This window comes from Scomber japonicus, chromosome 16 (assembly GCF_027409825.1).
Source record: "Scomber japonicus isolate fScoJap1 chromosome 16, fScoJap1.pri, whole genome shotgun sequence".
NCBI classification, from domain to species: Eukaryota; Metazoa; Chordata; class Actinopteri; order Scombriformes; family Scombridae; genus Scomber; species Scomber japonicus.
The window spans coordinates 25028661-25100749 of record NC_070593.1 but is presented as its reverse complement, the minus strand read 5'-3'; the positions used below and the strand labels follow the sequence as shown (position 1 = coordinate 25100749).

At 39.1% G+C, this 72089-nt stretch overlaps 5 protein-coding genes across 6 annotated transcripts in view; 1 reads left to right on the top strand and 4 right to left on the bottom strand.

Moving 5' to 3' along the window:
* Positions 1-9133, bottom strand: part of LOC128374979 (cilia- and flagella-associated protein 100-like) — a 10310-nt gene extending 1177 nt beyond the window's left edge. Inside the window, exons 1-9 of the mRNA XM_053335197.1 lie at positions 9115-9133; positions 8791-8891; positions 6916-7079; positions 6745-6825; positions 6427-6578; positions 6240-6312; positions 4680-4868; positions 3913-4042; positions 3578-3780 (exon numbers count right to left, since the gene is read on the bottom strand). Of these exons, the coding sequence (XP_053191172.1) occupies positions 3578-3780; positions 3913-4042; positions 4680-4868; positions 6240-6312; positions 6427-6578; positions 6745-6825; positions 6916-7079; positions 8791-8891; positions 9115-9133 (1112 nt within the window). The remainder of the gene's footprint in view (positions 1-3577; positions 3781-3912; positions 4043-4679; positions 4869-6239; positions 6313-6426; positions 6579-6744; positions 6826-6915; positions 7080-8790; positions 8892-9114) is intronic.
* Positions 9134-10574: 1441 nt separating this feature from the next.
* mocs1 (molybdenum cofactor synthesis 1) lies at positions 10575-21769 on the bottom strand. 2 transcript variants are annotated; one of them, XM_053335698.1, is made up of 11 exons: positions 21479-21769; positions 20122-20230; positions 17932-18099; positions 16784-16948; positions 15301-15362; positions 14342-14453; positions 14032-14144; positions 13672-13782; positions 13414-13534; positions 13189-13236; positions 10575-12909 (listed from the first exon to the last, which is right to left on the bottom strand). In XM_053335698.1, the coding sequence occupies exons 1-11, from the start codon at positions 21683-21685 to the stop codon at positions 11804-11806; spliced, it is 2322 nt and encodes a 773-aa protein (XP_053191673.1). In that variant the 5' UTR covers positions 21686-21769; the 3' UTR covers positions 10575-11803. The 2 variants fall into 2 exon arrangements, with proteins under 2 accessions (XP_053191673.1, XP_053191674.1); XM_053335699.1 differs by having other exon boundaries at positions 12773-12909; positions 13174-13236.
* A 24887-nt stretch (positions 21770-46656) lies between these two features.
* Positions 46657-47970, bottom strand: kcnf1b (potassium voltage-gated channel, subfamily F, member 1b). Its single transcript, XM_053335196.1, has one exon. The coding sequence runs from the start codon at positions 47968-47970 to the stop codon at positions 46657-46659; it is 1314 nt and encodes a 437-aa protein (XP_053191171.1).
* Positions 47971-49608: 1638 nt separating this feature from the next.
* atp6v1c2 (ATPase H+ transporting V1 subunit C2) lies at positions 49609-56448 on the bottom strand. Its single transcript, XM_053335195.1, has 12 exons — positions 56320-56448; positions 55738-55805; positions 55171-55256; positions 54573-54667; positions 53473-53564; positions 53296-53391; positions 53087-53155; positions 51137-51229; positions 50958-51045; positions 50780-50877; positions 50543-50672; positions 49609-49698 (listed from the first exon to the last, which is right to left on the bottom strand). Exons 1-12 carry the CDS (start codon positions 56446-56448, stop codon positions 49609-49611), a joined length of 1134 nt encoding a protein of 377 aa, XP_053191170.1.
* A 1470-nt stretch (positions 56449-57918) lies between these two features.
* On the top strand, positions 57919-71862 carry nol10 (nucleolar protein 10). Its single transcript, XM_053335387.1, has 21 exons — positions 57919-58020; positions 58584-58629; positions 58725-58823; positions 58905-58982; positions 59077-59114; positions 59508-59644; positions 59739-59804; positions 59938-59998; positions 60604-60689; positions 60925-61003; positions 61335-61484; positions 61696-61762; positions 63542-63594; positions 66909-67035; positions 68416-68495; positions 68634-68732; positions 68988-69080; positions 69239-69415; positions 69922-70238; positions 70497-70599; positions 71078-71862. Exons 1-21 carry the CDS (start codon positions 57955-57957, stop codon positions 71252-71254), a joined length of 2199 nt encoding a protein of 732 aa, XP_053191362.1. The 5' UTR covers positions 57919-57954; the 3' UTR covers positions 71255-71862.
* Positions 71863-72089: the final 227 nt, after the last annotated feature.

The window sequence follows — 72089 nt, the reverse complement described above, 5'->3', positions numbered from 1 at the left end:
CCAACAACATAAGACATACAATGCACAGGTCACAGCACAAACACAAACCACAAATACTGCCAGTCCATAAGAGATGAGTATCTCAACAAGTCAGTCCAACAAATTGTGAGAATGTTCTTTACATGACAGGAAGTGTTCATGAGATGAGAACCAAAGAGTTCAGGGAGGTCCAGAGGTTAATGTCCCAGAGCCATGAATGTATAACAACGGTGGAATACAGGCAGGCAAATCAGACAAGTAAAGAACAGGGAGAAAAAAAAAAAAAAAGGCATACAACCATACAGAAAGGTGTATTACAGAATACTATAGGTACAGTTAGTTTGGTACTGTGTCCTTATCCCTCTTGATATAATCAATAAAGGGACCCCAAACCCTAAAAAATTTGGTATAGTTGTCAGACATTGTGTATCGCAATTCTTCAAGATATAAACAAGAAACCATATCGTTCAGCCATACTTTGAAACAAGGTGTAGAGCTAGATTTCCATTCCCTCAATATCACCCTCTTCGCTACAACCAGACCAAACGCAAGAGCTTCTTGCAGTGCTTTCGGGAGAGTTAAGGCGTAGGTAGAGCAGTGCAGTATCACAAGGATACCATCTGGTTTCATTGGCTTGTTATAAATAACACTGTATAAATGAAAGATGTCATCCCAGAAACCACTGAGCTTGGAACAGTCCCAGAAAAGGTGTGCGAGGGTCCTGTCACTTGTTTTGCACTTGTCACAGGTAGGTGAGACAGTAGGGAAGATCTTATTGAGTTTGGTTTTGGAGTAATGTAAGCGGTGTATTATTTTATACTGGATAAGCTGCAGCCTAGCGTTAATAGAACATGATTTAATCCTCTCCAGTGCCATTTCCCACAGCCCATCTGAAATCTCCACACCTATCTCCCTGATCCAGGCATCTCTAATGTGAAGAGAGGATATATGCAAGGTGAAGAGTGAAACAAACTGAGAGATGAGACCTTTAGATGTAGGGCTAGAGGTCATTAAACTATAAAAATTGTGCTGGTCAGGCAGCCGATCAAGGGGAAGAGACTGCCTTACAAAATTTCTAATTTGTAGGTAACGAAAAAGATGCCCAGCAGGAATCCCGAACTTCACCTGTAGTTGTGCAAAAGAAGCAAAGGATTTATTTATATAAAAATCTCTCACTGCAGACAAACCCTTCACAGCCCAAGAAGCAAATGTGGGGTCCATCAGACCTGGTTTGAAAGTAGGGTTCTGCCTTAAGGGGGTGTAACAGGACAAGCCGGAGAGCCCCAGAGCACCCTTAATTTGCTTAAGAATTCTGAGTGAATTAGATAAAATGAAATCAATTTTAGACTGTTTGAGTAATTTGGTGAGCAGGTTTGATTCCGAGAACAGAGCTGCTGGTAAGGATGCGCCTGTCAGCGACACTGCCTTATCAGACTCTAGTAAAGGCCAGCTGGGGTCAAGGTTGCATTCCTGTCCAGCAGTTGTGGCATGATACCAAAAAACCCATGTTCTAGCGTTACAGGCCCAATAATAATGGCGCAGAACAGGGAGCCCAAGACCACCTTCAGTTGTGTGTTTCTGCAAATGAGCTTTGGTTATGCGCGGTGGCTTGTAGGCCCATATGAAGGGCATAATAAGAGAGTCCACTGTCTTAAAAAAAGAGGATGTAAGGAAAATGGGCACATTCTGAAAAAGATAGATGAATTTGGGTAGCACAATCATTTTAATAATATTAATACGACCTATCAGTGATAGTGGGAGGAGTTTCCATTTATCAATCATACTTCTAAGTTTGACAGTAAATTCCATATAATTATGTTTGAAAAGAAGTTTGGGATTTCTGGTGATGTTAATCCCTAAGTATTTAAAATGGTCTGTTGCTAGCTTGAGTGGCAGATTCTTGAGAAAAATGGGGTCCAGGTCAACAGTCAAAGGCATGAAGAGACTTTTATCCCAGTTAATAGTGAACCCGGAAAATTGTCCAAATTGCTTTATCAAATCAAGAAGGGGAGGTAGGGATGTCTTTACATCTGACAGAGTCAAAATAATATCGTCCGCATATAAACCAATGGTGCATTCGGATCTGCCACATCCTATCCCACCTATTTGAGAGCTCGCTCTAATAGCTATTGCCAGTGGCTCAAGAGCTAAGGCAAAAAGCATGGGAGAGAGACAGCATCCCTGTCTCGTACCGCGCCCAAGCATGAACTGGGCAGACCTGTCAAAATTCGTCAGAACAGATGATTTGGGATAGGCATATAGCATTCTTAAAAATTTTAAAAATTTGTCACCGAAGCCAAATTTTTCCAGGGCAGCAAACATGTATCTCCATTCCACTTGATCGAACGCCTGCTGCGCATCCAGAGATATAACAGCAGAATGGAGTGGTTTAGTGGAGTACATAACATTCAACAGTCGGCGGGTGTTAGAGAAGGAGAATCTGTCAGGAATGAATCCTGTTTGATCCGGGTGTATTAAGGTGCCAATGTATTTATTCAAGCGGTTTGTTAGAACTTTGGCTATAATCTTTTGGTCAGAATTAAGTAGACTTAGGGGGCGATAAGATGCCACATCTGCATCATCTCTGTCCTTCTTTAGAAGCAGACAGACATGAGCATCATAGATGGTTTGAGGAAACACACTTTCCTCCAAAGAGCAATTTATCATACGAAGTAGCAGGGGGGCGACGGTGTCAATATGTGTTTTATAAAATTCGATACCAAATCCATCAGGACCACAGGCTTTGCCGTTAGGGAAGGAGCGGATGGCAGTTTTAATTTCATCTAGTGTGAAACACCCATCTAAAACCTGTCTAGCATCATCATCAAGGGACGGAATTTCAAGCGCATCAAGGAAATTCGCTATCTCTGTGTCAGAGGCTGTGGATCTTGAAGTATAAAGATGGCTGTAAAAATCGAAAAATCTTTTGTTTATGCTTTTGGGGTCAGTAATCAGCTGTCCACTAGCATAGTAGATTTTATGTATTGCCCTGTCTGCTTGCACTCCTTTTATCTGTCTAGCAAGAAGTTTATGAGCTTTCTCACCCAGCTCAAAGTGTGTCTGTTTCAGCCTGCATATATAATGTCTCACCTGCCCACCAAGAATTTGATTGTACTCATATTTTATTTTCAAAATAGCATTGAGGGTGTCCTCAGATTTTGAATTTCTATAAGATTCTTCCAGGGCAGATAGTTCAGAGTCAATCTCAGAGAGACGCCTCAGTCTAGCTCTTTTACAGAAGGACTGATATGACATGACCTGCCCCCTCACAACTACCTTAAAAGTCTCCCACAATATTGAATCTGAGACCTCGCCTGTGTCATTGCATTGTAGGAAGTCTGCAATTTTATTGGATAGGTACTCACAAAACTTTTTATCTGAGAGTAGAGCGGGGCTAAATTTCCAGTTATAATGACATATGTTCAAATCGAAATTAATATTAATTGCGAGAGGAAATATCTGTATTTTTCAGTGCAAATCAGAAAAATGGTTATGAGCCTGACATCAGATTTTCAATGGGGCCATATCTATCCAGCATAGGCTTCTTTGTTCCATGGCTGTGGAGCAGTGGGTTTAGATGACTGTCAGTGAGACAAACCTGGTCCTCCTCTCGCTGTCCTTGAGCTGCCTAAAAGCCTCCAAGCTTTCTTCAGGAATGCTCTCAATGTTCTGCAGCAGAACAGACATACGGTACTCAATGCTGGACAGCTTCTCCAACGTGCTGAGGCTGCTCATCCGGCTATCCAAAACGCGACAATGCACTTCTGTCACTTTATCACCCAGATCATCCAACATAACATCCTGCAGATGAGGGAAAGATTTAAAACATGAGAAGAGGTGCCAATAAAGATAAATCATCTAAGACTCCTCAGCTTTTAGATTTGAAAAGGGAGTGATGATAGACAAAATATTGTCAAACATATTTGTCTCTACCTTGTCCTCAGCTTTTAATGAGACATGGAGCTGAACCTTCAGTTCCAGTTTGGCAGATCTCTCCTTCTCAGTGTCAATTCTCTCCTTCATATCAGTGATCTGTAAAGTTAGCTTCTCTTCATCCTCTTTCCTACAACAACAAAAAAAAACACAGTTCAGTTTGCATCTTTTAAATTTTAGTTTTAGTTAGTTTAACAAGTGATTAAGTAGTTTTAGTTTAGTTTTTATTTTGATGAATTGACTAGTTGTAGTTTATATTTAGTTTTTCACTTATTATTGTCTCCTGCTTTTCTGTGAGAGCTTCAAAGATGGATTTTTACATTAGTGGGATTTTTCCCTTTTAGCTGTATTCCACAAATGACAGTCTTCATCACCACACTTTCACTAGTCAGAATATTCCCACATTGGGCTGTGACGTTTTCTACCTGGAACTACTTTTTCTTCTTTTGGGAAAATCATAAATTGCATGTCAAGCACTATGGTGCCACCTACTGGAAGCAGACTGTTATCTCAAGAAGTCAAACTGAACAGGATACAGTGAAAATCAAAGCTGATTTTATGTGCAATTCAGTTAAGTTTTAGTTAGTTTTGCATTGATCATTGTAGTTTTTATTTAGTTTTAGTCATTCTTATTTTTATTTCACTGAGTAAATTATTTTTTCACTGCTAGTTTTAGTTTTAGTTAACGATAACAACTCTGAGCGTCACATGTGTTTTTACATACTTATTCTCTAACACTGCCTGAAAATGATCAATATGAAGCTTACATTTTCACTCTGGTGGTCTCAATGGTCTGCAGGAGCTCCTCCCGTGTCTCATCCCCTCTGGTGGAGTTCTGAATGAGGGACAGGTTCTGGTCTGTCAGATCCATCACCAGATCTAGAAGCTGCTGCGTATCAGAGAAGAACAGGTGCAGATTCTCCTGCGGGACCGGAGATGACACCACGCTGTGAGCACTGCAAATAAACAACACTCGAGAAAAAAAGATATGATACTGCAGTGAACTGAAGGGAAACTGACCTCATGTCCTGAGTTGTTGCCATCCGGTTCAGAGCTATGTGATGATATGTATGGGGGAAAGAAGGTAGATGATGTTGGTAGCACAAGGTATCTATTTCTATCTAAAACTGAAGTTGCTGAAAAATGGCGTTAACAACACTGATATTCTAGAACCTATATAAGTATGTATAAGTATAATTAGGGCCCAAGCACTAGCAGTGTGAAATAAATTACTATTATTTAACGAAATTCAATATGTATATATATCATGTAACGATGCACAAAAAAGTAACCATAGCCTAACTCCAACCAGAAGTTGGGCATTTTGATATGAATTTTCGATTTTGCCACAATTTTCACCATTTCCACACCTCATACTTTAAAAAACTCCTCGTCAAGATTTAACCCAACTTATATATAATTTATACAGTGATATTTTAGGACCTTGTAGATGAAAAGTTATCAAAATCTTTCGCCTCCATTATACCTTATGGGTGTGGCGATGCAGTAATTTTCAATGTTTCGCAAGAAAACAGGAAGTCCAACATACATTGTCAAATATGCCCCAAACTTCTCATGGGTAATGAGGGTCTGAACACGACTATGTGTCAAAAGACTGCGCCACAGCCCAACATGAGCGGGGGTGTGAGGGCCCGTTCATCGCTGCTTGCACCTTTAATGTATTATAATTATTATAGTTATGATATGCAATGAAACCTTTGCCAGTGCAGTAAGGTAACAATATGGGAAAATTTCCACCAAACTCAGTTAGAGTGGTATTTTAAAAATATGAAGATATTCACCAGAGCTGGGAAACAGCAATGTAGTTTTTGGGGTAAGGAGATTGGAGAAAAGAGGTGCAAATCTTGGAATAATGAGAGAATTGTCAATTATTTATGGAGCGAAGTAATGTAATTATAGTGGCAATTCTTTACAGGTTAAATGCCCTTTTTACCCTATAATTACACAGTAGACTTGAGAAAATTTCCCCAAAACCTCTAATATTACCTTACTGGCAGCATATAAATGTGAAATAAACTAGCATAATTATTTTAACACTATTTTTTCGAAGCGTATATTTTTTCTGTACTCTGTAGCAAAAAAACGGAAAAAAAGAAAAAACAGTCTGATTAATACACCAAAATGACGCTGTAAATCGTGGGTTAAGTGTCATTTTTTGTTGTTTCACTTAATGCTGGACAACAATAGGAAATCATTTTCTACTGTATTATTTAGCTCTACATTGCTGTTCATGAGACAAGACAAAAACAAGCTTGGCAGCATAACACCCATTAGTCCCAGAGGTGGTTGTGTTGGTGTTTCCTTACACTGTGTCACTGTGTGCTGATGACATCTGGGGCTCTCTGGTGGAACCTGGACTGGACTCTTCAAACTCCAAACCTGTGTGCATGTTAACATACACAAGATCACAACATGTAGGCTTCTGATGAACAGCCTCTGTCTCTAGTGAGAGCAATTTAATTTAATGTTGATTCACAGTGCTTTATCACTTACCCTGCCCACCTGCTGACTGTGACTCCTTGTTCTGCTCATCGGCAGCATCAGACAGGACTTCATCCTCCTGCCACTCCTCAGGAGACAGCTTGAACAGAAGGTTCTTGTACCTCTCATATTTATTCAGTGTGTCATGAGTCCTGGTGCATTCACTATGAGGAATAAAGTTGAGCTATGTAACATATCATTATAGAACAGTCACTGCAGATTAAGTTATTCAATTAAATCTGCCTAGAATTGGTTGATGAATTTATGAGCTACAAATATGCACAATGTACACATATTTATGTTAAATTCACAATATTATTGTAGCACTACCTGCTTACTACCCATATTTCATCATTTAACTTCTCAATGGCAGCATTCATCTCCCGTTTGCGCTTGCACTCTTCTTCAAAACTGAAAAAAATAAAATAACAGTATTGGAAACAGCATACTTTATTTAATTCACTCTTAAATTACACTAATAAGGCATCAACCACTGCTTACCGCCTTTTTGCCTCCACAGATTTCTTCCTACTCCTCCCGAGGAACTCATCAAAGCACTGGTTCTCCTTCTCAATGAGCTGTTCGTACACTTTCACATGTTGTGCTTTTGCTAAATTCTCCTTGTTCAACGCTACAATCTGCGACCTCTTTATGATCAGAGATACCTGAGAATGGAGGGACGAGGGGAAACAGAGTATTTCACATAATGAAGGAGATCAAGGTATATATATTGGCAGTGGAAAAAAGAAGATACTCTTATACTGTTTAAAACTTACAAATCATTATCTAATTTGCTTCTGCTATTTCAATCTCATTTTGAGGTTCAGTTGCTTTGGTATCATGTTTGAACTCATATTTGTTCTGCTGTGTCTCATTCACCACTTGCAGCTAAAAAGTTGTGATTTAAACAATTTATATTAAAATTATCCCATTTGTTTTATTTTTAAGGTATATTTTGACATTTTAGACACTTATACACCTTCTTGAAGATCAATACCACTCTAAAATCTGTCCTATAAAGCCACAACCAGTTTAGCTTAGCATAGCACAAAGACTGGAAACATCTTGCTTAGCTCTCTCAAAAGATAACCAAATCCACCTAGCAGCACCTCAAAAACTTACTAATTCAGAAGAACTTTTACTAAAATAATGCGTCTACTTCCTGGAGTCTTGGTGACCACAATACACCACAAAGTCTCCACAAAGTCACTGCACCCAGCCAAGAAATAGTCCTGCATTAACCCTCCCTCACATAAAATCACACTGCTCTCCTGGTTGTAGCTTCACATTTAACAGACACATATGAGACTTTTTGGGTAGTGTTCTGTAGTGGAACAACCAGCTGAACTGCACTGTGATAGTTAAACATATTCCAAAACTTTGAATTAATTTGGTCTAATAAGCAACACTGAAATCAGAAGCATTTAAAACCAGTTATATGGTGATTCTGTCCACAAGCACAAAAAAAATATTTTGTGCAAAAGTACATAAATAATATGACAGTGATTCCAAGTTAAACATTCTCCAACCTGCAGATGCATTTAAATCAGCATAAGGACAAGATCAGTTGAATGTGATCAGAGCATGGACACCATTAAAGCTGCATATGGGTCAGTGACAATTCAAAAAATATATTTAAAATAGTTTTAAAAGCAGCATCAGGTTTGTTAAAATGTACAATTAATATTTTTGTTGGTTTTATATCATTTGAAATGACATTTGCACCATTTTTTTAACCAAAAGTAAGACTGAATGCTCCTGAAAATGTCAAATGGTGTAACCACAAAAGAATGATATAATATTTTATCCACCTACAGTAACATACATACAGTAGCAGGTGCACTCGTAGACACCCAAGATTTACTTTGTATTGTTCTTGAGCCATTAAGAAAGTCCCTTTAAGTAGTTTACCTCCAGATGTATCATCTGACGCTCAGTGGCGATTGCTTTACTTTTTTTCTTTCTCCTCTTATTTTCTAGGGACAGAGGACAGATCAGATGCAGTCAGTGTTGAGAGTGAAGTGAATATCCTGTTTGAGATACACATGTAGACTCTCACCTGCTATCATCTTGGCCAACATCAGGCTACCAATGTGCTTTTTTTGTTTGGGAGCTCTCTCATTCTGTATTTGTTGGGTTAGGACTACGGTCAGGGTCGTATCCTTTTTCTCCTCTTCTCCTCCCAGTTGTCCCGCCATGTCTTCTGTCTTTTCATCAACACACCAACAGGAGGAGACATTTTACACAACTACTGAACATAGAAGAGGACAACAGTCTAAATTCCCATCATCTATTCTTCACTATTCGTTGACACTAACACAAAGTATAATGCAGTGGATGTAAAACTATTCATGATGTGCTTGAACACATGCAAACCTCATTTTGGGGCCCTTCTTTTTTTATAATCTCTTGTGACACGATGTTACTGTCGGGTTCATTTAACTGGTTTTCTTCTGCCTCCGTGGTTTTCTGCTCTACTGTACACACAGGACACAATGAAGAAAATGTTTTTTGTACAAAAATGAATGGCAGATAGTTTGCATAGTTTTCTCTCTGTCTTTCTCTTCCAGATTTATAATTTCTTCCAGTTTCTGAGAGAAAAAGCACAACATCTCTTGTTCTTTTGTTGAAAATATGTTTGTAATACTGGAAATCATTCAAATTGACTATGTGAAGCATGACATAATGATGGATACTTACCTGGCTGAAGTTCTGACATCTCTGAGCTTGCTTCTGGCGACTGGCGCTGTGCTGTCTCTGTGTTTAAATTGGCTGCAGATTGTGGAAATTACAAATTGAAACTTCCAAGTGGCTGATAACTAACTGCACTGTATCTCTTAATCACATTCACATTTACAGATATACTGGCTGCCTGCAGCATTCTACATCAGTGTCAACCTTTACATCTGGTCTTTAACCATATTCTTGACATACTGCTGCATATTCTACATTTACTCAAGTATAGTGCTTATACAGTTTTTTGACATAATTGAGTATTTTCATCATGTGATGCTACTTTATAATTACGCTACATTTCAGTGGAAAATATTGTACTTTCTACTCAACTACATTTATTTGAGCTTAAGTTACTTTTCTGATTAAGATTTGACACAATGGATAATATAACAAGCTTTTAAAATACAACACATTGTTAAAGATAAAACCAGTGGTTTCCAACCTTTTTGGCTTTTGTCTAGTCAGGCTCACATTTCAGATGTCTATCTGTTAGACAGATGTCTATTTGTTAACAGCTCCACCAAACAGTATTTTTCCCTCTAAACTTCCCACATGGTTTCATTTTAATAAATGTTCAATTGTGCCAATGTTTCAGCAAAAATCAAAGATTAGAGAAAAAGTCCAAAAACTGAAAACTTTGTTTTTTCTTCTGTCCTCTCCCATCAATCATCTCACTAGCCCTCACATTTATCTGCTGACCCTTTGGAGGGGCCCCACCCCTAGGTTGGGAACCACTGGACCAAACTAGCTAACTGTATATAAAGTAGTGTAAACTAGCTAACTGTGTATAAAGTAGTGTAAACTAGCTAACTGTATATAAAGTAGTGTAACTAGCTAACTGTAGCCTATATAAAGTAGTATAAACTAGCTCCACCTCCAGCAGCTACAACAGTAACATGCTGCTCTAACACTGATGCTTCACTATTAACAATCTAATGATGTCATATATAATAATATATCACTACTTTTACTGTAATACTGCAGTACTTTTACTGTAATACTGCATACTACATGACTCATAATACTGCAGCACTTTTACTGTAATACTGCATAGGCCTACTACATCACTCATAATACTGCAGTACTTTTACTGTAATACTTTAACTTCTACTTGTAGTTTTACTGAAGTAGGATTTTTCATGCAGGACTTTTACTTGTAATATAGTATTTTTAAATTGCTGTATTGGTACTTTACTGTAACGTTATTATGTGAATATTTAATGTTATCAAGTTAATTATACAGGTTAAGATATGTATTTATATTTGAACATGCTGTTCCACGTTAACAAGGTTTGCGCTCATTATTTAGTTTTTGTGAAGTGAAACACAAAAAAAAATAATGGATGACTTTAATAATGATTTAGTTACAGTAGCTGACGTTAACCTCGGTTATCATGTTATCCTGGCAGCAGAGTCTGTTGCTAACTTGTCAAAAATAGCAATAGTTAAGTGTTGTTAACGCAAAGTGTTTAAATGTATTAATTAATGAAGTTATCAACCTACCGTCTGACATTATTCTTCATAACAACTTTATCACATCAGAGATAAACGGACTATTTGACGTTAAGATAGCTTCCGCTTTTTTTGCACTGTTGTCATGGTAACTGCTGCCTTCAACGTCTAGCAAACAAACAAAAAACAGTAAAAAAAACAACACTGCTGAATCCATTTTAATAACAGTTAATCAACCACGGTTAATATTTAACATATCGGAATTAGTAGAGCTACAATTGTGCAATAGCAAAGCTTCCATCTGTTGCACTTTTAATTGCAAATTATAACAAAAAAACCTGTAACTTACATTTCAAGAAAACATACTTATGGCCTGAAAATGTTTATTATGCCAGTCTATGAAACATAATGATCTGACATTAAAAAAAGATGATTGTGTGGTTATTGTTGTTTTGGGCATAGAAAATATCATTTTAACTTACTTCCCTTATCTTATCTTGTTGACAACATTGAGCTTTCAGACACTGTAAAAAAATTTGAGATCATCAGAAAGCAATGTTTGTCTTAATTGTCTTAATTATTGGACATTGCAGCATAGTGAATTTTACTGGGCGCAAATTATCTCCATGCTTATCGTCAGGACTCCTGTTCATCTCAGCTAATTTACGGGTAGGTACAGTATGAAGAGTGAATATAATGAATCATTTGGTATGACACAATAAAAATATAGTGATACAGATGAGGAATATTGGTGTATAGTGCATATCAGAGATGATAATACTGACTACATGAATGTGAAATACAGTACAAGGAAGCTGCATCAGATGTCGTTTCACCAGCCGGTTCTATCATATTAGGAGATACATGTTTTCATACAATGACACATTTTGAGGTAACAACAAAGCAACAATTGGACACAATGAGGGAGGGGGGGGGGGGGGGGGTAACACTTAAGACTTGAGTAGTGTATTAGCCACTACAAAACAGGTAGCATCTTATATCAAATATCCAGTGTTTCATATTGTGTGGGATAAGTGACAGATCAAGTAATTAAACTATGGTAAGATGTCATGATGGTGTAATTTTTTTTGTTTTTGTAGAAAAATAACAATTCTGGTGAAACTTGGCGTAGTCTGCACGTTTTTTACAGTTCATTCATTCTCAGTTTTCCAGGGTTGGATTCACTGGTGTGTTGAGGTGGTCAGGGTTGACGATGAAAGTCCCTCTTCCCGCCGGTCTTACTTACCAGCTTTATGTCTGTAATAATGATGTCGTGGCTTACAGCCTTGCACATGTCATAGAGAGTCAGCGCTGCTACAGAAACGGCTGTCAAAGCTTCCATCTCAACCCCTGTCCTGCCTGTAGTGTGACATGTCGCTGTAACCACTGCTGCGTTCTGCAGCTCGTCCAGGTCAAAGGTGACGGAAGAGTTGTCTAAAGGGAGCGGGTGGCAGAGCGGGATTAGGGTTGAGGTCTGCTTGGAAGCCATGATGCCGGCCAACTGCGCCACGGTCAAGGCGTCGCCTTTCGCCAGCTGGTTATCCCGAAGCAGCCGGAAGGCGGTGGGGCCCAAGATGACGGTGGCGCGGGCTTTGGCTGCTCGGCGCGTGGGAAGTTTCCCGCCGACGTCTACCATGGTGGCTCGGCCTTGGGCGTCCGTGTGCGTCAGCTGGGCTTCGGAGGTGTCATCTGGGTGAAGGATGGCGGCACTTGAACCTGACTTGGTCTGAGCTCTAGCAGATTGTCTGAGTTTGACACTGGGGTCATCGCTGGAAGTCTGATTGTGACAATGTCTAACATTGTGATGTTTAAGATTCATTTTGGCATTCATTAGTAGTGTGCAAAAGTTGAGTGTTGCTGGGGTCCGTAGGAAGTGGCTCTTCAGAGCATTTGGACCCCTGGTTTGTGCGTACCTGAGACAATCTTCTGTCCTATAACGGAGAGTCTTAGTGTGACAGCTGGGGGAAGTTAGACTACTACCAAACTCAGAAGCATGACGGGAGGCTACATTGTTGAGGTTATCCATCTCGTTAGGTTTTTCTTTCTTGATATGTGACTGAAGATGGGTAACCCTGTTCATTAAGGTTCTATAGCAGCAAACGGGGGCCGCCTGTGTTGAAGCAGTGCAGTCTGGAAGGCACAAAACACCCTCTCTGTTTAGGACTCTCCTGTTGCCTGAATGGCACATCAGAGGAGCTGTTGTCGGAGAGAGAAATGCATCGTTTGTAAGCTGGGAAACAATAGGGAAAGCCTTCTGACTATCTTGTGACTTTGGAGGAGAGGACAAAGGCCTTTGGCATGTGGTTCCTGTTGGATATAGATAGCATTAGTCAAGGACACTGTTTAACAAATATATTCGTATTTTGGTGAAGGTGTATTATTTACAATTCACACAAATGTTTGTGATTCCTGTTAGGTCAAATGTAGATATATTTCAAAAGGTGCATGATCTACTGTGAAAAGGCTGTGAATGTGGAAAACAACATGCCAGTCCATGATGGTCATTACATCATGAATAAACCATGAGAGAGAAGTGGCACAATGCAGTGAATGTGAGAGATTTGTACGTACAGCCATATCACCCACCAATGAGGATCATAGGTCTGTTCTTCATTTGGGAGATGCTGAACATGCCTGAAGAGAGGAAGAGGATGAAATGACATTCCAGTAGGATATAATTATCTGAGTATACACCAACACATTACAGAATACAAAGAGAGTACAAATGAGAGGGCAGGAAATGTGAAAGAGGCATGCAGGTGAGATATAATATATGCGGGTGAGACATATACATAGTGTACACAAGTCTACCTGCATGTTGTTTCTTCTTCCTGCCCACAGCTGCCCCAATGATTTGCAGTAGCTCTTCATCTGACGCCCCAGAGCGCAAGATGTCCCTGAGAGACACCTCAGAGTTCCCGAACAAACACACCTGAATGAGGACGGATGGGAAGGAGTGTTATAGCATAGTACACACACCCAGACACAGTATGCATGCTGCTTTTACACACATTCATACATTTACAAGATCCTCATTAAAAAGTCCTTGAAGCACAGCTGTAGCTTTACCTTGAGGTTGCCGTCCGCAGTGATGCGTAAGCGGTTGCAGGAGCCGCAGAAATGGTCAGACATGGAGGTGATGAAGCCCACCTGACCTTTAAAGCCTGGCACTTTGTATATCTGAGTCAAAACAGAGTAAAGCATCAAACAACTGTCCCTGACTACTACTTTATAACAACTCTAATTTAAAAAGTGAAAACTCTATTAAGATACTGAATTTAAAATGATATGAAACAGAAAAGAAGCAAATGTTTACATTTTACGAAGCTGTAAGAATGTGATACAAGTCAAAAAATATTTTTTTAAGAATCCTAAATAACAGGATCAAAGTTATACTTGAAAATTTCAGTCCAGCTGAAGGAAGCTGACCTTGGCTGTGTCTGTGTGTCCAGTCTGAACCATTTCTAAGCGGGGCCACTGCTGTCTGATGCCATCCAGCATCTCCTGGTAGCTCACCATCTTTTTGAAGTTCCACTTGTTGCCTGCAGAGAGGAAGAGAGGCAGTGTGTGGGTCAGTGTGGTAGTGTAGCATATCACTAGCTACAGGGAATCAACAATTCAACAACCAGCGCCTTCTGAATGTATGCAAATGCTCCAGTGCTATAATGTGACTATGAACTTATTTTCAGATACCTCTGCAAACCTGCGTGGTAACACACTGTGGGAAGAGTGCACTTACCATCAAAGGGCATGTACTCAATGAAGCGCACCTCCAGAGGCTTCTTCTCTGTCAGCGCCACAAAATCCAACAGCTCATCTTCATTGAGGCCTCGCATGACCACACAGTTGACCTACAGGGGGCAGCACACAACAATGCATCAGTCAGAGGAACACTGTTACTGGAGCAGAAATGAAATGTTTTTAAAAGGAGATTATGCTTCCTGAAGAGCAGCGCTGTCTTATTATTTTAAGGATTAAATGAAGAATGTGAAAGTTTATAACCGCAGCAGTAATCTAGTAAGAGGAGTGTTGAAAAGTGCACATGCCATCAAGACATTTCACAGACCAAAAACGGTTTTATTGGATCTCTGCATTCCAGATACACAGCAGCAGCAACACCTCAAAGAAGCACACTATAGGTCTCAGCAGGGGAGCCAGATCATGTGTGTGTGTGTGTGTGTGTGTGTGTGTGTGTGTGTGTGTGTGTGTGTTTAGATGTTTCTTCTCTTAACCCTGAACAGCACAAAGTAGCACTGTGGCACATAGAGAAAAGTAGGAAGCAGCTGACAGAAGCTCTGCTTTGGTGGGTAAAGTGTCAGAAAGTTTTGCAATGAGTCACATTATTTCGAGAGCTGGGTCACTGCTGGTTCTAAAAGTGTGAATTACAACATAAGCAACATTCTACAGAAAATAGTCATAATCATGCAATAATTTTTCTATCTAACTACATTTCTGTAACCACCATACATGTAAATATATGTATAGTATTTATAGCAGTACAAATTCTCCTTATTACCTGTTACTCTACCTGTCTAAATTGGAAACATTCTAGTAAAAGTATCATAATTTAACACAATCAAAAGACATGAATGCATGAAGCATTTAAAAATACATAGTAAAGAAATGAATATTAATTCTGAGTGAAATTATAGTTGATGTTTAGAGGTAAAAACACGTTTGAAAAGATCAACAAAATACCTTGACAGGGTTATAGCCCATTTCGATGGCCTTATCAATGCCCTCCATGACCTTGTGGAACCCTAGGAAAAAAGACTCATGATGAAATATATATGCTTGCATAAAACATGAACACTTTGGCTTTGAATTATGTGCAACAAGTTCAGATCTAAAGAGGAGTTTTAAGTGAAAAAGTACTGAGCTATACCACAGTGTGGCTCTGCTCACTACATTTTAACATCTGACTAAGTCCACCATTCACCACACACCACTGATATGTAAACATCTACAGCTAATCTCTTTGCAGCAACCAGAGGCTTTTAACAGTAAGCTTCCAAGGATAGACTCATTTGTTGCACAAAAACCCACAAATCCAGGCAGACTTGCACTGGATGATAAGCTTCAGTGCAGCAGGTGAGGCTTGTGTTTAGTCTGGCATTCTCATAATAGTAATTCAATGTCACATAAGGCTGTACTTAAGAAAGGAGATTTTTCTTTCAGGCTCTACCAACAATATCTAATGTCTAACTAAACCTTAAAATCTAAAAAGTAGGTGTTGTGGAAGCAGACTGGCTCAAACGTTGCTTTTTCCACCTGCCAGAATGTTTTTTGGGTCTTTTTCTCTCGCTTCTGTTATCTCCTAATCTCAGTCGGTCCATCTGTGTCTGCCTTCCACATGCCAACCACCCACAGCTCTGCTCTGCTGTCTCCTCCCCTCCCTCGTGTTTGTTTAAGGTTTATATGCTCCCTCTGTAACTTACTTGGATTTACTTACAACAGTGGCCACATACAGTACGTATACACAGTGTTGAGCAACATGTGATTTTGGACTAACAAAGGAACATTGTTACACTATGTTCTAGAAGTGAGAGAATTATAATAGCTTTAAGAAACTGCAGACAAAATAACACTAACACTACACATTCACTGGCTATTTGTTCTCTTGACTGTTCTTGATTCAACCTGAGACACTGCTGCAGGTGAGTATACTTAATACTAATAGGGTTAGTGTAAGTGTTAAGTATACTTAATACTTACACTAATACTTACAGTGAGAGCAGTCACTTTACTAACACTATACTTACTTCACTAATACTTTCACTATACTTACCCCAAGCTTACTATACTAATACTTACACTATACCTACACTGTAATTATAGTATAGGTGTAAGTATAGTGAAATACACTTATATATACTTACTATACTAACATTATACTTGGTATACCAATACACTATACTTATTTTACTAATGCTTAAGACTATACTCACACTATATACATAAACTACAGATTAAGTATACTTAATCTGATTAAGTATACAACATAGTTAATATGTACTTTAAAGATTATCTTGTAGAAGGGCATCAGGAAGTGTTTTTGTCCAATATTAAGTCTTGTCTTTTTCTTCTACCCTTACATCAACTACTATATTTTAAGCTTTAATCCTATGCGGGTGACATCACAGTTCAGATACTACATTAGGCGTTTTCCACTTTCTCATACCTTTCCGCCTAACAATGAACTCAAACTTGGCAGGGACCAGTGAATCCAAGCTGATGTTAATCAGATCGAGGCCAGCATCTTTCAGCTTAGGCAGATTTCTGGCCAGGTTCATGCCATTGGTCGTTACCGCAATGGTTTTCAGACCCTCCAACTTCCTCAACTCTGCTGTAGAGGGAGAGTAAAAGAAAAAAGAAAACAGGAACAGAAAACAGAAAACAGGAACAAGAAAAACAAGTGAGACGCAAGAAGATAAAAATATGGGGTATTGTAGGGGAAGTGTGTAGAAATCTGCCTTCCTGATTGGTTGCCATTTTGAATAATCTAATCTTTAAAATATATGTCACAAATATTAAGAAAAGTGATGCTTATAATATTAACTAAATTAATATTATCAGTTATGGGTTAGATTAATCTGATACAGTATTTCCCTGCCCCCGCATGAATGCTACCAATTGTGACGTTAGAGTTCCAAAGGATTGGGCTTTAAGTTTAATATATCGCTAGGAGGATTTAAGAATAGCTGGTGTAAATGTCTGTTATCAGAAACATATGACAGATACTACAGATCAAGAGTGTGCTTTTTGTTTCCGCTTGATGCCAATGATTCACTCCAGTTCACTTTTGACGAGGGTCATGTGCGGTCACAGTGCTCACAGCCTGTCAGGTGACACAGTGATAATTGCTGATCTTTATGGAGCTGTTGGCAGCTTATCGTCTTCTTTCTACAAAGACGTTTCCCATTGGTCACACCACATTGCTTTGTTCATTCATGTCATACTTTAATGTCAGCACTCAGAACGTGACCCGCTGTGGTCGAGGCTGCAAGGGTCAATCTACACATCAGTAAAATTTAAATACTGTGATAGTAGCTCATTAGACTAAATGCATTGCTGGGCTGTAACTAATCACTTTCCCTGTCACATGTATGTCTTAGCCTGAGGGCATGCATGGAAAATCAATTCTCCACCTCACTTCTTTCTCCTTATGTTAACAAAATCTGGTCTGACAAGAAAACACTGTGGCTTAGTCATATGGTGAGCTGCATAAAGCAGTTTGTTGACTACAAGTGTTGAAACAAAATCACAGCCAAATCTACTCTCTTGACATGAACAGCCCACTCTCTTCTCCATCTTTTCCTCGCTCCTTACCAATGATATCCAGCACATCGGGTCTGATGAGGGGCTCTCCTCCAGTCAGGCGGATTTTGTCCACCCCCTCCTGGACGAAGAGGCGGGCCAGGGTCAGTACCTCCGTGGTGGACAGCAGCTGGCTCCGTGGTGTCAGCTTCACCCCCTCCTCTGGCATGCAGTACTGACCTGAAAATGAGACAGAAATAAAAGATATAAGTTGCTACCCAACAGTTGCCTTTATCCTACAGTAGTACAGCACATATACGTGAGGTTGTGGTGGGAAGTGAAACCTTCATGGTAAAAGTGGCACAGAGGTGGATCTACTTGCCAACATGACTTAATGGAAAAATGTTTTTTTTTTAAACAGACATGTTAAAGTCAATGTATTCTTATAAAAACTATTAATTGAGGAGTTTTTTCTGTAGCCACCATTTATTTGAATTAGTACAGAAATCAATAAAGGTTCATCATATCTTTGAGTCATTTACTGTATCTGATATGTTTAAAGGTAGAGTCAGTCAGTCTGGAGAAAGATTGTAAATGTTTGAACTTAACACCAAAACAAATACACCCCTCTCTTTGTGCTCCTTGGCGCCAATTTCATGGCACCAAGTCCTCGCCCAAAAGAGAAATATTTTGCAATCCAGAGAGATTTGTCAGCTCTAGAGTCTCTTCTACTGCCATATCCTCACTTAGAGAGCTGCTCTGATGACTACTCCCTTACCTGTGCGTGAGCATGAATGCCCCCTGCTGATTGGCTGGAATAGGGCTGCGTAGTTTGGCCCGAGCCACATTTGTTTGTTTCCGCTTTACAGAGACAGTGCTGTGTATGAACACTGGATTTTTATTTCAGTGCACACACAGAAAAGACAGCTAGTAGAGCGTGAGGAGATATTTGCTGAATTTGGAAGTGTATTGAACAGTCTTTCTCCAGAATCCCTGACTGAACCACTGACATATTATCAGGTGTTACCAGAATATATGATAATAATGTCTTTACTTTCAAGATCATACAGCCACAGGTGATGAACAGATTTATGAATATTTCACTTTTCTGTCATTTCTCCCATTTTACAGTAATAAAAAATAAACAGTCAGGGAATGTTGCAAAGACCAATGATGTCCACATATATCTCACTTCCCCACTCTGTAAGCAAATATATCATTTCTGTTTGCAAAGACCAAATGTGGTGACCAAAAACTAAGGAGAGACTCAGCAGACAGGAGCAGCTGAGATTGTCACTATAATAAAAGTTAAAATATAAGTCTATAAGTTTTATATATTTTTTTGATTTTATATTGTCTGTTTCTTTAGTTTTATTAATCTATTTTTTTAACCTAGTTTTAGTCTAGCTTTTACTCAACGTCATCTCTTCTATTTCATTTTTACTTTTGTTTTGTATTTTAATCTATAGTTTTTTTACACTTACTTTTAATAAACATTTTCTCTAATTTTTATATATTTATTTTTCTTATTTATTCTACTTTATTTAAATTTCTTTCATTTTTAATCATTCTTGTTTTCTCTTGCATGCATAGGTCTCAATTCTTTTCTTTTTTCCTTTTTTTTGTTCCTTCTCTTCATGGTGTACTTGTTCTACACTTATCAGCTTTTCAATCAACTGTGAAGCACTTTGAACTACTTTAAGCTGTATGACAGGTACTATATAAATATAGTTTGTTTGATTGATTGATAAAATGAGAATAGCTGGTCCATAAAAGAATATACCATTTATTTTGTGTCTCTCATGTAATGTGCAATACTGGTAGGATATACGCCTCCCTTGTATCTGTATGCCAGACCTATTTACACTGAGACTATGTTCAAAATATCACTTTCCATGTTCTTCCTGATTTGTAGGAGGATGTAATAATGTTTGGAAAGACGGTTCTTCCATCATGAAATCAGTCCTGGTGCTTTATTGGCAATTAACCCACTGCTGAAGCGTCTTTGATAAGAAGAGTTAATCCCCTCCAGATCTTCTAAAGCTGACCTTGACCTCTACAAAAGAGAGAATACAGTGCTGCCTGCTGCAGGGAATCCAACACCATTAGTAAGAGTTATTGTGCTGTTCTTAGTAATAGAATCAGTTGGATCATTATTAAAAACTGTAGTTACAACAAACTATGTCTGCAGCCTGGAAAATGCATCAAAGGAAGCTGTGGGCACGTTATTGAAGATGGCACAGCGGGATCAGATGTACTCACAGCGCAGGTTGCATTTCTCAGTCAGGGAGATGCGCAGGTAGTTGTGTCTCCGGCCGAAGCTGTCAGTCAAGAATGCTGAAAAGGGTAAGCTGTGGTCTCTGAGCCTCTCCTAGGGAAAATAAAGACAACTCATCTGACAAACGGAAAAAGATGGTAATAAGGGAACTATGCACTATTATGCAATATTGTGTGGCAATAAAAACCAAAGTTATTTAACATATATGATATCAGTGGTTTTTGCAAGTGACAAAATGCAAGGATAATTTGTGCTTATCCTGAATTGTCCACATTTGAAAGAGTATCAACGGATCACAAGGCGTCACTAAGTCAGTTGCACTGAGAGCGCTGCACATGGCTTTGTAAAAAGGCTCGCAACCTTTGACCGTCAACAGTGGACTACTGTTACATCATAAGTTATTCGTACAAAGGCGGGCACGTGTCTTATCGGTACATTAGACACACTGAAGTTAATGGCAGGACCCACCCTGATCCTGACTCCTACTGCATCCGCTTTTTATTCCTGTGTGTAAGACACAACTGTAATCTGAAGGTTCATATTATAAATCCACTGCTCCTTAAAATACATGTTTTAAAAGCTTTAGAAACATGTTTCCTTGTTCATTCACACTGTCACTGATCATCCAAGTGCCTGGCAGGTAAACAGACAAACACACAAAACAATGAATTAGTCATTAACAATGAGATATCTGCAGTACAGCAGGCTAACAACAGGATCATCCACTCTTGAGGTGTAGTGCAGCTTGAGTGTGTATTTCTGGGCTTATGATCTGACATGCAAGAAATAGTGCGAGCATATCATCTCTTTATTGAAACTACTCATTAATAAGCAAATCAAGTTTGTCTGCAATGACAGTTAAACCAGTGTATGTGTCACCAATGCCCCAACACACATTATAAGATTACCTTCTCTGAACTCATCTCAAGAGCATCCCCATTTATAAACTATTGATTTGTATAGATTTAAGACTGAACTGGCCAAAGTGGTTATAATGAAGATAAGTAGAACCTGTGTGTGTTAACCTGTTATTAACACAGCCATTGTTTACATAGTGTTACTACTACTACTAGAGTCATTAGTAATGAATTCTCTCTGTGAGGTAAAATAGTGTAAAGTTACAGTTTGCCTGAAGTCACTGACATGCTGGTTAATATTTCTAAGACCCTCACAGAGTTTAAACTGGGCCTTTACTGGGCCTCACTGGACAAGGCTTCAAAATACTATCACACTTAGTCATTAAACATGCCACTACTACTAAACCGTTAGCTAATAATTCCACTCGTGAGAAATTGACATTGACTTGAGCAGTGTGTATGTGTGTGTTGGAGTCTGAATTACCTGAGTTAACCTGCTTTTCGGAGAAGAAGCGAAGTTTGGAGCTGCTGAAGTCGAGTCTCCAAGTGCAAGTTCATTTTCCTTGTGCGTAGCGCCAGAGTACAGTCTGTGAATGTTTACATGAACGCACTGTGACAGGACTTTACTGTAATGTGTCACATTCCCGTGTCTAGCTAACAGACGGCAGGACATGTTAACGTTAGCAGCCATGGTGTTATCTTCTGACAGCTCCGGACTCCTCCAAAGCTCTTGTTGTTGTTCACAGACCTCTATGTGTGTGTGTGTGTGTGTGTGAACCGCTCTGCAGTAAAACATGTCAGATAGCCGGCCCGGTAAAGGACAGGGGCACACACGAGGGGCGGGTTGACGTCAGCCAATCGCACTGAATTACGCAAGCGCAAGTGCATGCTGGGTAGTGTAGTCCGGAGTATGCAGATGTAGTCTGTGAGACACACACGTAAGTATCTTTAAAGTGTGTTTTAAGTTTTTCAGTGTGTGTGTGTGTGTGTGTGTGTGTGTGTGTGTGTGTGTGTGTGTGTGTGTGTGTGTGAAAGCTTTGTTCTATTTGTGGAAATGCAATTAAGGCAGATTTCGCTGTTTTTGTAGACCATTGTATGTATACCATGCAGGAATAGATGAAAAAACAGTAAGGGTCCGTGGAGATAATGTCATGCAGTTCAAAAATAATAATAAATTAATTTGAAAGTGCAGGGGACATGTATTCCCTGTCCCCAGTGGAAATTACGCCTCAGTCTCTGATTAATCTTGCAGACATTCATACCCCTGTAGTAAGGGGCCCAGGATTTTTACTGTTACTGTAGACGTTAACTCTCCAAATATTCAGCAAAAGATGATTCTTAAGCTGCATATGATATCTTCCTAGATTTTTGATGAGATTTTCCCCTTTCAAAGAAAAAGAAAAGCCTCTAACCGGAGTAAATCATGGTTAACTGCTGGCTTGAAGTGTTCTATTGCAAAAAGCATAAACTAAGCTATATAGAGGGTTAGGGTTAGGTTATCTTACAAATCCCACTCCACTATTTTTGAAAAGATACACAACTTACAGAAATAAATTATATCACTTGCTGAGACCAGCTAAACGGAAGTTTTATGAGAATAAATTTACTAATTCTCAGAAAGATATGAAAAATGCTTGGAAGATAATAAATGAAATTATGAAAAAAGAAAATAATAGCACTAATTTTCAGTGAAAGTGAATTTAATGAATTGGCTGGGTTAGACAATTTTTGATGCTTGTGAAATAGCTAATGAATTCAATCATTTCTTTGTGGGAAGTGGTCCCTTCCTAGCAGATAAAATACCACAGATCCCGCTGTCTGTCTGGGATTTATAATTCATCTATCTCGGAGACTGAGCTTTTTGATATTGTCAACAATCTCAAATCAGCGGCACCAGGTTATGACAAACTGAAATCTTCAATACTTCAATACTAAAATTTCTATACATTTCAAAACCACTCCCTCATGTTTTAAATCTCTCATTGGAAACTGGTGTATTTCCTGCCAATTCAAACGGGCCAAAGTTATCCCTCTTTTTAAGGCAGATGAACCATCTTTATTTTCCAATTATAGACCGATATCCATCCTACTGTGTTTTTCCAAGGTTTTAGAAAAAATGTTTGATTAAATATCTTAATGATAATTATATCCTTTACCCCCATTAGTATGGATTCAGAGAGAAACACTCCACTTCATTGGCTCTCACTCAATTTGTTGATAACATCACTAAAGCCCAAGACAATAAGGAAATCACACTTGGAGTATTTGTTGATTTATCAAAGGCATTTGATCTGCCTAATTTGCTGCTCATCAACCCCAAGGTGATTATATGAAAGGCCCCTACCCTGGCTACACTGTGTTTGGGCCCCCCTCGCATTACCACAGAAAGGAGAGCCCTGTATTTCAACAACATTTTGGGTCAATCGTTTGCTGGAAACAGGATTAGGTCACCATTGGACTTTTACAGTTTGTGTTTACATTCATCACTTCCAATCACTTCAATAAAAATACCACAAAGTACTTGTCACAGAGCAAACCATTGACACCCCCTCCCCCAAGGTCCCAGTTTAGCTAAGTATATATTAAAAGGTGATATTTATGTGAAAAAATAGAACAAAGTTTCAACCTTTTCACATTTGCCCGCAGGCAAACACATGATGATGTAATCCTGGAATTCAATACTTAGGTCATTTGATGACAACTGAACCATATTGATAACAACTGAGCAAACTCAGTCTGCCAGGAAGGCCATGAATTGTGGAGGAAAGCCCAGTAAAACTTCCAGTATTTGTGTTAAGACTGTCCTGTCAAACAAAGTGGTCTATAATGAACCCTCAAGCTCAAAGTGATGATGTTTTAAAACATTAACTATATAGTGTAGTATGTTATAACTATACATTATGTGCACATATCTTCAAAAAATCAGCAGGAATCTATATATATATTTGATTATGAACATTTTTCAAAGCATTGCAGCATTATTGTGTACTTACTGTCAAACTCTCTTATAGTCTGCTTGTAATCCTAGTTAAGGCAGCATTTCAAGCAAAAATGTCAAAACCAAAAACTAGTTTAACCCAGGAAAGCAAGAGGAGAAACTCTGCTGCACTTGCTGGTGTATACTGTATTTGGCTATATTTATCTCCACTTTCATCTCGCTATTAAGAGACTGTTTGCAATATATGATGTGTCCACTAGATGGGGGTGCACACTTGAATTTGGTTTGTGGACTACACTTCATTAGAATATGCAGGAGGACTTACCAGATACACAAGACAACATTTTGTTATCGCAGAAATGTTTCAAAATCAGCATAATCAACATAAATTTAATACACATGATTGAAAATGGCAAGTCTTGCTGTTAAATGCCTGTATGTCAAAGCATGTACGCTAATACCACTGCAGTTATTCTACTTCTCTATATTTATAACCCTGAAGAATCCAGTACATATATGGGAAAATTAACAACTGTTTCACTCAAAGCTAGAAATAAGAAAACCAATTGTTGTTTCACCTTTTAACATTTAAGAAAAATTAAAAACCTTTAAAAGATTGATGATCTGCTGAGTCTGTGTTTTATTTAAATCACATTTAATGAGGTGAGATGCACTCTGGAGAGAAAACAAACTTATTTACAGTGTTGTGGAAGCTAATTAGCAAGCTGCAAGTTACTTCACACTAGAAGAAGTTCAACTAAAGCAAAGCTATCCAAGCAAGAAATCTAGTTTAGTTAACTAAAGCTACCTAGAAAATAGCTCAAACTACTTCTTGGAAAAGTGTAGAAAATGTCTGAACAATGTACATCTAACAAAATATGCAAAAAATGCCACTCAGTTAATTATCACTTATTCACACAGGTCATACATACACCAAACAATCAAAATCAACTATGCACTAAGCTTTGGTTTTGTATCCAATGTCCATCAATCAGACACCTGCTTTCCAGAATGTGACTACAACTAAAACAGTTTTAAAAAATATATGTACATAATTCACCTTTTTTGACCTTTTGACTGACATGAGCATTGGTCAAGAAACATGGGCTTGTTGTCTCACTCATCAGTTTTGTAACAGATGACTTGTACAATTTTAACAACTAAAACAGTCGACACTTGTACCTTTTTAGACAGTTTTTAGACAGCCTGAACATTGGTCTAAACATTGGGCCTGTCTTTTTAATTGTCAGATCAGAATCTCAAAGATCTTATCTGACATGCAGTTCCGTTGAACTGAAAATGTCTTTGCTGATGCTGAAAAACTATGCATATTCAGCACAGGCTGGGACAACTTTTCACATTTTTGGCAGTGATAAGAACACAGGTAGTGGGGATGTATCCAAGGACTTTAGAAAGACTTCCACCTCATCTATTTTGTCATCTTTCATTTTTGGGAAGGGGAAAGCAATGTCATCTACCTGCTCGTTCCTTGTCCTCGTTGACTGCTGTTGGAGATGCTGAAGGTGTTTCCAGCTGCCTCACCTCTTCTCTCTTCTCTATTTCTCCCTTTCATTCTGTTTTTCTATATTCCTTTCTGTACATCAGGTGGCTCACAGTTGCTATGAGGCCCTTGGTGCTTTCAAAAACATAGCCAAACCTGAAAAATAGGTTAAATATGTTTTATTAACCCAAGCAGAGTTCATGAGTATCCTAAAAACCTTTCAAATTGGTAAAATATAAAACATTAATTTAAGCAATAATCATAAAGAGATAAATAAGACAATAAATCATGAGTGCAAAAGATAGTATTTTACAGGTCTCCCAATCCCCCAGTCTGTGTAGATTTCTCTGTATGTGTGTCCAAGTCTTGATTTCATGTTCTCTGATAAAAAATATTGTATTGTAGACTTGTTTCAAACCTGCTGTATCAATAGCATTTATGTTGACATATTAATTGAAGAATATCCCCCCTGTTTGATTGAAGAGCAGTACCTCAAACCTTCCTCACACATCTTCCAGGTCTCCTCCTGAAATGGTGACTCTCTTAAGTCTTTCCGGGGGCATTATAGATGGAGTCCGAGTTTCATTTGAAATGACCAGTCCAAGAGTTCTCTGGATGATGTGTGAAGGCTGTGTGCATACTGCGCTGTTTGTCCCAGAGGGCTTGAACTCTCCCCAAGATGGACGTGGATGTTTTTTTTTGGAATGGCCTCTTCTACATCTTTGGTTACCATGAAGTTCAGTGTATATGGCACATCTCTCATGTAATGATAAGTAATAATCTTCTCCAGGATCACATCGGTGAAGATCAGGTCTCTGTCATCTTTCTCTTCCTCCCTCTCATCAGTGTCTTGCATGCTGACAAGTACTTGGAAAGCCTTTACAAAGTTAGACCCATTGCCAATAGTCTCACAACCATCAACAATGGGTCTCACTTTGTAAAGGCTTGATCTAAATGTATGTCTTCCAGCATACCAACTAGAACAAGAAATGTACGTCTCCTTATGATTCTATGGCAAGTAAGCGCTCCACACTGAATCTGAAGTGTGTCTTGGTTGATCTAATGAACAGTGATATCTAAAAAGCTTCTGTTGTTGGTTGACCATGTATCGGTTGTTGTTGCCATGTATTCTTGCTGAGAGGGAGAGTAGTGTAGAAGTTTTATTTTCCACAATATCAATGAGCATCTTTATTAACAGTAGCTGCCTTAAAGGTGCCAACTCATGGAGATACTCTTTAAACACTGCTGTCTCAACAACAATGAATGGATGTAGGCTTTGTACAACAAACCTGAAGGTTAGTTTGTGTAAGCTTGCCCTGTGTGAAACTGTGCCTGCTATCTAACTGATCCTGACTCAACTGAAGACAGTTGTGGTGTTTTCCAAAATTCCTGCTGCAGTCTTTTCATCGAATAAAAGAAAGACATATTTTGAACATGAGTTAACATAGAATAGCATAACGTATAATGGTCCATAGACTTACCCTGTATATCACCAGATCAGCTTCAAATGAGATTGAATGCTGTTAACTTCAGCCTAGCCATACCTTAATTTGAGCTATTCATAGCATTGGATTGACTGCAAACACCTTGATAAGCAAACACAGGTGTCTCTAATCAAATAGTAGGGTGATTATCATGAAACTCCAGTCCCTTGCATTGTGCCATATTGTATGGGTGGCGAAACACATCAAGAGAATAATATGAATAGGTCAGCAAATCTGATATCAGCTAGTTAATGACATGATAGAACATAATTGTTGTCAAACAAACTAATGCTAAAGACTTTAAAATTAGATTTAATTGAATTGAATTTAGATTTAATTACACTTTAATTAAACATTAATGTTTATCGACTTATATAAGAGTATTCCCTCTAAGTTATCACTTAGGACACACAAGTGTGTATGTGATCAGAATTTATAGCCTTTAACTGTTTAACAGTTTGACTACCAGCTAACTACTGCAAAATGTAGTTAAACTACTGGTTTATATACATGTAGTTCACTACCCCCCACCACTGCTTATTTATCTGGTGTTCACAGTGGTCCCCAGCGAGGAGATTATTTTTCTGACTCACTTCACATGGCAATGCACCCATAGGTCTTCAGAGGGGATTTTGTTGTCATTAAGGAGTTAACATGTAGGGTCAGCACAGAGGCCCCGCAGTGGGTGGCAGTGGGCCGTCACAGGTCACAGGGTCTTAGCAGAGCTGCATAATGAACCAACATGATATTCCATGCAGCACATTACTACATTCTTTTAATTTAAAGTTGCATTGATTTATTGACTGTCAGTTTGGAGACACGTCTTAATTTCCTCTCATTTATAGTCACAGCCATGAAACCTGCAGTTGGGACAGTGTAATCTTGGTGTACACTGTGAAGTGCACAGTGAACGCTAAGCAAACCAAAATCATCTTTTTATAAATATCTCTCATTCATCTTTTCAAATCAAAGAAATGATGAATTCTTGAGCTTTTTCCAGGATATTATTTTCATTTACTAAAACTCATATAGTTTAAATGCATCCTTATTTTCTAATAGCCACAATAAATACATTACACTAAAAAAAAAAACACTGTCTTTCATTACCAGAGAAATATATTGTATGACATTTACATTTGGTTTATGAACAAGGTCAAACTTGATATTGGTTTTCACTGCTTTGTAGTAAAGTGTTGACGCTGTCTCTCCTTGCTCCTTTGTGTAGGTGGACATGTCATTGATCATAAAGGTTATTGACTACATAGTTATCGATCAGCTTCTGTTTCCACACCATGCTGCACATTCCCAAAAGACCTCTCTATCCATGTTGGCTTATACAAGTTTTCTATTGCCTTTCACCTCTCTCCTTTTAGCACCTGAAATGCATCCAGCTCCACGGACTACAGCTGGGCAGTCGAGCATGAAAATCGCAGCCATCCTGTGAAACACGTTGATTTCTTCGGTCCGTGTGAATCCCACAATTTACCTTGTTTTTTATTTTTTAGCCTTTTCTTCATGAGTTATCAGACATGTGAAAAACAGCACTCAAGACAGATGATGTTGGTATGAGCTCTTGCCAATTAAAAAGCATTTTTTTAATGTGCATAGGTTTTTTTTTCTTACAACAAGGAACACAGTTGAAGGTTTGAGGGTTAATTTAGAAAAACTCCTCCAGTACTTATGATGCATTCAAATCTTTACTTAATTTTTACCTTGTGGCACCTCTAACACAAAAGCTGTGAAATGCCCCCTTTACACATGCCAGTAGTGTTATGATCTGTATGCAGTGATATTCCATCTGGATTTGAACCATTAAACGTCTGACACATGGATGGTGTTGCTGTGGTCTTCGAGGTGTGAGGAGGAGTATATCTGAAAAATGAACAAAGTGTCAACTGAAGCTGGAATCAAAGAGCTTTGAGAATAACATGAACATTTTGAAGCAGTGCATTGCTTTCTCTTTGAAATGCACAAATACCCACTTATCTTTAAATGCCACCTAGGCTCTAACTTTCAATTTATTTTACAATAATTTTGCTGCCAACCACCAACCACAATTCCCTACCGAACCATGCCAACAGGCAAAAAGTGTTAGGTAGCCTGCAGGGCTGTTAGTTTATTTGAATGGTTGGAATGACAGTGGTAATTATCCTGTCATGACACAGCAATTAAACAGAGGTATTTAAAGCCAGCGCCGATCGTGAAAGAGATTCCTCAAATAATAGGCTCACTTCCCACTGTTGTCCAGCAGTATTCTTTCCTATTGTGAGTGGGTGTAATTTACTATTGAAATAGAGGGAACATGAATTTGCATATGGCTAACAAGTGGTGTTACACTGTAACAGCTCATCTGTGGAGTTGTTTGTCTGAGCGCTGTGTAATGAAGGGGTTTGAAAATATTCATCTTCTTCGATTTAATGGAGAAGTAAAAGAATGATCTGAAAATGCATCATGTATAAGTTACACATACCCTCTTTTATCACACTGCTCTTCTTTTTATGAGTTATAGATATGATATATTACCAGAAGTAGGGAAGACAGGATGAAATTAAGCATATTAAACCAATCAATTTCCTCTGTCTACAGGATGGAACAAACTGTGCAGAACATTTTAGATTTGAGTCAAAAGAATATGGGTCACTCAATCTTTTCAATTGGACTGGCTTTAATTTTCCAATTTATACCAATGCATCCAGTTTTCAGAGTACATGTTTCTATGCATGTTTTGGATGTGTATATTGTAAATATTAATATTTCCACATCCAGCAGACACAGAGCAACATTAACATTCATTTGGACTCACATTTGTGTCCACCTGACAAAGGTAAGTGCAACATTCACTCTTCTTTTCCTTTCAACTCTGTTTTGCTCTTACTAACTCTACCCAGAGCTACATTAAGGCTTAAGCCTTTTTCGGTAAAGTGAATTCCCCGCTGTTCTGAATGACATCGAAGAGAATGGTGAGAGTGACTCACAATATTAAAGCTGCAGGCTGTCTAACCAACACAATGAGTTAATCGAGGCTAAAATGCTATGTTAAACTGACAGGCAACTGCAGAGTTGGGTGATAATTCTGTGTGGGTTTTGTTACGCATTACAATTTGATCAATAATAATGTTAATGATATTGATTAGATCAGCTTTAACTTAAAGGACACGTCAGCTTTAGCTCAATAATATATTCACTCAAGATAAAGCAAACAATCCCCTGCTAACCACACTCATATGTTCTGGTCTTGCCCTAAATTGAGCCATTGACCATAAGCAGAGCCTATATATGGTCAGACCATTCTCTCCAACCCATTCTCAGCCATTTTTGGCACCCCTCCTAACACTAACCTCTCTGTGGCAACTAGGCAGGCCACTAAGTAACTGCTAAATCCTTGGTGGGGCCCTTGTGTGTATGTGCTGTTCGTCCCTGTCTGGTTCTGTCCTGAATTGTGTGGGTTTACTGGTGAGTAAGGGTTAAGAAGGTTTCTGACATACCATTGCACAATTAGGCCTTATTTGTCCCTGTCAGATACCATAGTACGCCAGTATGCTGGACATTCTAAATAAAGAGTTGAGGAAAAAACTGACTAACAGAGTCTGAATAACTGTCTTAATGCGGATGAAACTTTTTTTTTTCGGATTTGTTCCTTGGCAGGGGCCGCACTGAAAATTACCCATGACATTCATCTTCTGCAGGTCAGATTGATGTCTGCTAGCTGGTTTCGGAGTGCCAGTCAAAATCATTTCTGCCCTCAAGCAGAAACTCATTGTGGTGTATGTATCAGCGAGTCTTGCTCGGTAAGCAGGTGGCGCAGGTCTGTGAGGCTCTTTGCTCATTAGTCATCAGCATTTGTCATGCCATTTGGGATGCATGGAGCGTCCACGTTTTTTGCTTATATGGTCGAGGAAGTTGGGCATCCTCCTGTTCCCCACTGATGGGAATCTGGCAGCTTTGTAGCTTTGAGGACTGCCAGCCCAAGATGTGGAGAATGAGTTATTTAACGGTGCAAAATAGCTATTAATAATAAGGATAATGTTGCTTTTTTTCTCCCTAGCATCTTTAAATGACATACTACACTTGAAGCACATGTGTTTCTAGTGAGTCTGGTGGGAGTACGGTGCTCTTTTACTCAATCAGGTCTTAGATTCAGTTAGATGTCAGGGTGTAAAAAGCAGCGCCGCAATTAGGTGCTTTTGAGACTCTCAAGATGCTCATATTATACATGTGCTCATATTGCCTTTCTCTTTCATTCAAATGTTAACGAAAAAAAGTATCCACATCTATCTTTTTCTTTGAGTTCAACTTTTGATGAACTCAAACCTACACACACATGGCCAAGTCACTTACTGAAATCGTCTCTATCCCTTTAATGAGAGAAGAATTTTTGTGGAAGATTGTGGGAAGTTGAGCATTGCAATTACACAGGTGTCCAAAGTAGAGCTCAGGTTCAAAATGTGCAAATTTCTGGAGCAACAATTACCAGACAAAATACTATATAGTTTCTTTGACTGACGGCTAGAGAAAAAAAGAACACCTGCCACTGGCCTCGCAAGGATAAAAACACAGTAGATGAAACGTGGATGATGAAATTATTACAGTCTCCAGTTTCCCTGTTTTATATTAATTTTTTGCTTTTTAAGATGAGGAAAAGGTCCTGAAATAAGAGGGATGCAGTGACTAAGATTGTTACAATGGATGATGGATGGAGAGGCAATCTGATGTTTTTGAAATTACATCACTCTGACTAATAGCAACCTGGCATTGTCATCTTAGCACTCATTGTATGCTACATTGGGCATGGTGCATTTGGGGCAATACTAATGTATTCACCATTTGCCCTAAGATCCAGATAAAGAAGAAGAGTTTTATATTCACATTTTAAAGAGACGGACATCGCATCTGCTCACTGTTTTCTTACCATGTATTTAAGAGACAGTGAGGACAACAGAAAGAGTGTGCCATTGTTCTATGAGCAGTGGAGCAACCCCCTTGGTCTGTAAGTGCCAAGGTCACTAGGGCATGCACTGATGGGGTAGCTACTAAAATATATAAGGAGATATACTACAACTATAATCATGTGTGTAATTACATGATATGAATGCCTGTTTAGAGATTTATAGCTGCAGAATGACTAGAAGGTGACTTTCATGTGAATGCCTCTAAGCCACATCACCCATAATGTTTCAGGAACAATGGCTGCCCTGGGATAGCGCCCATTAATAGGATGGGGCTGCAGATTGGATACCAGCCATGTTCTAAACATGATACTCGTCTGCTTTTCAGTATCAGAAAATTGAGAATATTCACATACACTAGCTAACTGATTTAGACTGTAATTGCAAGCAGCCAAGTGGGAAAAATACTGTTCACCTTAGTTTCAGTATCTTGGAGTTACAAACTCCAAGATATTGAAAATTTCTGATATCTACCACTTGGCAAAAACAACTACAAAAAAATGAATGAACCAGAAGAAAACTTGCACATGCCAGTCGCAATTACACTTAACACCCCATAATGACTCTAATTAAGTTGATTCAGCTAATGCTCGGAAGTCGGAACCCGGAGCTGGGAATGACGTCACACCCGAGTTTGTATCGTTCCAGTTTACAAGTCTGAAATGCCCTTCTTTATATACACCAACTTCCTTGGTCTGATTATCTGCCTTAATTTTTTCTAACCAATGCTAAACTGGTGATACCATGTCTGTCCTTCCTACCAGACTATCTGTGACAGTGCAGAATTTACACAACCAACTAACTTTAACTGAGCATGTTGCATCTGTTGCTCGGTCATGTCGCTTACAACCTCAGACAGATCAGGTCTCTGGCTGAATCTGCTACTAAACTGAACTGAATTACTAAATTTAACTGAACTCCCACTTTTAGGCTTAATAGCCACCTCATTCATCACAATATGTTAATGAATGGCGAATAATAGTCCTAAGGAGGAATCCAGACCTTTCTCCTGTGTAGTCCCTTAAGGTTACCTAACTTGAGTCAGTCAGCAGAATCCCTCTGTCTTCAAAAACCATTTGAAGACCTGTCCTTATATGCTCATTCTCTCTCTCTCTCTCTCTCTCTCTCTCTCTCTCTCTCTCTCTCTCTCTCGCTCTCTCGCTCTCTCTCTCTATCTATCTGTCTCCGAAGAAAAAACACCTGTGCTGTGATGCTTATTTTCTGTGGAACGTGGAACTGAGTGTGGTGGCACTTATACTTCTAAGACTTCTAAGACTTCTCCTTGATCTACTGTGGCTTAGATTATACCTTATAGTCCTTTTGTGTGCTGTAAATCATATCTTCTAAAAGCAAGCACCATCTGTTCCTGTTCTTGTTTATTACATGAAAATGAGAAAAAGCAAAGGATTATATTGTAAAACATGGTGTAAGACTGAGCAGCACAATTATAGTCACAGTTCTAGGTGATGTTTGCTAAGGTTAACTAACTTATGTTATGAAAAAAAGGTTGTAGTGACAAAACCTTTGAATGTGTTGATTTGAGCAATTATGATTTTTTTGTGAGTATGAATTCAACTTATTTGTAAGAGGAAGAATGTGATATTTCTTTTTAGTCTCGATACTGAAGCCAAAATGTTTCAAAGACTTAACCTTTGTTGACTGGACCTTTATGTGTAACCATTTCGTCAGCTGATATTTTCACTTTGCAGCTGATGCTCTTGACCTATATATTGAACATCGTCTACTGACTAAATGAATCTTGTTCTAGGATTAATAGCTTTATGACTGCTGACAGGATTGTCATTGCTCCACTAAATAGAATCCACCAGGGTTAAACACTAACAATAATCATTATCCTCCAGAGCTGTGGTTCTTTGACATCCAGCATTATTTGGGGACACAGCATTGTCCTTTGTTGACTTCATGCTTTAACTGAGGGAAAAGGGACATCCGCCACGTGCGGTGCATCTCTGAAGTTAATCCTCAAGCCGTTATCAATTCTCTGCCAGAGTGGGTGTTAGCCACAAGAGACAGCTCGGAAAACACAGGGACAAAGAAGATGTTCAGAAATGAGAGGAGGACAGCTGCTGCAAAAAAAGCTTTGAACATCAAATGATAAGAGAAGCCTCAGTGGTTTGGGACAAAGGATTTTCCGAAACATGCAGTGCAGCAAATGCACATTGATTATAGGCTATATCCATTGATTCTATAATCGCAGTATGCAATTTCCCAGGCAGTGGAGAGGTTAATGTGATCATGCCAACTAAGCATTGTGGTCATTAAACTTTTAGATTGATTTCCTGCAAAGGTAGAAGCTTATCAAGACTTTTTAACATACCTTGAGTTTTCAAGTGCTGTAAAGGTCAGGGGTATGCAGTCCCGTGACATGAATTGCAAATAGCATATTCTGAGATTCTTCAAAAGAAAGCCTCTTGTAATACATACCCATAAACCAGTGCTGAACATCTCTTTTTTATGGATTTCATTCGATAGCTGACGGTGCAGACTGAAGAGTGATGACACAAATGGGGGTAGACGATTGGGTAGATGACCTGAATCCAATGATACAATATGTGATGCGTGCATGTGATGATATACGGTGTATTCAAAAACACAGGTTATGCCTAGATGAGAGACACAGGAAGAAATACTGAAGATAAAATGTATTTCCAGTGCTGCTATAGGATTTAATAACATTTTTAATTTCATTAAATCCAGTGAAATTGAACAAAGTTTGAACTTCATCTTAAATTCCTTTTAAAGCATCATCCATGACTATTCTTAGTGGTATATTTTATTTAGTGACATATTTGCTGCAAAACAGCACACAGCCAAGCTGCACAAAGATTGGCATGTTGATACTCACCAGCATGTTCAGTAACTTATGGTTGAGCGTCTACTTGCTGAATTTTATTACTCTGAGCATCTGCAGTTTAGACCATCATCCATCCATTTACTTCTTTGAAGGAGCTATTATTAACTCCTGCAGAGGTGAAGCACTTTCTAGTTCTCAGAGATTAATGAAAAGGTAGTCAGCATATGAATAATTTAGGTTTGTCCTCTTCATTCATTGCTGAATCCTATTTCGACAGATATCCACTTAACCCTTCAGTTTCTTCTCCTTCCACCTGAAGTCTCTTCAGGAATGTTATCGATTCATCACCCGTTAGCAGGAGCTGTGCAGGTTGCAGAATCACAGTATGCATGTATGAATAAATTATGAACCAAAACGGAAAATTATGATAGTGTGAGGGGAATTAAAATGCTAGGAAAGACAGGAATTTCAAATAGCCGAGCCTCAGCAGTTCAGAAGCGCTAATAGCTGTTGAGGAAACCATCATTTGACATTTGCTTGCCAAAATCCTATTTCAAGCCATAACTTAAAAGGATTCATAGGAGATGCTTAGAATGCAATTATGCAAATGTTTTAGCAAATAGCGAGAAGTTAACTTTGAGGCGGCCTAGTCATAAAGTTTACCGTACAGTCATCAGTTTCCCAGAGAGTTTTTGCACTGCTACCTGTTATTGCAAGCCTGCCTGTATCCTCAGTAGCAGCTCTAAAACTTGTTCATTTGAAGGAAAGGTGTTAAAATAACTAAAGCCATATCACCATTGATCAGATGTGTGTCTCAGCAGCTGGAAACTATTTGAAATGACTGGACCGTCAGAAGTTTATTGTTAGTCAAATTTTCAGTGTCTAAATCTAAATTATAGCTATTACTGACAATGAGGCAGCCTAGAAGAGAATAGGCATTCAGTCAGAAGATGGAAAAGAGAAAAATGTTCATGATAACAGTATGACACTACATGACATTTCAAATAGCTGATGTTCAGTATATATATATATGCTCACCGATCTACATTATACTCGTGTATTTTCCTCAAACTTCTAACCACTCTCACAGATAATCTGCAGATAGACTTAGTGATAGTCTAGTCTGATCCAACGTCTTCTCTGTTTGTATCATAATTTACAATGTTCAGAACCTTTGTTGTTTTATTTTGAAGTAGGCCTATTGCTAAATAAAACTAATTTCAAGCTGCATAATTTTATATATCAATGTTGGGTGACATTACTATGTATACGCTGAAAGTTGGTTGAGTCCAATGGAGCCTTTTTAGCATTTTCACTCATTGTTTTGGTTTTATGGTCTCCAACTTTACTGACAAACGTTACTGTTTAGGTTCACTCTCAATGCTTTCAGTAGGATAATTTCTACATGTGGTAGACTATTGGTTTTATCCAAAAAACTATAAAATAATAGGACATTTAGCAAAAATTCACCTCAGGAGCTGTAAGAATTGTAAATATTTGACTTACATGTGCCTGGTGACCAGAAACGTGTGTCCAATATCATGTACGCCAATATCACTGCATATATTTTCGTTAACATGGTTGCCATATCAACTAAAAACTGATAATATGTAATATGGTAATATGTTGCATTTCATCTCCCCCTAAGTAGCCAGATAGATAAAGATGGATAGAACATATTGGCTTGTGACACATGTACTGTTGTTTGGTGGATTAGACCATGAAGATATGAGTCAGAACTGATGTCACACATGAGGGGACCAGGTGTGACTCTTAATAAGCCACTGATCGTACCTATGGAACCAACAGGAGGGGCAACCGTGAAGATGTTGTCTTGTGCCACACTGATACAATTCCACAAAGATAAATCATTGCATTTGTTGATTTGGACTGTGTAATAATCTCAAACTTTGCTTTCCATCTTTTTAATAAAATAAAACGTTTAAAACTTTTTCACCCGCAGGACAGGGTAACAGAACACACACATGAAGGTCAAACAGGAACATCCTCACATCAAAAATGTAACATGCAGGCCCAGGTTTTATGTTTGTGGGCATGTTAGTTGAAAGTAGGTTAGGTTTTCAAATGAGATTCATGTATTCCCTAATTACAATATTTTAAATGATGATAACAGAAATAAAGGATTAACAATTAGAATAATAAGACAGGAAAGAATATGGGATGTGACGATTCAATCTATTATACATGCACTTTCTCTTTCGTCTTCCTATTGAAGAATATGTACAGTAATATTGTAATATGAGATGAAAATATATAAAGTCTCTGGTGTAGAAAGTGAATTTAAAAAACACCCTACATCCACCTGCCTTCAAGCAAAGAACAAGCTTCCTTCACAATCAGCTTTACTTGTGCTTGTTTGTCCCCAGGCATGCAGAGTGCTGGATATGCAACGATGTACATATGGCCAAAAGTACACCGTGGACTAAAATATTCCCATCCTTCCCTCAAGGAAAAGATTTTGCATGCACGCGGCATGCACGCGGCATGCTCTGCAGCCGGTGACATTTTAAATAGCAATTTGCAAGAAATGGATGTGAATAAGAGGCTAGCTCAACCATATGATTGAGTTTCCCTCATGTCCTCAACGATATTTAGAAAGGCGTGCAGCACAGAACAGTTGAGCTATGAACACATTATCCTCTGGTGGGTTTTTACTGAGAATCAGTCAAAGTTATGTGTTTATTTATGGATGAGGGTACGCTCATTTCTTCTGGGATGATAAACAGACTTATTTGTTTTGCTGAATTATGTTTACCAAAATGCAAAAAATAGTGAGGAAAGCTCTCCAGCTTTTAAACTGCTGTAGCATACATCTACTGTACGTACAGATGATGTGCAAGAAACAGGGAGTGGAAACATCTTTTTATGTCGCATCTGGGTTATGTAAGGTACAAAAATGATCAAAAGCAGATTGTGTTGCATATTAAAGATGTTTGAGATAGTTTCTTAACCCAAATTACTTGAAAAACTTGGTTTGGGTTTTATTTACTCAGGTTTTAAGATATGACATCCGTGTCTGAGATTTCTGTTCTCAAAAAAAGCAGATACATCTAACTACAGTGGCTATTGTTGTTTGTTTGACATGTGTTTGAATTATTATATCAGTATGGTAAAAGAACAATACCAAATTTTATACTACAGCTTTATATGAGCAGCTGGAAAGCTTGCTGTGAGCCCCTACGTAGCTTTGGATCATTAGGTCAGAACCATGGGTCAATGCTGCTGGGACTCAGGTCTGATCAACCTGAGTGAGTTATTTTAAAATCTAGCTCAGGATCAGAACAATGGTAAATTATATTGACCAGTTATTGAACCTCAGTCAGTACAAAAGGTTTGAATATAATGCAGTCTTAATTAGGAGTTTCATGGGAAGTACCAAGACTCACAGACAAGGGTCAGCCTTGGTTTGCTTGTGTTACATTTTTGATGCAAAGTAAATCTATCACTTTGAATTCTGCCTGACTTTTTGACTTTGTTTTTAATATTGAGATATATGTCGAGAAGAAAAGTTTCAACTGGCCAACTGATGTTTTTTTCTGCAAGACTATTTCTTTGATAGAAAGATGTTCCAGTGAAAACAAGGATTGGTTTTGATTATAATAGATTCAAATATTTCAAATTAATTCAATTTTTTCTCTTAACTTGTTGTATTATAATAAATCTGTTTTTTTGTTTTCTGTTTTTTTATAAAAGAGGTCCAAAACACTGAGCGCTGCAGGCATCAATCAGCTTCAGCACCAATAAGGTCTGCTTTAGATGAGGTCCTACATACAGTATATATCCATACATGCTCAAACAACACACAAAACATGACAACATCCTCCCCTCCTGCCAGCAGTGGCCTTTGCAGGGAGAACATGAATTATTGACCAAGCAGTGCTTTTCAAAACTAAAAAAAGGGGGAGACATAAAAAGTTTCCAGTGTCAGCACTCGAAAACCCTTAAAACTAGACGGAGTGACCAGCTGTGAGCAAGCGGGGGCCGAAGAGGAGTACAAAGCAATCATTGAACGGTGGAAGGTTGAGTGCTCGCTCCACATCATACCAGCAAACAGGGAAAAAAAAACTGATGTCTGAAAGGTCACCATCCAGCTGCTTTTATATGTGGTGTTTGTGTTTGTCACTCCATTCATGAAGTGTTTGAGTTGTGACCTAAGCTGAAGCATGTCTTGACATCAGTGAAGTCAAGTGAACTCCACCCTGATAGAGTGCTGTGCTTTTCAACACAAGCTGACAAAGCCGAGAGGGCACTGAACAGAATGGAGCCATAGGATTCAATTTAAGACTCTGTCTCAATAGATTAAGGCCATCCAGAAAGTGAGGCATTTATTCAAATTTGTACTTCAGCATCTCAAGTCAATAAAACTAAAATAAAAATCCCAAAAATAACATGACTCTTTATGTTCACTGGAAAGCCACTGCCAGAACTGACTGAATCACTTCACAAGTTTTCCATCATTAGCAACTCCCCCTCTAGCTGTCGTCCCTGGTGGCACGAGTATAATCGTTGTTTTTGCCACCAGATACGTAACTTGTTAAGTTTGACTGACACAATAAAAATCCACAAACTTGAAAAACAAAGATCTTTAGTTATGCTCTGGAATAAATGCTCATCTTTCCAGTAATTTCCTGAAATACTGACATTTAGAGTCTTTTTTACTACAAAATCTAAAAAGGCAACATTTGTCTTAGATTATTATTTTTTTTATAAATTTAACTTTTTCCACAATTTAAAGGACCAGTGTGTAAGATTTAGTGACATCTATTGGTGAACCTGCAGATTACAACTAGCTGAATAACCCTCCTCTTTCAAGTGTGTGGGAGAGTCTACAGTGGCTGCGAAAACAAAGAGCCAAAAACTGCAGCTCCTTGAATGGCCACTAGATGCTGGCTCTAAGAGCGAGTCACTCCCCATAGAGCCCAACTTTATAGCTAATTCCATAGCCCATTCATGACAAGGAGGGGAGGGGGGCAGGGATTGCTACCACGGCGACAGCATTAATGTAATAAAAAAAATAGCTGCAGAGCTGAGCTGAGGTGAGTAATCAGTGAAGTTGTCCATGTTCTAGGAGATCTGAGTTTGAGACCCAATGTGGAAACCTCCTATGCAAAATAGTGTGCAGAATTTAGTGGCATCTAGAGGAACACAAGTGGCAGAAATTTAATATAATATTCATAAGTATGTTTTAATTAGCGTATAATCACATGGAAATAAGAACCATGATTGCATTAGCCTAGAAAGAGCTTTTAATCTCTACATAGCCACTAAATCTTACACACTGGACCTTTAAAATAAGTGAAATTATATGAAATCTTGAAATGAAGAAGACTTAGAAAATACTGTATATGGAGATGACTCCAGTCCTTTGTCTGTGCAAAAGGGTATTTAAAAGTTCATCCGACACTAATATGAAGCTTCAGCCGTCCAAATTAGTCAGTTGAGTAGATATGTTTCAACGTTAGTCTTTTTAATGCCTATACTTCCACCACAGCTCAACAGGGAAACACTGTCTGAGGAAACACAAAGAGAGAAGTTGATGCTAAAAGGACTGTAAATGTGGCAGATATCCACTTGATATGACTATCTCAGACTGCTGAACCCTCATAAAGGTTTCACATCTACTTTTAAATGTGGATTTTGGCCCCCATCGCTTCCACTGAAATCACATATAAATGATATCCTTAAATAGTTAGTATGAACAGCAGGAATGATTACAGTGAGGAACACCTCTTTCACTGTTCATATGGACATCTGACCATTGTTTCAAGACACACTTGAAAATGTGTGAATCTATCCTTTAAGGCATCATGTAATGTTTTGTTGACAATATTTCTAACCCCCGAACCCCTGAAGCTTTAGCAGACTGAACTGCTCGTCCATCTAGCATCTTGTCAAAATGTCCTTGTGTAAAAATGAAGCAGATACACATGTACGTGCAATGCAGGGGAGAAAAAAAATCTGTCACCACCTCCCACTGTACCAGATCCTGCGGTCACTAATTAACCATGTAACCATTGCACTGCATCATTAATTACAATTACCAATGCGAATTGGAATGCAAGTGTGAAATAGGTGTTGTTCTTCTTCATGTTGTGCCCAGTGCAAAGCTGATATACGGCTACGTGTATGGAATCTTATAACATAGAGACATGATCAGATTTCATGTAATACATCTCCTTTCTTATTTCAATGTCTAACTCAGCAACATCTCAAAATATATGTAATCATTTTTGATGTGCCTTGCATTAAAAGAAATACATTGTGTCGCTTTATTAAATCTATTACAAAGAAGCACAGAGTACATTCAATGTGGGAGTCCAGTCTAAAAGCAAAAGGCTTCGTTGAGGCAGAATAATGAGACTGTTATTTAAAGACTGGAGCCATGACAACAGAGGACCACTGCTGGTGAGGGAAATTAGTTGTGTTTTTTTGAGAGAGAAGAAAAGTGGGGAGGGATATGTTGCTGTAATGTTACATGACATTGAATAAAGGACATAAGGTTTGGTTCTTAGCTGAGTACAATTAGTTTGATTGACAGATGTGTTTACTTAAAGCATTATGCTGGCTTGAACTGCCATTAGTGACTGTGTTCCCACACTGTTTGTGTAACCTTTCTGAAGGCATTTTCAAATATCAAAGTGCTGCTTTGAATCTAAGACTGTAGTGACAGAAATATTGACTTCTTACATATTGGTATGAAGGTCTGACATCTAGGACGTATGAGCCAGCTGTCAAGCAGTGCTTTAATTTGACTAAACAATTGACCTGTTGATTGATGATCTGTTACTGCTGTAAGTTAAATGAGCCTTACAGTGACTTCCATTACAACCCTGACACACTGTTTCAGATGTAATATGTGTGTAGATTGAAAAAGTTTGGGAATAACTTGTATAAATGTATGTGTTTATAAATGAATAACTACTGGTACATTCAAATAAACTAGTCTTTAATAGAAAAGTATTTTTCCGAGCATAACACCCCCCAAAACAGACTGCGTCTTATACATTAGTGCCTCTTATGTACTGTTTTTTTACGAAAAGGTAATTACAGTTTTCCATTTTCCTCATTAACCTCTCAAGTACAAAATAGCGGGAAGTAGAAAGTGCTCTTAGATTTAGATTCTGCTAAACACTCCACCATGTTCACTAGTTGGCCTCACTAATTGCATATGCCTGCTTGTTTTGGTGCTGGAGAGGTGGTGTACAGTGTGTTTAATAGAGCATTTTTGCTGAAAACTTCTGCCCACTGCTGCTGCTGCTGCTGCTGCTAAACAATGATGAGAGCTTTAAGACTGAATCAAGCTGTAAAACCAAAACATTGAGCTGAAAGATGTTCAAATTATCTGTGGAGTTAATAGAAACTGCAGAAATGGATGTGTTAGGGAATATGTATTGTCTCTCCTCTCCTTTGTGTTTGTTAGTCTGTGTGTGTGTGTGTGTGTGTGTGTGTGTGTGTGTGTGTGTGTGTGTGTGTGTGTGTGTGTGTGTGTGTGTGTGTGTGTGTGTGTGTGTGTGCTGGGTGTGGCCTTCCTGGTTCCTCCCTTGCCTGTTTTTCTCCACACCTGGCTTTAATCATCTCATCCACAAGCTGCTGCAGTATTTAACCGGTTCTTCATCCCATTCATCGCCAGATCGTCAGTTTACCTATGTGGTACACAGCTTGGCTAAACCTAAAGATACTTGCCTTAGTACTTCTGTGTTTTGGAAGACCTCTGTTTAATTCCTGTTTTGTCCCTGCTCAAGATCCACCTTACCTGTCTGGTTGCTCCCCTGAGTCCTGCTACGCCCATCCAGCCATCAAATCCTGTTCCAGATTCCTGGTCCTGTTCTCCAACATCCACTCCAACCAAAATCTGAATTCACACTCAACCCAAAACTCCCAATAAAACTCTGTTTGTACTGAGTTGACTTATCTGTGGCTGTGTTCTGCTTAGTTGGTCCAAAGAACGAAACCATAACAGGATGATCATTGTCGGTGGGTTTCTCAGTGAATAAGCCCTTTCACATTATATGAAGTAAATTAATTCATTGTTATCATAAATATAATGATTACAGCAGCTTTAATGGCAAATGGACTGCACTTATTTAGCGCCTTTCTAGTCTTCCAACCACTCAAAGCATTCTTTACACTACAGGCCATATTCACCCATTCACACACATACTCACACACCAATGGCAGTAAGCTACCATACAGGGTGCTGGAACTGCAATTTGGGGTTAAATATCTTGCCCAAGGACACCTCCTCATGTGGATTGAAGGAACTGGGAATCGAACAGGTAATCTTCCAATAAGTGGATGACTCGCTCTACGTCCTGAGCCAGAGCCATCCCATGCCTTCCATATAACATACTGAACTCAACTGACTCTTTCTTTGACATCTGAAGACATACAAATACAGGTTTTCCTTCGTGTTGCCATCACATGTAGAGTAGTTGCCACTTAAAATGTGATGAAATGCTGTATGGAAACTTGGAGGGATCTACAGTACAATAAACTCTAACCTACCTCCACAGGCCTACACTACTATATGACTACATTTACTATATTTCTATGACATCTGAAAATGTATAGAGGTTTTCCTTTGTATTACCATCACATGTAGAATAGTTGCCACTTGAAATGTGATAGAACGCTGTGTGGAAACTACAGTACAATAAATGCTAACCTACCTCGATACGCCTACACTACTACCTTACTACAACCAGTGGGAACTCATTAAAATGACTAATTACCAGTATTAAACCTTTCCTCAATCAAAAGCTACATACCATCAAATCCTCATCCACACACACACACACATGCATTCTCAGGGACTATAAGGATCGTGGGAGACTTCCTTTGAAGCATCAAAGCACACTGGGGGATGTCAGGTATTGACAAGGAGCTTCTATACCTCTTTGACGTATTTGTTTACAGGTTGCTATTGATCGAACACAGGTGGGGCATGGAGAAAATGAATTGTACTTGACTAAAATATATGTTCGTACAATGTGCTACGCATTTTAAAAGCTTAGCCAATAATTTAGTCTCTTCCACTTTTGAAGGGGATTACTGGCTCTTGTCAGCAACATATAATTTCAACCTGTGTGTGACCGTGTCATCCAGTCAGAGTGAGGCTGACTCATCTGTAATAGTTACTGATGCATAACATATGAAGTGCTATATTTGGTTGAAGTCAATGACAGCTAATGTCTCTCATAATTTCCCTTCATCCATCCACGCTAATCTTTCACACTTGAATGTAGATGAACAATATTTCCATTTATTCACTTTCCAAAGTGACTTTCTTTTCAAAGTGTAAAGTTTCTCACTCTCAGAATATGAGAGCAGTAAGGCTTTACATATTGCTGCATCTGATCACTGCTCTCTCAGCCAGCAATGCTGACAGATCATCTGAGACCGAGGATGAGAAGGTGGAGGCAGGACGAAGGAGCGAGACGGAGATGGAGAGAAACAGCGGGTGGGGTGGGAGGGGAGGAGAGGAGGCTTGTTGTGTCGAGGGGCGGGGAGGGGGGGCAAGGGGTGTTTTGAGTGGGTGTATATCTTTACTTTGAAGTATTCTCCCGCTGGGGACAGCAGTTTCTCACAAACCACCGCCTTGGATAGTGTGACACGCGATGCACAAGCGCAGATAAACACAGAAAGTTATTCGGAAAGATAAATGTAGCACTGAGCACAGATATGCCTCTGAGTGGAAATAAAATTCAATTTTCATTCTAACCAAACAAGCATGTTGTGTTAGCCTTCATGTCATTTCTACAAGATGGTTGCAGGAAGAAATAATAAAACTCTGAAGTACACATCCTCTTTTGTCTTAAAGGTGTACTTAAGCAATTTAGAGTTTCACTTCCAATAAGTTTGGGGACTGATAAGAGAAAGATTTTGTTTAATGGTTAAAATCAAGATATCATTTAGTCTATAATATGCAAAAGTGCCAAAAACAATGGATCCTAAATCCAACTTAATAGAGTCTTTCATTAGGCCCTGCCGTCCCTTTCAAGTCCCACTCTCTTTGTTTAAAATCTTAGGTGACCTCACAAGATGTGAAGTTAGTGAATATAATATATTGAGTATTTTATAATTATTTATTGCATATACATACATATATATTTACACATTTGTTTTATTAGTACTTGGTTTGGGTATTTTAAGTAATTGCTTTTTAGTTTTTCCATTGGATAGTTAGAGATGTGTTTCTATCTATCTATCTATCTATCTACCTATCTATCTACCTATCTATCTATCTATCTATCTATCTATCTATCTATCTATCTATCTATCTATCTACCGAACAATATCGGACTTTAATTAGATTTAAATAGAATTGTGTGGTGTGTCACCAGTTAGATTGCTTGTGTGTTATACTCTTTTAGTTCATTTTAGATTTCCAGCTGTGTGTTTTGCTGTGTGTTATTTGAAATAAATGCTTTTGGATATACATGCTGTTTGTTTGATGTTGCACATGAATGAATTTTGCCAACATCTGTTCTGCAAAGAACTTCAGAATCCTTCACCCTTAATTGATATGGTCATTTGATTCTAGTTATGAAGTTAATTACTAACCAAATTAAGTTCCAAATTAATAGCTAAGTCTATTTAATGAGACTGAACTAAGTAGCTATCTTTTTCCTGTTTTAAGGGTGGTGACTTGCTATTATACCCTCGGATTTATGCAAGCTCCTCCAGAACCACAGAAGACATTACGCTGCACATTATTCACAGATTGAGAATAGTTCTCCTTCTAACAAGTAAACTGCACTTTATGCAAAATTGGTGCAATGCCCCTTTAACCTTTAAACAATGCCCACACTCAAATGAAAGCTCTTTGCAGCATAAGATTTGAAAACACAATTTGTTAAGATTATAGAGGTCACATGGCTGGCATTCATGTAAAAGGACAGAGCTTTTATTTACTACTTCACAGTCCTGTGTGGATGTGGAGTGAATGGTGCCACAAACATTACTTTTAGATCACTATGAATCTGTTTCCGTAGAACAAAAGTGAGTATTTGTTGGTGGATGCATGGAACTGAGGATGCAGCACTATCAGCAGCTGTGCGCCACTGACCCGTGTTTAATGGGCCTGTAGGTCTGTGTTAGATGAAAGCACATACAGCTCTCTCATTGCCGTGGTTTGTTTAAAAGCCTGTCTGTCCCATAGGAATTAATAATCACATCTACCTACTCATAATCACTGCTGGCCAATGGGATCAGCCGGTCACACAGCTGATATCATATCTTCTCAAAATATATTCCATGGTGTCCTTTCAGTCACCTATTAGTTTTATGTGGGTGGCATTTTATGACTCATATTTCTTCATAATTTTAGCTTATCTAATTTTCCAATTTAAGATATTTCTTAGAGTGATTATACCTGTGAATCCACCCACACCATGGCATATAATACATTTGCTACAGAACACTGAAAACTGATTATATCACACCAAATATGTAACTGAGAACATTCCTGGCAATTAGATGATTAGTATTATTATCATAGGCTATATATCATATGATTACTCAGACTGAGGTATTTATGTTAAATGCCATCTTGCACTTGATTCCCTGTGATGTTTTAATGACTCTATGCACATGTTTCCTTTCATGCACACGTTTTAATTATATAATAACAGCAATCTTCACAATGACAAGTGAAGCAGAAAACTGGACCAGTGTTGGCAGCATATGTTTCACAGTCCAAAGCAACAAACAACACAGCTGAGCAGAGATGTGTATATATACAGTGGCACTGTGAGGAGCTCATGAAAAGTCTTGAATTGAGTTAGATACTGAACTTTATGAACACAATTTAACTTCAGCCTAGATGTTTTAACTTTGATTGATCTTAGAGAACTCTTTTTTTAATTTTCATTTTCAAATATCATGTAATTGCTCTTATGTTTCCAATAAAATATCAGGGGAAAAAGTCTTAACTTGCTGCTGCGCCCACAGTCTCTTTAACTACTGCTTTTTCTGCGCGCCTCCCTGCCGGATTTCAGCTCCATCAGCTCCACCTCGTGTTTCGCAGCAGTCTCCAACACTTTCTGCTTATTGTAGAAGACCACAAAGTTATTTATGATGGGGTGGATGGGTAAGGCGATGGCGATCACCCCGCACAGAAAACTCACTGCTGCGTTGCACTTGCCCAGCGTGGTTTTGGGGTAGATGTCTCCGTAGCCCACTGTAGTCATGGTGATGATGGCCCACCAGAAAGACTGAGGGATGCTCCTGAAAAGCGTCTCGGGGTGGCTTTGCTCCATGGTGTAGGCCAGCGCCGAGAACACAAAGATCCCCACGCCCATGTACATGAGGAGTAGGCCCAGCTCTTTGAGGCTTCTCTTGAGCGCGTAGGTCAGAGTCTGCAGCCCGGAGGAGTGGCGAGCCAGCTTGAAAATACGCGCGATACGCATGATGCGCAGCGCCTGCACAGCCTGTTGGACGTTACCCAGCTCCATCATGGAGGATGTGCCGAGGTAGGTGAGGCTCAGGACCACATAGAAAGGCATGATGGCCATAAAGTCTATAATGTTCATAAAGGAGAGCGCGAAGTGCAGCTTGTTTGGAGAGGAGGCGAGACGCAGCATGTACTCCGTGGTGAACCATAACATGCAGGTGGTCTCGATCGCCTCTAAAAACGGGTGCTCCACGAGTTTCCCATCGGCGTCTGCCACCTGAAGCTCCGGGATGGTCCCCACGCACATCACCACGGCTGAGACCAGGATGGAGAGGAACGATGCGATGGCAATGACGCGCGCCGGCAGGGAGGAACCAGGCTTCTCCATCAGCTTCCACAGGAACCTCTGGCACCTCTGGGTGCGCGTAATGCACTGGTCGACCTCCATATCATCCAAAATCACTTTCACTTTGTTTGCAATCTCTTTCAACTCCTCCTCTTTCTCACTCAGGTAACTTTTACAGCATTCGTCTAAAACACTTTGGTCTATTTTCCAGAACTCCATCTCCTTGATGAAGCAGATGGGGCAAATCCCGCGTTTGATATGGATTTCATCAAAGTAGTAGACGTCGATGATGCACTTGAAGGCATCAGGATCTCGGTCAAAGTAAAACTCTTTTCTGCCGGGGTCGAAATCGTCACAAAGCGACGACATAACTTCATAATTTTGAGTTGAGCAGTTCACCAACTCCGCCAGTCTGCTCTCCGGGTAGCGATTCAAAACATCCCCGAAAAGTACCACCCGGACTCCGCCAATGTTCACTGTAATCTCAGCCTCATCATCGGTTCTGTATTTTGGTTTCGGAATCGTCCACATTTTACTAAATGTTTGTTTCAATAAAAGCTTATCCTGTAGCCTAGTGTGAAAGTGAAGCGTACCAGCCAGAATGAATGTCCATAACTTCAGTGCGTAAAATGTTTCCTCTCCAGACTGTTTCATGCAATTGAATGGCACAGCTTGCGCGGCCAGCTTTTCCTAGCACTTGCCATCTCTCTCTCTCTCTCTCTCTCTCTCTCTCTCTCTCTTTCTCAAACAGACATACACACAAAGAGAGCAAGCCAGTACAGCCGCAACATGCACATGCATGCTTTGTATGTCTGGGAGAGGCATTATGTGACCTGTTTGGTTTTAAACACAGGCCATTAAACCAATAATTAAAAGAACACCATTATTAATTACCAGTTCCCTTTATCATACACACACATTGTAACTCCTTTTCCACAGTGGTTATAGGCCAATTGTTCAAGGTGTATTTTGGAGTGGTATCAATTAACCATTAGTTGAATTTACAGTGGCAGAAGGAATAGCATGAAACATATTGATGCAAACAAATCAGATGCAATTTATGGAAAGCAGATACATGCTGTGAGACTGGTGGCTGCACAGAACAGAGATAGTGCTCTCTCTGGTGACCATGGACTGTATAGCATTCAGAGGTGGAGAGTAAGAAAAGTGTTGCACTTCATTTTGATGCACTTTGAGTATTACAGTACTTTATACTTCTACTGAACTACATTCCAATAGGACTCATTATACTGTTTACTGTATAGTCTCTTGTGACTCTCTCACAAAACAACATGAAAACTCAGTGTATTTTTTTTTTTTGCTTTGTTGCTGCTCTGTGTTGTATGTCTTTGCTTTGTATTATACTGCATTTGCCTTGTCTGTCAAAGCACTTTAAAATGTGCTATATAAATAAAGTTATTATTATTATAAATGTTATCAAAATGTTTTGTAATGTTTTGTTGAATAATGTCAAACTATGCAGGAAGAAATCCACTTTATTACTGCGTGATGACATTTGATGAGATCTGTAGGTTTGTCCACAGATACTGTAATCATATATTCCCCTTCATCCAAGGTCTTCAGGTATAGATGCACACATGCATACACATGAGCTGATGTGTTGGGAATGATATGTATTGAATAGTATATGCAGACACTGCAGACTTCTGTTTTTACAGGTGCTTTTTTTCTGCTGCGTATGCACACATGCTTGCATAGGTATTGTATTTGCAAAAAGGGTTGATTCTCTAAATGTTTTTTCAGTTGTCCACAGACAATGTAAATACATATGTACAGTACATGTGTTCAAGTACATGTGTGCATTTGCATACACTTCAGATGTTCGAAGCTGTACTCAGGTATCAATATTTACATTATATTTACATTTAGAAGAAATGCTTATAGTTAAACATATTTAAGTGGTTCAACAGGTCCATGTGGAGCACATCACAAAGTGAAGTCCATGTGCAGTTGACAGTGTAGTGATGAGGATCTGAATCCATACAAAATTCACTTAATAGGATTATTTGCAGGAGTCAGTCAGATGTTGAAGGAATATTTTGAGGGTCTGCATGTTCCTCATTCTGACTAACATGGAACAAGCCACCATATGAGGGACAGGGCCCCGAGTGCTTCGTCAGTGTGTGGGTCCTCTCTCTTCGCTGACTGCTAGCTGATTTCCATCATGTTGGTGTGGATATGGAAGCAGATGTAGGAGAAATACTCCTGCTGAGAGATTCCTGGGATTTCACAGCTCACCTGCTCAGCACACAGAGACACAGAAACACAGCAACACAGTCACACACACCTCCAACTAATGAAAACACACCATCCAACATAGGAGCGTGTGCAGTGTGCTCATCATTTTAAAATGTGCATTGTGGTTATCTTGCCATGATTTGTGTGCAGTAAATGTGCGTGCAGTACAGTGACCCATAATTTCACTTCTGTCACCACGGTCTGCCAAAAGCATGGATGAATTTGCATGAGACAGATGTCATTTCAACAGGGCTGGACCGCAGATGGTTGACAGTGCTCTCCCTCACTCAGACACCCACATGATATCTGACTGGACAGACACTACACTTACTGGACTCTCAGTGGTCTTTTGTAAATAGAAAAACATGGCAGCTGTTCAGGAAACATAGTCAAAGTTCTCTTAAAGAATTGATTTGATTTCTATCGTTTTTTTCCTAAGTATCATATCATTATAGTGTGGCCTTCAGCATGTTTGAACCTCACAATCACTGGATGTGTAAAGCAATAGGTTAAATAAGAAAACATTTAATGAACTGGCTACAGGCAGCAGCTCAAGCTCATGCTGCATTCAGAATGTTTTTAAAGCTGCTATAATCAATATGTTTTATATTAACAATGACTGAGAGATTGTGACAGGCCTACATGACAGAGTAGAAAAGATGTAGTAGGTGTCATTATGTATGTGAGTGAACTTCTTTTTGAGATTATTTTGTCACATGTTACACTCCACAGTCACACTTTTGTATGTTTGTGTGTGTCTTCATGCTTTAGATGAAATGTAAATGTTACATTGACACAATTATAATAAATATTTCATGCAATGAAGTTGACTTTGACCTCTTACATCTTTCTTGCTGACAGTGGCAGTGGGGTCCAGATGCATGAACAGTGAGGTGAGCTCTTCTCTCAGTTTCTTTGAGCGCTTCTTGTCTGTCTGCAGCAGAAGGGCCTGATAGTTCACAGGTAATCCATACCTGGCAGTGGATAGCACTATGAGTCTACTCACACGTAGGAGAATGAATGAATCACACGCCATTGAATGAATGAGAGAACACAAATCAGTACTGTTATCTGCACTGACCTGAGAACTGATTCCACGAACACCCTCAACGCTTTCAAATGAATCCAGGCAACAAACACTTCACTGAAATTCACCTTCAGCCAGTTCACAAAGATTCCCTATGGAGGAAGCATGCACATTAATAACACACTACAACACACACAAACGTTACAGAAAGCAGGCATGATGTCTGACTCACGTATTGTTCTTTCTTGTGAACATGAAGTTGCCTCATTTCCAGCTGATGCTTCTCTTCCAGATCAGAGCTGTACTCCCGCACGGTGAACCTGTGTGGATCATAGGCTACACTATGGTAATTGACACAGACGACACAGATTTGACTTGATGTTGTATTTTTTGGCGATCCATCCTGCTTACTTGCTCTCGTGGGCTTTGGCTTTGAATTCACACACAGCTCTTTTGAAAAGCGTCACAGAGAAAACGCCTCCCTCTGCATCCTCGAAGAGTTTCCTGAAGTCACAAGCAAACAAATGACAGAAAACTAGAGTGATAATTGACAAGAGGTGAGTGATATCAATGTGCTGTAATAGCTACTGCATTGTGATAATAGACCAGGTATCATGCAATGTGAAGCTCACATGGTTATCAACGATGAAGTCATACTCAAACTAGTAATCAATGTGTTTAGTCATGCTAGCAACACAGGTCTATAGTTGGCAGTGTTGGACTAAAATATCTCAAAAACTATTGAATGGATTCTTGTGAAATTTAGTGAATAGATACTCATGTTTCCTCCTCAAGATGACTTGTAATAACTCTGGTTCTCCAAATACTTGACTGACTTTTTATCTCACACCATCATCAACATTTTAATTTGTACAGGACTTCGGTTTATCATCTGCAAAAAAATTGACATTCCCATCAGCCGCAGCTTCACTATTGTCTTTAAATGCTACATGTTAACACACTAAACTCTAACGGTGAACATGGTAAACACACTACTTTGTGTATTCTGGATTTTTTACATTTTTATCCTACCTCTGGTGTTTCCTCACTGCAGAATTATCAGAGTTGTGATAGTGTTTACTCAGTTCCTGCTCCTGTCTATGAAAAGTGCTATATAAATCTAAATAAAGTCTGAAACACTATATCTGGTAAGCATCAGCAAATAGTACATTATTTATTTATACTATGTAAGTGTTTTACATTCTTTTAATACTCAAAGTTAACATAGTTTTATTTAAGGTTTTATTTATTTTCATTATGCTGGGAATTACTCACCAGTTCATGTACTAATAAAAATGATTGTTTAAAGTTGACACACCTTGACAGGAGAAATATGATAATAAAGGAGATTGAAATAAGCACATTTTCACAGTTCTTAGGGGACAACTACATGAAAACAGCAGTGTGTTTATGGCCTTTTCAGAACAACTCTAAAACCCTGTCATATTTTTTTAATGTGTTCAATTAAACTTTCTTTAACAGTAACTCAAAGATTGTGATTTATTTTTAGTAGAATATTTATTTCATAGTTGGCCATGGTTATTTAGGAATGGTTTATTAATGGATACATCTTTCACAACTTAATGACCTAGAAAATGATGTTATGATACAGATGTTTTTCCTTTTATTTATTAAACTGTTTATCTATTTCATCATTGGTCTTGGTAGATTTAATTAAATTAAAGACATGCCCACACATCACCCTGACTGATTGGACCTGGGTGGATTCAAGCTGGAAATTTCCCAATGTCATAAAACTTTATGTACTTATAGGAATGAAGTGACTAATGAATGAACAAACTAATAATAAACTCAACCAAAGTGGTGAGGGAGATGTAAGTCAAGGACAGTCTGTACACGACCTATAGCCCATTAATCATTAATCACCTAATGGGCTATAGGTGTGAAGGTATTAGTGGAGATATTGTTGTCTCTAAATGATAAACACTTTCTCAGACACTTTTCCAAGCTGTGATGTTATGTAGAGGAACACCCACACGCTGGCATTAAAATGTATTATTTACTTATAAGTCTGTTTTACCTGTTTGAAACAACAAGAACTCTTCTACAAAGTCTACAAAGTACATTACATTTCTTCATGTAAGGTATCTGGCTTGATCCTTTTATGGCATTCAGATATTAAAAACTCCACTTGGATACATTTTTTCCTTTTTTTAAAAAAAACACACTCCTTCCCTGTTAAGGATCCAGGCCACATGGACTCTTACTTTCTGCTGGTAATGGAACACTTGTGGTTACTTAGCCTGACCTGCTGGATTGGAAAGCAGGCAATCAATCTTGTATTTGGATCAAGTGGAATGGCTAGTCTTACGGCTACGAGTGCAAAAAAAGACAGCTCACCTGCTTGACCGTGGAACCACAAACTGCGACAAAGATTCATAGGTCCTCTCCCACTGCACAAAGATCCCTCTGTGAGCAAAAACATGCAAAGAAACCCACTTACATATGAAGAATTTGATATGATAATGCATACTACAAGAGTGCTGTGCAGTAAAAAAAAAAGGACTAAATTGTAAAAGATGTTGTTCCAGTGTGCACGTGTTACTGACCTGGGCACCACAACTATTAGAGTGGTGAGATACTCTGAGACCACCAAGTCTTCATTTCTCACTATGTCATTGAGACTCCGAGTTTGCAAACTCTCTCTGAGGAGAAACAGACATCTAAGTTCAATATTGACATAGATAATGTACCGATCCACCTCGTTTGTACCCGATGTCACTCACTCTTGTTTGTGCTTGAGGCTGTGCAAGCTTGCTTTCGCACTGTTGTACGCCGCAGCTCGGGATTTTAATTCCGACTCCACCTGGGAAACTTCCTGACACACACAAACACACAGGTATCCACAGCACATACAGTGTAAGTGTCAGAAGTAATGCATCATGACTTAAAAACTTGTAGGAGAAAAGAACACATTAACTCTATTTAAAAGTAATAATTCTGCTTTCTGCATGCACATTAAAGCTTTACTGCAAAAAGTTCATATAATCGTGGTCACACAGCAGACCTAAAACATTAATCATATGCCCATATGTACTTTGAAAGAGTTATTAGTTGTGGAATCTTTCTTATTGATAGTGCTGTAATCTCTTCCTAGTGTGACTCTAATGTAAGAGATGATGGACAACATTTACCATCCTCTTTCTGTGCAAACAATATACTCAAAAGGTCAACTCAAGCTAATATGAGTTTTAACGAAGTCATGGAAGACACAACAGGGTAACTGAACATAAAAAACATTATAACTGTAGAAGATAATCACAGATGGAGGATTGTGGATTTCCATCCATTTATTACAATTGGGTTGGGTTAGATCGAGATCACTGTCCTACAAGTGTATATATGGACATGTGAGTGCTGCTTTAAGCCAGACTTGAAAAAATCTGGATCTACCCGTTAACATTATTGTACCTACTTTCGGGGGAGCTCACTTTCTTTCATCAGGGGAAGAAATTTTGGTACATTTGTGAGTATCTTCCTTGTTTTTTGTTTTTTTGACATATCTGACATATTTGTATGCTGACAACATAACAAATAAATGAGTCATGGCAGTTTGGGGAAATGCTGAGTAATGCACAGATTGAGTGAATTAATGATGAAAAGCCTTCACGTATGAATCATACATCAACAACAGCCTAATTGTATGCATGATCCATGATGGTGAAGGTACAGAAAATTAGAAATGCATGATAAAAGTAGCTTTTTGTCAATATTGAAGAGATCCCCTAAAATGTCACAAATCATGTTTTTAGGGGTGCACATGACTTAATAAAAGGAGCCAACGTCACACCTGCTGTTTGTTATGCTCATTTTCATCAGTTCATACCTTATCGATGGTGGCTACCAGGTTGGAGAGAGGCAGCGCTGGAGGATACTTGGCTTTGTCCCACTGAAACTTTGTCACGTAGCTCATCAGGTCCACTGAGGCACACACACACACCCACACACACACACAAGAATTCATAACCAAACTAGAAACTGAAATGTGTTAAATTGCAAATACACACCACCACATACTAGACTATGCACTGTAAGAAGTGTCAAAAACTCAGAGGCTATTAAGTGATTCACACAGCACTGCACTCCAGCTCAAAGAGCAAATTAGCAGCAGATAAAATACCCCTCTTAGACTTGAGGAACGCCTTTAAAGGAGACTGGAGGGCTCTCTGATTCATGCCGTGGTCTGATGGAGGGGGGAGTGTAATATAAGATAAAGGGGTCAGCATATGTATGTTATGTCTGTGTTTGTGTGTATACATGCATATTGAGGTCAGTTAAAGTAGTTCTTAGTCTCATTTACGATGTACATGTAGCCCAGGGCTTCTATGCACTTACTTAATGAGTTTCTATACAATGTAATTAACACCTTCGGCATGTATGTGTGAGTGTGTGTGTGTGTGTGTGTGTGTGCGTGTGAGACCCACCTCCATTGGCTAAGGCATTTTCCAGCACTTTGTCACTGGCCTGCTCCATCACCTCCTTCATACACTGACATGTTTTTTTAATCACACTGACCAAACAAAGGGAAAATATAATTATTACAGAGTATCTATATGGTATTATGCAATGATCAAGACTGGTGTAGGATGTGTAACCAGGGTTTTATTTATCCAAGTAAAGACTTCTAGCTGAGGAGAGATTCTGGGGACAGAGGATTAAACTAACCGGCTCATTTAAATTGTAACATTTTCCTTGGTCTCCTTTAGAACACATTTAAATGTCATAAACAGGCTCAAGCATCCCATTGTGTGCCATGTCAGCTCAGACACACCGACAATGAATTTAAAATCAGGAGGGGAAACTAACCGTCAGCTGCCCCTGACCATAAATAAATCATCGACCGCACACAAGCTCTCCGTCACTAGTCTTAATTAAGGACATAGCTGCACATTAAGCTACAAATGTGTAAATGTCGAACAGGCGCCGTCCTCAAAACCACAGACTGGGCAACAGTTTGGTTCGTGGCTCTTTCTTCTTCTTTTTTTTTTTACCTTTCGGTCAGCGTGTCAAGCCTGGAGAGGTCATCCGACACACACAGCAGACTGTCCAGTATTCCCACCTGGGATCAAAGCACAGACAAGCACAGTTATCACTAAAGCCGATGTATTATCCATCTGACATCATAGAAAACTCACATTACTACAAATAACCAACAAGTTCTACATGACCCCCTGAACTTTCTAGCTTTTATAGATGAGCCTAGAGAAGCCCACATGTCACATTTAATATTACCTTTGCTCAGGTTTTCATGTTTAAAATCTTGATAGAATTAAAAAGCTATATGTGGTTCCTTAGCAGTCTGGGTTACATTGATCACGTTGAGTGAAATGGGTCAGATGGAAATGTTGTCTCAAACTGTGGAGAGCAACCTGAGCCTTTTATCCCTTCACCAGAGAAGGACACCAAACACCAGCACCCTCCTCAAAGACACTCAACTGTATAGTATAAACACAGAACTAACACACGTCGCTCACTGCAAACAACAAAGAGTGACTCCTCTTCGTATAGGCATACATTAACTCCTCACACTCCACTCTACTCCTCCTCAGCGGGACAGATAATACCTCACCTACCTTGAGATCTGGAATGGAGAACTTGCAGCAGGAGGCCAGGCCGGTTTTGGCAATGGTGTGCTTGAGTTTTTCGACACTGGTTAAACTGGTCTTATCCAGCGGGACAGAAATTAACCACAAGTCTGTCATGACTGCCAGTGCTTCACATATGGAAACTCCAGTTAAAATCCACTCTTTGAGAAAAGTTTGGCACTGAAAAAGTCTGCGACCCAGAGCAAGAAAACACATAGAGGATCATAGAAAACACGGACAGCAGGTTTTAAGGCTATTGTGGCTTTGTTAAATTGAACATTTTTAAGATTTTACACCTGTTTATATTATTTAATTTCTTAATGAACTAACTGTGACGTGACCATATTAATTTCCTCCACTTTCTGCCTTAATTAGCTACATAGAATCAAATAAAGTCGTTTTTTTTAAAAAGGGGAAAATAAGTAGGGTTAGTTACCTTCAGGTTATCTTCATCACCATCCCGTGTCAGTCCCACACAGAGTGCTGGGAGAGTCTGAGCAGCAGCTTCACCTGAGACTGACTGACTGACATCTAGGATCACCAGAGGCTGTTATATTACTCCAACTCATTCAAATAAACGCCCCTGTTACAATACACTTAATGATGTGACAGGGCTGCAGGCGACTTAATAAGCTTGTTTGAACAGTAATTAAACAATTACATTACATAACGTACGTTCATTAAGTTACCAAAAATATATTTATTCGAATAGACATGATAACCCAGAACATTAATGGACTGGTGTGTTTGAATGTGTTTAAGTATTTAAATTGTCACCTTTTCCCGTCCTTCTTGTAGCAGTTGTGACTGTATGAGCGATACATTGGCTTTAAAAATGTCTTTCTGTCACTTTCATTTATTTGGTTTTCAGCGAATAAAATAAATATTTTGACGTTATTTGAAAAAGTGACATAAATATTTACGGTTTCAAATTAGCTAGTTAACCAACTAGCTAACTGGACTATTGCAATATGATATGTTAATAAAAGTTGAAAGTATTTTCATTTGGATATGTACAAGATTAGTTCTCTGATAATTTGATAAAGCGCTATAAATGTATGTTTACTGTTAGCTAGTTGACTAACCAGCTAACTGGACTGTTACCGTAACATGATAAAAAGTTATTTTTATTGGATATGTGCAAGATTTTTCTTAATTGAATTATGCGACATAAATGTATGGTTTCCTATAAGCCAGTTAACTAACTAGCTAAGTGGCTATCTGTTCTCATAACATAATATCTTGATAAAACCTAATTTTATTTGTATTGGATATGTACAAGATTTTTTCTCAAGTAATTTAATAATGCGACATAAATGTACAGTTTCCTATAGCCAGTTAACTAACTTGCTAACTGTTATCGTAACATAATATCTTAATAAAAGTTAAAGTTATTTGAATATGTGTTTTTCCCAGTGTTTTACCGACTTACAAGGTTTATAAAATGTTCTTTTTATAAACCTTTGGAAGAGGTGAGAGAAGAGGGGCTGTCTGTATGTGCGTGTTCGGTGTTTCTACACGGACGTATTTCCTTAAACTCACCGCCGCTTCCTGTTTTTGCTCCGCTGTAACAACGTGGATGATAAGTGTTATGTGTGACCGGAGCCGAATTCACTTTCTACAATGCAGATATCCAGTGTGAACGATGTGAAGATTTACAATTTAAGCTACGGAAAGTCTCTTCCAGAGGTGAGAAGCACGAACTCACTCGAGTAACATTTGGGCAGTCGCTTACCTTAAAATGAGCTGACACGCTAACACAGCTAGCCGTGACAAGAGTAGTTCTGACTATTCTTTAAACATTATTGAGTACATTTCATTGATAAACTCTCTTAAAAAAATAAGTTTCTACATAACGTCACAACATACGGGCTAGACACTGAAAAACAACCCAAAACATGTTCTTTTTTATTAAATTCCACGCCATATTATAACTTGTGTGAATTATAAATGATAGAAAAATGTGTTTTATTGTGTTGGACATGCTAGAAAGAGAAGCTATTCTGTTATTACATATATAAATAGTGTAATGGACAGTTTGTAAGTACATAATTTAGACTTATTGTGTATAATTGAGGTGGGGGAAGATGATGTGTAGACTTTAATGTAAACCACTATATCAATAAAGGAGCATGTTTATACAGCTGAAAACCTTGAGAGACCTTCTCAACAGTATGAACTTACCTCTGTTAAGATTAGCCTTCATTATTTACTCATTCCTCATTTTCCCCTACCATCTCTTTCACCTGCAGTGGCTGTCAGATCGAAAGAAGAGGCAGCTACAAAAGAAAGATGTCGGTGAGTTGCCAGCTACAGTTTCAGCTGTCCCCCTGTTTAATTCTTTGCTATAAATGCATGTAGTTATTCTGACATCATGTTTGTTTATTTTCTAGACATCCAGCGCAGGATTGAGCTCATCCAGGACTTTGAGATGCCCACAGTGTGCACATCTATCAAAGTGTCGAGAGACGGGCAGTTCATCCTGGCAGCAGGTAAGAGATTAAGCACAGACAGGAATCAGGAGTGAGCTCTTTACTCTATCTTTTTCTTTTTTAAATGTTCCTTTATTTCAGGCACGTACAAACCCAGGATCCGCTGTTATGACACCTACCAGCTGTCCTTGAAGTTTGAGCGCTGCCTGGATTCAGATGGTAAGTCAGTACACACACAAACACTCGCTGATGGACTTTCATATCATGGACAACTGAATTTAGATGAGTTTTTTTTTTCCCCCCTTCCTCACAGTCGTGGCCTTTGATATCCTGTCTGATGACTACTCTAAGGTAAGGTTATGTTTATCCATACTCTCACTGAGCACATGTATGTTAATGGGGTGGATCAAACATCAGGAATACCATTCAATTTAAGCAGTCACCACCACTCACTGCGACAGTAATATCACCTTTCCAACAATGTCAACAAAAACTTAAAAATTATATAAGCTTCATTAAAATAGAATTTATGGCAGAGCTGTTTAGAATCTTATTGTAATAGTTTCAGTATTGTAATAAATATGTGGTTATGGTTTAAACTGAGCTTTTATTTTCTTGATGCTGAAGCACTGAATGTGTTTCTAATCCAAATTCATGAACTGTTCAGATGTTATAATGTCAAGATTGTTATGTGAGTGTTGTTCACTGGTTCTAACTTTAAATCCTCTCTTCTCCTGCGTGCAGCTGGTGTTTCTACACTGTGATCGCTACGTGGAGTTCCACTCTCAGCACGGTCACTACTACAAGACACGCATTCCCAAGTTTGGACGGGACTTTTCTTACCACTATCCCTCCTGTGACCTCTTCTTTGTGGGGAGCAGGTGAGAAAGATGTTGTAGATAGATGTTTAGGCATATTCTTATTCAGGCATGTTTTAGGTAGAAGTTTGTTACTGTTTTTCTTTTTCTTTTTCAGTTCAGAGGTCTTTAGGCTGAATCTGGAACAAGGCCGCTTCCTCAACTCACTTCAGACAGATGCTGTGTGAGTGTCACAAAGCATTTCTTTCTCTACATTCAGCCTGCTAAAAAAATATAGCAGTCAGTGTAAAAGTTCTTTTCTGTCATTACCCTTAGCCGATGTTCACACAGCTTCTTTTTCTTTCCTTTCCAATCAGAGAGCACAACGTGTGTGACATCAACCCCGTCCATCATTTGTTCGCCACAGGAACCTCTGAGGTAAGTGTCATAGCTGTGTGTGTGTGTGTGTGAGTGTGTGAAATGAGCCACAGCAGACACACGTGTGACAGTGGCCGTTTATTACCAAATGCTTAATTGCACAAACAAAGACTTGAAAAGGTCGTATTGTTTAAAATATGAATAGTCCTATTGATCACAATAAAAGCCCCCAATGATGATTAAATGTCTGTATTGAGAATATTAGATTATAGTTTCACAGATGATCAATTTTACTGTTGTTTGTGTCAAAATCAAAAAGATTGATTTTGTTAGTTTAGAAGTAAAAACAGTGAAGAAAATAAACTGCAGAGTGTATTATGTTTTTTTCATTTTCATTATTGGATTGTGATGGTGGCTCTTTCTCCTCTATCATCTCTTTGATATTGTTTGGTTAAAAAAAAAATCATCACACACCAGCTGGGCTGATATAAAAATAAGTGTGTTACATGATTTCTACATGAGTTCCAAGCTGCCTCTCGCTTACATTTGGAGCTGCCAACACGAAAAGTTGCCTACTGCAGCTTTTTCATGGGCTTAAATTCAGTTGCAGTTAATATTAAAATCTCTGACTGACATGTTTGACATCTCTCCTGTTCTGTTACCAGGGAAAGGTGGAATGCTGGGACCCTCGCGTCCGGAATCGAGTGGGCATGCTGGACTGCGCCCTGAGCAGCCTCACTGAAGGAACAGAGTAAGTAGCAAGCTGTCACACAGAGATGCAAAATGAGTTCAGCTGATCTTAGCCGGACCATGCATATGCAGCCACGTGGTATTTGTATCTTTGCTGCATTAATAAAGCTTGTAATAATGCTTTTTAACCTGTCAGAAAGCAGCTGTGGTGTGTTTACCATACTGCCACCATACATACATTTTATTCCCATAAATATTCATTTCCTGTCTTTACGGTGATTTGTTTTTGTTAACAGAGTTCAGAGTTTGCCTTCAATCACTGCACTGAAGTTTAACGGCTCCCTCACCATGGCAGTGGGCACCAGCACAGGACAGGTAAACCAAAGTCATTCAGCTCTCTGAAAGAAACACACACATCATTTACTATTTTAAAGGTCCTGTTGGCATCAGTGGTCAGTAACTAGGTAACACTGGCTCACAGCTACGTTCTCCACTGTGTTTCTGTTTGATATGTTAAACTGTCAGCTTCCCAATTGGCGGGAAATTCCACCTCTTCTTCCTGTGATTCTGTGATATAAAACTGAGAATTGGAAAACAACTATAATAGTCCTCCCGGATACATCCTTACTTTTTTCTACCTGTTGGAGTATTATACAGATTTCTAAGTGTGAGTGTGATTTCTCCACCCTTCTGCTCCGTCTTGCAGGTGCTGCTATATGACCTGCGCTCCAGCCAGCCACTGCTGGTTAAAGACCACTTCTACAACCTGCCAATCAAATCACTCAACTTCCACGATCCGATGGACCTGGTCGTGTCCGCAGACTCCAAGATCATCAAAATGTGGAACAAAGACAATGTAAGGTTCTAACAGCCAGTACAGGAATATATGTGTAGATGCTCAGATTCAATGAATGGCTCAGTACTGATAGCAGCCAGGATGTTGTGAGTTGTCTGAGACGATGTAAAGAGTATTTAAGTGGAGTCGTCATGCTGACATTAGCACATGTGAAACAGTGTGTAAGCTTGTGTGCTAACTGTGTGCTCATCTCTTATTCTGTTCATCACAGGGCAAAGTGTTCTCCTCCATACAGCCTCAGAGCAACATCAATGATGTTTGCATGTATCCTCGTTCAGGTAAGAAGAACAAGATGAGATTTGAATGTTTATTTCAAACATGTAAAAAAAACAGAAATTAAATGAAAGCATAATGCACATTGAAATCAATAGATAACTCTTATAAATGCACCATTATACATGTCAGAAAAGATGTAGAAAGAAATAAAAATTTAATTATAAAATATATCCATGTATTAACTAGTTAGCTTTATTTTATTTTTTATTTTTTATAAACTATCTTGCTGAATTGACTCATCAATCAGTTATCTTTATCAAGATCACGAGAGAAGAGAAAGTAAATTGGTTGGATGCAAAGAAATGCAAGAGTAACAGTAGCTGATTATAAGACGTTAATGGATAAAGTTTTAAAAAATTAATAGAATACGATATTTCTTATGAACATCTATGCAAATGAAGCATGGAAAACCAAACAGCACATTTATTATATCTGTAAAAGTGTATTTAGTCATAGTCAAAAAAAAAAAAAAGCCGGTGGCCACTGTGGCTACATTAAACAATTATGGGATATTGATGAATGCTAAAAGATAATGTAACGGTAGCACAAGTAGAAAAAATTGTCCAGCAGCTGTTTCTGGTAAAATAACTTGCTTTTTGAATATAACTTTTATATATATATACATATTATAACTGTAGTATAGTCACATACTCACACATTTAGCTACAAGAAGCAGTTAAAAATACATTTCTCCAGCAGTTAGCTTTTATAAGACTGCCTGCTTGTCTTTTTGAGCTGCTTATCATTTCTAACAGTGCTATTTGGCAGCCAACATATTCTGTTTCTGTAGCAGATACTTCGAAATATGTTTTCACACTTCATGAATTTATTTCCTCTGTGGCAGAAAAAGATGTTACACCAACCTTCAGAAACTCCTGCCAGTTAAACTTGGCTACGGAAACACTTTCTGGCCTGACTGACTGTAGCACACTCACAATAAAACAGCTAGGCTAGCAAACACACTTGCTAGCCTAGCAACGTTAATGCTACAAACTCAGACACAGAACTGTATCCATTCAAAAAGAATATGATGGTGTGAACATGTAATAATCTAGCTGTTAGTGGAGTGTATGTGCAAATGAACCTATAGACAAAATAGTTTTGCTGTTAAACCATTGACATCCTTTCCAGGTCTTTTTATAAAGTGATATCAAGCTAAAGTTTGCTAACGTTAGCCTAAGCTACTGGTCATATCAGGCCAAGTAGTTCATCAGTAAGAGAAAGAAGGTGTTGTTTCTTCTTTCAAAAGTTTCAAGCGGTTCTCTGTCTTTCAAAAAGACTTCAAAAGGGCTCTTCAGTCACAGCGTCTCACTCTTCTACCTCCGGGTGGCGCCATCTTACTGTGGAGTTCAGATACGTTGACTTGTCAGTTTTGGCTTTCATATGAACTTTCACAATAAAATTATCATTTAGTTCTAGTGTGAATTAGACCTGAAATTTCTCATCATTTTCATGAGTTTTATAGCAATGAGATTACAGACACTCCCTTCACTCTACTTATTCAGCTCACCAATTCTTTGGTTCTTTCTTTTCTGTTTTTAAATTATTACTTTTCCGTGAAGAGTTTCTAAAAACAGCAGTTTCTATTTCCCTTCTCATTACAGCAGAAACTAAATTCTACCCTTAGGCTGCATATAATCAAGTCATAACCAGCCCAGCCACTTTCATTTTTCAAGTGTAATAGGACTTTTCTATACGCAATGACTGGAACTAAATTCAGCGTTCAGCTGCCATGCTTCCGTCCTCGCATTGTTTAACTGCACCCTGTGTGTCATCCACAGGAATGCTCTTCACTGCCAACGAAGATCCCAAGATGAACACGTTCTACATCCCGGTGAGTTCAGACATATTCACACTCCTCTGCGGTGACTTTACAGCCCATGGGGATCAGATGGGTCATATTCACATCCTGTTCTTCAAGTGTAGGTCTGATAAGTCTACAGTCAGATAGAGGCACACCCTCACCCACACTTCATGGTGCAATAAATTATATTAGGTGTTACATATCAGATGTGCACATATCGAGCAACGGTAACAAATATCAGTTATTCAGAGTGGTTTGATGACACGGATTAATCTAATAACAACAGGCCTGCTGTGTGAGAAAGTCATATCTAATCTGTCCTGAGACTGATACTATCTTATGTAAGAGAAGGTGTGTGTACAGGAAACTGGATTTGTATAAATTCCAGTCTGATGGATGTGCTGAGACTCTTCTGTCCTGCGGGTATGTAGTGAAACGTGACCATTGTTTTGGCGATTGAATTCAGGTCCATCAAGTTTCCCAGAAATTTGCATAGAACAGGTCATCCACACCAAATGTAAGGTTACTTGTCATTCGTTTGGGCCTTGTGCAAGAAGCCAGTCACGAACATTCCCTTTTGATATTTTTATTTTATATATCCATTTTGTTAGTACCAAGTGATTTCAGGGATTCACCACATTGTTTTCAAATTTTTGCTCTTCTCCTGATTAGAGAAGATTTTACACACTTGTACCAAGATAAGAAAGAAAACATACATTTTGCATTTGAGGAACATTAAAAACACATGAATATCATATATAGGGCTGCAGCTATCAATTATTATTGTAATTGATTATTTCATCAATTAATCGAATACATTATTTTGCCTTATTAAATAACTCTGTCACTGAAAATGAACAATGAATAGGTTTTATTCCTGGATTTTCCTTTTTAAAATCAAACCCATTTAGTGCATTGAACTCCAGTGCCATCTAAAATAAATACATAACCGTACTTACTTTTACTGTGACTGATTTTAATTTTTGCATCATTAGGCTACCGTATAAATGAAGTGTCCTAGATTCCCCCGCTCCTCCTACCTCAGGCTTTCAGTGTAGAGACCTGAGATCCACCTGCTCCTCCCCTCATCCCCTACTTCTGCGGGTAGACCCTGCTAGTTACCTAGAACAACAAGGTTAATGACACAGTGACATTATATAAAGAAGATGTGACGTGCAAATAAGGAATAGAAAAAATCTTTCATCTTTAATTTAATCTTTATTCTTGCACCTTTTTTTTTATTTTTTTTATTTTTTTGTGTCATCTCTCTGGTTCCTGGACATGTAACAGAGTATTTGCACACAGTACACCTGATCTTTATATAGTGTTTATTGTGTGTTAACTATGCTAATAACCTCAGCCACATGCCTTCAGGTTAAGATCAAGTGGGATTCATCTACACAGCACCTGGGTGAGAGCAGATTTGGGTGGTTAAGAATGTTTGGTGTATCTGGAGTTGACTTCTCACATTTATTAATATATTTATATATTTATTTTCTCTTAATAGGAATTTAAGCACGGTCCACTGCAAGTCAAACATAGATCATGATCTATCTGCTGTCCCCACTGACCCCACTGTCTTAGCTTCACTATTAGTAGACTAAATGTAAGCACTGCAATGCAAAACATGTTTCAGATCTGTAATCAGTTAGGACTTTTTCTTACAACACTTCAGTTTTTCTATGTGGTAGTTTATGGTTTCAGGAAACAAACTTCTTGGGAAAAGTCAGGACACGTATTCAGATTTCTTTTGAATAACCTGTCATGGCTGTCATCAAGATCATTCATTGTGTAGCGTTGAATTAACCAGAAACGGTACGCCCCTTTTATCAGCTATCAGCTCTCCACTTATCAAACTAAAGACTGAGCGGCTTCTGTTGACTTTGGCCTCAGTGTGTGACACAGAGTGATGTCATCATCAGTGTGGACTGAGCGAACTCCTCTGAAAGGGCAGAAGGTCTCATTTTAGTGTATTCTAAGAGAGTTGGATCTGCTCAGCTTTACAGTAGTTAACCCTTTCTTAACTCAGTGTTTTACAGCCACGTATGAAGGGAGAGTAAAAGCACTAAAAAAGAAAATAGAAAGGCACAGGACTTGACAAACATTATAAATGTGTGATTGTAGGGAAAATGAATTATAATTTCAAAATGAATGTATTGTTTCAACCCAGGTTTTATCCGCAGGTCTTTTTTTCCCCACCTCCCCTGAACTTGTCCTGCTTCACCCTGTCCTTACATTGGATTCCCTCCCCTGTATTGCTTCACCTTGTCCTTACAGGGACAGTGAAAGGACAAGGTGAAGCAATACAGTTAAAGGAAATCCAATGTAGCTCCATAAGCAAAAAGACATTTAGAGAAACGAGAGATATTCCAGCCCCAACCTTCATTTCCAGATAACTCACTTTATTTATGCAACATGCTCATATGTACACTGTAATCATCCTCTCTCTCTCTCTCTCTCTCTCTCTCTCTCTCTCTCTCTCTCTCCCTCTCCACGTGCCGACCTTTAAGAGAAGGGAAAAAAAAAACTCATTCTAAAGTTCACTCGATGATAATATGAGACTTAACCGTCTGCGTTAGATAAATCAAGTTTTTCAAAATTACAGGTTTTCAGGACAAAGTTCATAGAGTAGGTTTGGTAGCTGTTCCAAAACACCATCAGTAAACCTTCACATGACTGCAAGGACAAAGACACCCACTTCCATTGGCTAACTCACACTGCAGAACCTTCATATTATCTTCAGCTGAACTTTGGGTTTTATTTTTTATTTTTTTATTTTTTTGCCTCACATCTGCAAATCATAAAATCATAAATTTGCATAGAAGGGCTTTACTAGTGTGAGCAACTAATGAGCTAATCCACAGACAAAGAACTTTATTGGAAATGGAATTGGAGAAAGAAAGAAGTAGAGATTCGGTTTTGATTTCCAGGCCTTTACTAGGAATGCTAGTGTGTTGCTATTATTACAACAGAGCTTCTAATTTCTTAGCATGAGCCAGTCAGTGTCTTAAGTTTCAAGCAGATATAAGCAGCGGCAATGTTAGGATAGCGGAACGAAATGGGGTGTAAAATGATCGGTCCACCTGAGAAGTAGCGACACTTTGCTCTCTGCTGTTCGCTGTATCACCAGTATTGGGTTACGTGTCAGCAGAATTCCAAGAGCTCAATCATAATCTATACAGATACATGAAAGGTTTGGTATTTACTCAATAGACAAAACCTGACCCCGTATCTTTGTGTGTGTGTGTGTGTGTGTGTGTGTGTGTGTGTGTGTGTGTGTGTGTGTGTGTGTGTGTGTGTGTGTGTCTGTGTGTGTGTGTCTGTGTGTCTGTGTGTGTGTGTAGGCTCTGGGGCCCGCGCCTCGCTGGTGCTCCTTCCTCGACAACCTGACCGAGGAGCTGGAGGAAAGCCCAGAGAGCACAGTGTACGACGACTACAAGTTTGTCACCAGGAAGGATTTGGAAAATCTGGGTGAGAGCTCTTTCGTCTTTCCTTCTTCTTCATGAACCTCCACATGCACTGCCCTCCCCTCCAGCCCCCTTCCCCAACAGGTTTTCCCTTATGAGACAGTGAAGGGAAAGTTATTCCAGCCCTCGAAAGCTTAAACCCAAAACTATGAATCAATCAGAGTCGCGTTGCCGCCTCAAGGGTTAAGCAGGGGTGGCTAGACTATAAGTAGAAGCTCAGGGAATGATTGAGAGGCTTTAGGTAAGAAAAACGTGTGGGGAGGTGGTAGGAAGGAGGGTCGGGAATAGGGGGTGTGTAGGGAGGGGGCGTGGGAGTGGACACTGGAAGGGTTGAATGAACATTGGAATGCAGGCTCAGCAGTAAAGAGATCAAATGACAAGAAGCAGAAAGGAGGTTGGCTGCCGTGGAATAAAAGCAGAGGAGGGGGGTTGGGGGGGGGGCAGGCAGGGGAACAGCGGTGTTGATTTACAGGAGCCGCGTAATGTGGCCCGGTTATGTAACCCAGAGAGGCAACCGACGGAAGATCCTCCACATTCTTCTTGTCTCCTCCTCTGATCCACGCTCTCAGTTTGCAACGCAGGCTTTGACGCAACCAGTTACCCCTTTCTAGAAACTCACTCAGCGCATGTGTGTGTGTGCATGTGTGTGTGCGTGTGCGGATGTGCGTCACTGCTTTCATTCATGCCTGAGAGTGCCTCAAAAGTCTTTTCAGGGTGGGGATTCTTAGGCTTTTCTCAGATTTAACTTTATAACGCTCAAGTGACACATTTTCTTTCAGCTACTTGTTTGATCACTGCAGTCCTGTTCAGTTACACAAAGTCATGAAGACATAATGAATGAAACTGGTATTTGAAAAGACTTTTTTTATAGCATTTATCTGGGATTAACTTCATTGTTTTCAGCTAGAGATATTTAGTAAGTATTTAGCAAAAGTTCAACAAACAAACAAACATCATCATTTAATAGGATCTACTCTTCACTTCAGCTTGCATCTGATCAAATAAAGCAACGTCAGTAAAATGTAAGTTGATAATTATTGTGGCAGGCCTAGACATTGTGTCACACCTGTAAACTGTAACTTTTCATGGGAGTAGACTACAGTTAACAAGTTATCAGATCCTGGCAGTATATTACATAATGCACTGTTTCACTGACATCTATAGAATATGTAAGCAACTAGACTTACATAATCACCCACTGAAATGTCAGCAAGTGCATCAGGAATGTGAATGAAGAGTCGGTACTCAGATATGAACAAATGTAGTCTTTGGTGATGGTAAAAAAATATGAGAATAAAAGTAAAAAAATTACTTTTTTTACTTTTATTCTCATTTTTCTCACTCAGAAATACCTGACTTAGTGTTGTTTGCCTGTCTCTTTCAGGTTTGTCTCACCTGGTGGGATCATCTCTCCTGAGAGCCTACATGCACGGCTACTTCATGGACATCAGGCTTTATCACAAGGTAAACTGTCTAAGATATCTTGCATGTTTGGCAGAGTTCTTAAAATCAGGTTGATCATGATATAACACACAGTACTGTATTGAAAATGTTGCTGTTTCCAAAGAGGAGTGAATAGATTTTACATTTTTGCCACTTCAGGTCAAAAGCATGGCAAATCCTTTCGCATACGAGGAGTATCGCAAGGATAAGATCCGACAGAAGATCGAGGAGTCCAGAACCCAGAGAGTCCAGGTTAAGGTGAGAGAGCCAGACAAAATGTCTCATCTTTTTACTGGTGGCTACAGCTTCACTGCAGTTTGTTGAGCGCCACAACTTTCTTTTCACTGTTCCTTGCGAAATATTAAAAGTTTTTATTCATGATGAGAGGTCAATAAAAACAGGTGTTGCTTCACTAATCAAGCTGGTTGGGTAATGTTGTTTGTTTGCTCTCTGTCTGTCTGTGTGTGTGTGTGTGTCTGTGTGTGTGTGTGCAATTTGTTTTGACGGAGACAGACGCTGCCCAAAGTCAACAAGGAGCTCGCGCTCAAGCTGATGGAACAGGGAGACGACGAAGCAGAGCTGGCCTCGAGGAAAAAGAAGGGCAAGGTAGGAGAGCATGGATTACAAAATAAAGAAGTGTTGGGGGGGAAATAAAACCTACCTTGTGAACGGGCATGCTCTACCTAACCATAAAACCCTATTGTAATGGATCGCCTTGTAAAAAACAAACAAACCCTATTTTACTTTACTTTACAAACCTGCAGGTCCTCCCTTCCATCCTTGGAGACGACCGCTTCAAGGTGATGTTCGAGAACCCAGAGTACCAGGTGGATGAGCAGAGCGAGGAGTTCCGCCTGCTCAACCCCATCGTCTCCAAGGTGGGACAGAAGAGGAAGAAGAAGCTGCGTCTGTTGGCACAGCAAGCTGCGGTTTCACAAAAGGTAAAGCTGGCACATCTCCAGCATAGATCAAGTTGACAGTTAACAGAAAGAAAGTGATTGAATTTCCAGTTTTCAGCTGCTCCTCCGTGAGAAAGGGAGGACAAATAAATAAATAAGAGAGTATTATCAATCTTCTTATCTAACTCCTGAGAAGTGAAAAGACGTTTTTCTCAGAATGCTAAAGTATTCCTGTAAGCCTGAAGCAAGTAGCGTGACTAAATAGTGGCTTTCCACATTCAGTTTTTGTATTGGAAATATTGTATCAAGTGTGATATCAGCTATTTTTTCTTGCCACTGTCGCCAAGTGCTTGCTCATTTGGAAATGTTGGGTGTCTTTAAAATGAAAACCTGAAGAGTTCGGTTTGACTTTGTTGTGATTTGGCGCTATACAAATAACGATTGATTGATTGGTACTATCATATCTAGATGTTGTTTAGGAGGAGGGCTGTTGTACATTAAAGAACATCACATCTGTATTTTTCTCCATTTGCACCTTCTGCGTCCAGGAGGCCGAAGAGGACGATGAGGAATCCGAGGGGCGAGCCAGCTCCGAGGAAGAGAGTTCGGATGACGACAAGAGCTGGGTGGAGGAGGTGAGGGAGCAGCGGAGGCTTCTGTGGGAGGAGGGTCGAGACCGCCGGCGGCAGGAGAGGAAGGACGCGGATCGCAAAACGGTGCTGCTGGAGAAGGAACAAAACGGAGGAGAGAAAACCTCAAACACAGCCGAGAGCAAGAAGAAGAGTCAGCCCCAGTTTTATCAGATTAAAGCCGGGGAGGAGTTCCGCAGTTTTAACGACATGGCCCGCAAGCAGAAACTACAGAAGTATGTTTTTTGGAAATATGTTAAGTGGAACTGTTACAGAAGTGATGTGTTTTTGTGTCAGATGGTATATACAGTCTCTGAAACCCAGATTAAGATTCAGATTTAAAGTCTGACACAATGAATACATTTACAAACTTAAATAAATAATATACACAATCATGCTTAACGCTGAAAGTCAGCAAAGTTGTACTAATATATGTATATATGTATTCAATGCATAGTGGACACTGTTTGAGGAAGGTGTGTTTGTTCCTACAGGGCTTCTCTGGAGGACCGTCTGAAGTTGGAGGAGCACACTGGAACCAGCAGCATGGCCGACACTGCAGTGGGCAGCAAACAGCTAACCTTCACTCTCCAAAAGGTAAACTGCTCATGTGGTGCACCTGTCCCCCGTCTCTCTTACAACACGTTTCTATCTCTCGGTTGTATAAAGACATGGGATAAAAATATAACACACAAAACAATGTACACACTATAAATCACTGATGCAGCCAGTTGTTCAGTATGGAAATAGTGAGAAGGGCTCAGTATGAGCTTTCACTGTAGACATTCATGGTTCATTTATTTATTTGCTTTATTTTGGTGAAGTAACTTTCATCAGGCAAATGGTAATTTACCATTAATAACATGCTCAAAACACACAATGTCTATAGAAGACATTATCATAATGACAAAACCTGAGATTATTGCTTTTGGTGTGTAATTTATTGGTTATTCACATGAGTGGGCTTTAAAAATATCGTTTTTCCTCCCCCGCCCCTATCTGTCATCTATGTACAGCTGGTAGAAAGACACAGCTGAACATTATTAAATATGCATTTTTCTGTCCACCTTCGCAGTCAGAGCAACAGAGGAAGCAGCAGCAGGCAGAACGAGAACACCATGAGGAGAGGAAGAAGCTAAGGCGCTCTGCCGGACACTTGAGCAGCAGTCGTGGGAGGGGTTGGGGCGGCGGAAGAGGCAGAGGCAGAGGAAGAGGAGGAGGAGGAAGAGGAGGAGGAAGGGGCAGATACTGAGAATAGCAGCGCAAGTCCACATCCAGCGCCTTTTGTGCTGGATGGAGAACGGTCTTCACCTTAAAAAGTCCCAAGTTTTCTAGTTTCTTACCTTCACTCCGCCCTGGAAGATTTCTTAAAAAATGTAGAAGAATGTCGATGTTTAAGCTTCTGGAGACGTTCTGCACAAGTGGCAAAGACTGACATTAATGAACAGACATGCCTGCCCTGCTCCTGGGTGGTCTCGGCCATGTGTTTAGCTGCTCTCTGCAGAATTCAGAGCATATTAAAAATGATTACTTATGTCGCCAGGTGTGTGCATATACTGAAAAGACTATGCCATTATCCAAAACACCATCAAGTACTTTGACTACATACATTTTTAGCATGGGTGGCCCCAGGAGGAATTAAAGCTATGAAGAGCTGAAAGGACTTAACATGACCTGCCTTGTCTCAGGCATCTAGTTTCTTACAGCTGCTCCTTAGTGGAGCCCTCTATTACAGTTAATGGAGGGGATAAAAGGTGCGTGTGTGTAAAAATGTATTTTTTAATGCTATTTGTTATTATGTATTGTTAAGTCAACATTGGATTAACAACACTTGTACTATATATTATATTTGGTACAACACTTGTTTGTCTGTAGTGTTTTATTGCTCAAAACCAAAATATCCAATTTTCTACTTAAATTCAAATTGTGGAAAGACTGGCCAGATTAAAACATGCGTCCTGTTCGGCAGTTTGGTAACTACTTACGTCAGTAGTAAGAGGAGGGAGGAGAGAAATGTGAGTAAGGAGGGTTTTTTTTTTTTTTTTTTTTTAATTTTCTCCCGCCAACAACTGCAGTTCTTGGAAATG

Coding starts and splice junctions, on each gene's coding strand:
- mocs1 (XM_053335698.1), bottom strand. CDS start 21,685: ATGGCTGCTAACGTTAACATGTCCTGCCGTCTGTTAGCTAGACACGGG. Junction 18,100..20,121: donor TGAGAAATGCAACCTGCGCT/GTGAGTACATCT, acceptor TCTCATTTTCAG/GTCAGTACTGCATGCCAGAG. Junction 16,949..17,931: donor CGATGTGCTGGATATCATTG/GTAAGGAGCGAG, acceptor CTCCCTCTACAG/CAGAGTTGAGGAAGTTGGAG.
- nol10 (XM_053335387.1), top strand. CDS start 57,955: ATGCAGATATCCAGTGTGAACGATGTGAAGATTTACAATTTAAGCTAC. Junction 58,824..58,904: donor GCAGTTCATCCTGGCAGCAG/GTAAGAGATTAA, acceptor CCTTTATTTCAG/GCACGTACAAACCCAGGATC. Junction 59,999..60,603: donor TCGCCACAGGAACCTCTGAG/GTAAGTGTCATA, acceptor TTCTGTTACCAG/GGAAAGGTGGAATGCTGGGA.
- kcnf1b (XM_053335196.1), bottom strand. CDS start 47,970: ATGTGGACGATTCCGAAACCAAAATACAGAACCGATGATGAGGCTGAG.
- atp6v1c2 (XM_053335195.1), bottom strand. CDS start 56,448: ATGACAGACTTGTGGTTAATTTCTGTCCCGCTGGATAAGACCAGTTTA. Junction 55,806..56,319: donor TCTCCATTCCAGATCTCAAG/GTAGGTGAGGTA, acceptor CTTTGATCCCAG/GTGGGAATACTGGACAGTCT. Junction 53,565..54,572: donor TGGTAGCCACCATCGATAAG/GTATGAACTGAT, acceptor TGTGTGTGTCAG/GAAGTTTCCCAGGTGGAGTC.